Source organism: Pipistrellus hanaki, assembly GCF_964339955.1.
Source record: "Pipistrellus hanaki genome assembly, chromosome: 1".
NCBI lineage: Eukaryota > Metazoa > Chordata > Mammalia > Chiroptera > Vespertilionidae > Pipistrellus > Pipistrellus hanaki.
This window is the reverse complement of record NC_140503.1, coordinates 96,454,447-96,519,584: the sequence shown is the minus strand read 5'-3', so window position 1 is coordinate 96,519,584 and position 65,138 is coordinate 96,454,447. Positions and strand designations below refer to the sequence as shown.

General features: G+C 46.6%; 1 protein-coding gene across 3 annotated transcripts; it reads right to left on the bottom strand.

Moving 5' to 3' along the window:
- Positions 1-9,948: 9,948 nt before the first annotated feature.
- Positions 9,949-51,866, bottom strand: PSTPIP1 (proline-serine-threonine phosphatase interacting protein 1). 3 transcript variants are annotated; one of them, XM_084876874.1, is made up of 15 exons: positions 51,388-51,866; positions 29,421-29,521; positions 28,405-28,479; positions 23,819-23,853; positions 23,487-23,593; positions 20,799-20,861; positions 20,086-20,184; positions 18,998-19,043; positions 17,781-17,860; positions 17,105-17,203; positions 15,686-15,782; positions 14,464-14,554; positions 11,650-11,705; positions 11,335-11,465; positions 9,949-10,252 (listed from the first exon to the last, which is right to left on the bottom strand). In XM_084876874.1, the coding sequence occupies exons 1-15, from the start codon at positions 51,421-51,423 to the stop codon at positions 10,121-10,123; spliced, it is 1,248 nt and encodes a 415-aa protein (XP_084733000.1). In that variant the 5' UTR covers positions 51,424-51,866; the 3' UTR covers positions 9,949-10,120. The 3 variants fall into 3 exon arrangements, with proteins under 3 accessions (XP_084733000.1, XP_084733001.1, XP_084733002.1); XM_084876875.1 differs by lacking the exon at positions 51,388-51,866 and adding an exon at positions 50,404-50,434; XM_084876876.1 differs by lacking the exon at positions 11,335-11,465 and having other exon boundaries at positions 9,955-11,304; positions 51,388-51,694.
- Positions 51,867-65,138: the final 13,272 nt, after the last annotated feature.

Genomic DNA, 65,138 nt, shown 5'->3' with positions numbered 1-65,138 from the left:
GGAAGGAGGCTTGGGTTTCCCCGGCCATGGAGGAAGCCAAGCTTTCTGCACACCCTAGCGGGCCCAGGCCTGCACTCAAGGAAACAAAGTTTCAATTATAGAAGATAAATAAATTCCAACAGAAATGATAGCAGCCACTGAGCTGGAAGAGCAGGAGGCTAGGTTGCCCCTGGCAATGGAGGAAGCCAAACTTTCCACACACCCTGGCCAGCCCAGGCCTCTGCTTAAGGCTATAAACTTTCAATTATAGAAGATACATAAATTCCAACAGAAATGGCTGCCACCATGGAGAGAGCAGGAGGCTTGGCCCCACTCTAGGCTACAAAGTTTCAATTGTAGAAGATAAACCCCAAATACCAGGGCCTTTGCTTGGCTTGCAGGGGGACGTGGCTGGCCTGTAAACCACCACAGGCCCCTCACCCAGGCTGCCCCACACCCCAAGGGAACCCCCACCCTGATCCGGGACACCCTTCAGGGCAAACAAGCTGGCCCCCACCCATGCACCAGGCCTCTATCCTATCTAATAAAAGAGTAATATGCAGATTGACCATCACTCCAACAGCCGTTTTTGATCCCCTATGTGATCAAAAATGGCTGCCCCATGTGGACACAAGATGGCCACCACAAGATGGCCAGCAGGGGAGGGCAGTTAGGGGTGACCAGGCTGGCAGAGAAGGAAGTTGGGGCAAACAGACTGGCAGGGGATCAGTTAGACATCAATCAGGCTGGCATGGGAGTGGTTAGGAGGTGATCAGGCTGGCAGGCAGAAGTGGTTAGGGGCAATCAGGAATGCAGGCAGGCGAGTAGTTGGGAGCCAGCAGTCCTGGATTGTGAGAGGGATCCCAGATTATAGAGGGTGCAGGCTGGGCTGAGGGACCACCCCCACCCTGTGCATAAATTTCGTGCCCCTGGCCTCTTGTATTAATATAAGTGTATTGTTAATTGCATAAAGATTGGTTAACTACTAAAAGGGGAGAGAGATAGAGATCGAGATCGAGATCGAGATCGAGATCGAGATAGAGATAGAGATAGAGATAGAGAAATAGAGAGAGAGAGCTCTAAAGCAGCTTAGTAGAAAACAGCAACCACCCTGAGGGTCAAGGGAAGAGAGGGTAGGTAAGGAACTTGGATGGAAACTCAAAGGAATGGCTGCCTGCCCTGTGCAGCAGAATAATTCACTGGAAGTGCCTGCCACCGAGCTGCAGGAGTAGAGAACCCTGCTGTGGAGAAAACTGCAGTAACCCATGCCAGACCAAGACACAAATGGTCTCCTCTAGCCTTGCCACCCCACCAGAGGTCCCTGTTGGCTAGCTTGCAAAAGAGAAATGGAGTTCTTAGGGTCCTGGCTTTGTTCAGTGTAGCAAGAAAGGGAAAGGAAGGGTGAATTTGGAGGTAGGAGGCAACAAATTAATACTTTGCATACCTGGCCATAGTGTTTCCTGTTTCCTCCATGGATAGTTACTATTTTCTCCCAGCTCATAAGTAATCTTTGTAGACATACTTTAAGATCATATAAATATCCTGTTCCTAACAAAACATCTGATATTTAGCAGATATTATTGTCCTCATAAAATCTTTACCAAGATAATTGCTGTTTTAGATTCTAGCTTTAGTATGATTGCAAAAACACATTTTCCTCTTTTATCAGTCTGCCCCGCCTCTCTTCTCACACAGTGATCTATTTTTTTAAAAAAATAAATCTTTATTGTTCATATTATTACAAATTTTCCTCTTCTTTCCCCCCCTTCCATTGTTCTCCACCAGGGTCCCACCCCACCCTCCGCCCCTTCCCCACCCACCATTGTTCTCATCCATAGGTGCACAGTTTATGTTCAGTCTCTTCCCACCTTCCCCTCTCCCCTTACCCCAAAATCGTCAGTTCACTCCCCTTCCATACCTCTGATTCTATTATATTCAACAGTTAATATTGTTCATCAGATTTTTTTTTAAATTTCCTTGGCTTTTAGATTCACTTGTTGATAGTTACGTATTTGTTGTTCATAATTTTTATCTTTATTTACTTTCTCTTCCAAAAGAATCTCCTTCAGCAATTCATATAATTCTGGTTTGGCGGTGATGAACTCCTTTAGCTTTTTTGTTGTTGTTGTTAGTGAAGCTCTTTATCTGGCCTTCGATTCTGAGTGATAGCTTTGCTATGATTATTTTTGGCTGTAGGTTCTTACTATTCATCACCTTGAATATTTCTTGCCATTCCCGTCTGGCCTGCATGGTTTCTGTTGAGAAATCAGCTGACAATTGTATGGGTGCTCCTTTATAGGTAACTACCTGCTTTGCTCTTGCTGCTTTTAATATTCTCTCTTTGTCTTTTGCTCTTGGAATTTTAATTATGATTTGTCTTGGTGTGGTCTTCTTTGGATTCTTTTTGTTTGGAGTTCTGTGCGCTTCCTGGACTTGTAAGTCTAATTCTTTCACCAGGTGGGGGAAGTTTTCTGTCACTATTTCTTTCAGTATGTTTTCGATATCTTGCTCTCTCTCATCTTCTGGGACCCCCATAATTCTGATGTTGGTTCGCTTGAAGTTGTCCCAGAGGTTTTTTACATTATCTTCAATTTTCTGGATTCTCTTGCCTTTTTGCTTCTGTGGAGGAGTGTCTTCTGGCTCTTTATGTTCCAAATCTTTGACTTAATTCTTGCGATCTTTCATTCTGTTTTTAGGACTCTGTATAATATTTTTTATTTCAGACAATGTATTCTTTGTTTCTTGTTGATCCCTTATTACTTCTTGTTGATCCCTTATTATTTCTAGTTGATCCCTTTTCATATCCTCATAGGTCTCGTTTATTTTATCGGCCTTTTCTAGGAGATTCTTGAACAACCTTATAAGTGTGGTTTTGAACTCTACATCCAGTCGCTTTTTGTCGTCCATTTCTTTCGTTTGTGTTCTATTTCGTTGTCTCAGCATTTTCGCAGCTTCCCTGATGGGGCAGAGTTTCAGGGTGGAGCCTACAGGCTTGGCTTCCATCAGCCACACCCTATGCGGCTCCTGAGTCTCAGAATTCCTTAGGGTCCTTCAGTACTTGCTGCAAGCACCTCTGAGAGAAAGGTGCCCTCGATTTTCTCCTGCTACCAAACAGTCTATGCTCTCCCCCAATGAGCCCGGTATTGGGGTTCAGTTCAGTTGGAAGTGGAGTTCGAGGTGGCGTTCAGAGCAGTCTGGAGCCCTGTCTCCTTCCCGCCAGGGCAATCCCGCGGCACAGCCAACCGTCCCTTCTATGCGCACAATGTGTGCACATCCGGGACCTCCTTTCGCCGCTCCCCTGGGGTTCCGCCTTGCAGCCCAGCTCCCTCTGAGCCTGGGTCTCTGGGGTCTGGCCTAGAACTGGGGTTCAGCACAGTCGGAGCTTTTATCTCCTTCCTGGTAGGGAATGCCAGCCAGGCACTCAGCCTTCCCCTCCTCTCTGGCTCCGTTCTCTCCGCGCGCGCCGCGTGTCTCCGTACTTTAGGCTTTTACAGCTCCTCCGCTCTTCCTTCTGTTTTTTTTCCTTGCTTCTCGTTGAAGAATTTCCAGTCAGTCGACTTTCCTGTAGTTCTGGGTAATGTCCATTTTATATTTTAGTTGTATTTTATTGAAATTGTTGTGTGCGGCTGCGGCTAGGTGTTTACCTGTGCAGCCATCTTGGATTCTCCCACAGTGATCTATTTTTATTTATCTACTAAAGGCCCAGTGCATGAAATTCATGTGTGGGGATGAGGGTGGGAAGAGGGTCCCCTAAGCCCAGCTTGCACCCTCACCAATCTAGGATTCCTTGGGGGATGTCTAACTGCTGATTTAGGCCTGATCTTGGGGATTGGGCCTAAATTGGCAGTCGGACATCCCTCTTACAATTTGGGATCACTGACTCCTAACTGCTCACCTGCCTGCCTGCCGATCATCCCTAACCACTCTGCTTACCAGCCTGATCACCCCTAACCATCTCTGCATGCCTGCCTGATTGCCCCCAACACCCCCCCCCATGAGCCTAGTTGCCCCTCACTGCCCCCTCTGCCAGCCTAATCACCCTGAACTGTACACCCTGCTGCCTCGTCACCCCCATCTGCACATCCATGCTGACCTGGTTTCCCCCAACTGCCCCCCTCTGCTGGCCTGGTTGCCCATAATTGTCACTCCCTGTCAGCCTGGTCACCCCTAACTGTCCCCCCTGTCAGTCTGGACATCCCTTACAGTCCCTCCTGCCAGCTGGTCATCCCATCCCAAACTGCCCCCCGCCTCTGCCGGCCTGGTTGCCCCTAACTGCCCCCCAGCCCCGCCAGCCTGGTCACTCCCAACTGCTGCTCCTCCTGACCTAGTCACCTCTCACCACCCCCCCCCATGCCAGCCTAATCACCCAAACTGCCTCCCTGCCAGCCTGTTCACTCCCAACTGCACCCACTGCCAGCCTGGTACCTCTTAGTGCCCCCTTTGCTGGCCTGGTTGACCTCAACTGCCCCCCACTACCAGCCTGGTTGCCCCTAACTGCCCCACCATGCCTGCCTGGTCACTCCCAACTGCTGCCCCTGCTGGCCTAGTCGCCCCTCATGCCCCCTCCTGCCAGCCTGGTCGCTCCCAACTTCCCCCCTCTGCTGGCCTGGTTGCTCCTAATTGCCCCTCCTGCCTGCCTGGTCACCCCTTGGTGCCCCCTGCCAACCTAGTGGGCCCCAAGTGCCCCCACTTGCCAGTCTGGTCACCCCCAACTGCTGCCCCTACTGGCCTAGTTGCCCTTCACTTCCCCTCCTGCTAACCTAATTGCCCCCAACTGTTCCCTGTGCTGGCCCGACTGCTCCAACTATACCCACCCCCTCCACATCCTGGTTGCTCCAACTGCACCCTCCCAGCCTAATCGCCTCCACTGCCCTCTCTGGTGGCCTGTTTGCTCCCAACTCCCCCCTACCTTGCTGGCCTGGTTACCCCTCACTGCCCCCCCCCCCTACCGGCCTGATCACCCCCAACTGCTGCCCCCACTGGCCTAGTCATACCTCACTGCCCCCGCCAGTCTAATCACCCCCCCCCAACTGTCCCCCAGTCTGGCCTGTTCACTCCCAACTGCACCCCAAACCAACCTGATTACCCTTTAGTGCCCCCCTGCTGTCCTGGTCACTTCCAACTGCCCCCCTATGCCAGCCTGGTTGTCCCCAAGCGTCCCACCCCAACTGCACCCCCCACCAGCTCAGCCTGGTCACCCCTTATTGCCCCCTTGCCAGCCTGGTTGCCCCCAATTGCCCCCCTCTGCTGAAGTGGTTGCCCCTAACAGCCACCCTGCCAGCCTGGTCACCCCTTACTGCCCTGCCTGCCATCATGGTTGCCCCCAACTGCCCCTCTTTGCCAGCCTGGTTGGCCCTAACTGCCCCTCTCTGCTGGCTTGGTTGCCCCCAACTGCTGCCCCTACTGGCCTGTTTGCTCCCAACTGCACCAATTGCCAGCCTGGTCACCCTTAGTGCCCCCCTGCCAGCCTGTTCACCCCCAACTGCCCCCCTCTGCTGAACTGGTTGCCCCTAACAGCCACCCTACCAGCCTGGTCACCCCTTACTGCCCTGCCTGCCATCATGGCTGCCCCCAACTGCCCTCTTTGGCAGCCTGGTTGGCCCTAACTGCCCCACCCTGCCTGCTTGGTCACCCCTCACTTCACCCCTGCCAGCCTAATTGCCCCTGCTGGCCTGGTCACCCCTAACTGCCCCCCTGCCAGTCTGGTCACCCCTTACTGGCCCTCACTGATGGCCCAGTTGCCCTCAACTGCCCTGCCTGCTGGCCTGGTTGCCCCATACAGCCTGCTTTTCAGTTGTTTGGTTGTCCCTCACTAACCCCCCTGCTGGCCTGGTTGCCCCACACAGCCTGCTTGTTCAGTTGTTTGGTGGTCCTTCATTAATTCCCCTGCTGGCCTGGTTGTAGGCAGCCATCTTATGAGGGTTAATTTGAATATCACCTCTTTATTATATAGGAAATTCATTATGGACTGATGGATTCCTATTTTTTTTAGTGGTTTATAATTCAATATTTTCTTCTCTTGTTTTGCTTTGCTTTTGGTTCTCAGATAGTTTCAGATTTGGCCAGCAGGAGTCTCTTCAAGTCACCTCTTTTGTTCCAACCATTTTTTTAAACATTTCTGTAATTTTTGTCATAACAAGATATTTCAGGCTCATCTTGTGAGTACTGGGCCCCAGTCCTGGAATTAGTGTCTCTCTGAGGAGCCCTGGTCCCTAATACTAGCTGTGCTTATTACTACTGTGGTGTCTTTGATCTATCAGATATTGTCTTATTATATTTTTAATTTTTCCTAATTTTTTATAAGAATAATCCTACATGAAAAGAGCTAATATGCAAATTAGACTAAACAGCAGAATGACCGTCTGGATGACTTTCTAGATGAAGCCAGGGCTGCAAGGCCTGGCTGAAGCCGTGAGGGGCTTCGACGGTTGGCTGAGGCCGTGAGGAGCTGCGAGGAATGGCCAGGGCTGTGAGGGACGGCGAAGCAGCCGGACCTGTGAGAGCTGAATCCCTTCTATGAATTTCGTGCTTTGGGCCTCTAGTACTACTTTAAAAATGAAAACTATTCAGATATCTATAATGAAAAAAATACCCACAGGTAAGCATGTTTACATGTAGTATATATCCTTCCAGACTACAATTGATCCCTGACAACACTGAACAGCACCAATCCCCTTATATGCAGGTTATCCTATATTATAAAAAGGTAATATGCAAATCGATCGAAAGGCAGAATGACTGGTAGCTATGATGCACACTGACCACTAGGCTGCAGACGCTCAATGCAGGAGCTGTCCCCTTGTGGTCAGTGTGTTCCCACAGGGGAAGCGTCACTCCATCAGAAGCCAGGCTCATGGCTGGCAAGTGCAGTGGCAGTGGCAGGAGCCTCTAAGGATGTCCTACTGTGGCTTAGGCCCACACTCTAAGCTGTCAGTCTGACATTCCCCTGGAGTTCTTGGACTGTGAGAGGGTACGGGCTGGGCTGAGGGACGCCCCCCCCCGCCCCCCCGAGTGCACAAATCTTGTGCACCAAGCCTCTAGTCCTACCCAATAAAAGAGTAATATGCAAATTTACTGCACCTTTGCTACGCCAAAAGCCACACCCACCAACCAATCAGGGCAAGTATGCAAATGAATCCAACCAAAATGGAGGTTAATTTGCATATCAAGACAGCAGTAGAAAGAAGCCAAGCCCTGCAGAAGGGAGCAAAGCTGCAGAGAAGCAAACAAACAGGGTGTGGAGAAGGAAGAGAAGCAGGCAGGATGGGGGAGAAGGAAGGGAAGCAGGTGGGGTTGGGGGGAGCAGAGCAGGAAGACCTTTGGCAGGAATCTTCAATGCAGATATGCAAAGAAGTATGAGCATGGATTCAGATCCTAATGTTCTGACTTCAGAGACCATGCTTTCCCCTGCTACATTCTGTCTTTGAGCAGCCCTCTATCAGGAAGAGGGCTTCAATTATTTATGCACCCAGTTATAGAGACCAGCTTCCCCTTTATCTGGCACTATCTTCTCTATTGGGAACATTGTCCATGTGATTGCTTCCCAGCAGCTGAGCTTGTGACTTGGTGCACAGAGAGAATGGAGAAAGCTGTAGAAACAGTGAATCTGACTTAGATTCGTGTGTGTGTGTGTGTGTGTGTGTGTGTGTGTGTTTTCCCTGGTATAAATTCTTTGATTGCCTGAATGAATTGCAGACTGTATTATGAAACACCAACTGCCCATTACTTCTGGAGCTCATAAACACTGCTGGCCCCTGTCTGATATGATAAATATCTAGGCCAAAGTCTTGTACCTGGGCTACTTTATTCACTGAATTCTTTCTCTCTCTCCAGGGAGGTATAAAACCAAACATTAAGATTACATTTTTTTCCTCTCCAAATATCCCTTTGTAAAAACCTCAGATGGGTCAGGGACAGGTGTGGACATTTGGTCAGTTTTTTCAGGATGTGGTTTATGAATGAAATGACATTTCAGGAAGGATTTAAGTTCAGTATGATTTTGTTTCATCCTTTTCCACCCTGTCTGGCACACACCCTCCAGTGGAAGCAGTGGTAAGTGACACTAGCAGAAAACTAGCCTGGTCCTGCTTCTAGGATCCTACCATGGGACAGCCTATGCCTTTTCACCTCTATCTTGCCCTAGTCTGAATGTTTTATAGACTTCTGACTTGCCCACACACTTGAGACTGGGGTGAGAGGATATAATCCAAAGGCACATTTTCTCCTGAAAGAAGAAAGCCCACCCTCTCCTGTACCAGGTATCATGTATGTTTAATCACACCCACGTTTTTTCTCAAGTCATGAAGATGAGGGCACAAAGATAGACATCTGCTGTAAACATAAGAGCATCTTCCTTTACCAGCTCCCTCATCGCCTTCTTTTTAGGACAGAGCTTGACCCTGTGTCATCTGAAACTTGCCTGGGCCTGTGAGATGGTCCTCCATGAGGCTGCTAGGTGGATGGCCGTCCAGGCAAAGCCAGGGCCAGTGGGAAGCCACAGGTCCACTGCAGACTTCCATGGTTGTCTTGAGCACCCTGTCATCAGAGATGTTGAAACCAACTGGGGTGCCAAGTTCCCAGTCTTCAGGAGTGACAGGGAGGGCAGCACGCAGTAGGTCAGATTAGTCCTTTATGAATTTCTTCTAATTCTAAATCCTGAGGAGTTTCATTGATGAAACTCCCTTCTCTGTTACATACATGAACCTTCCCCCTGCCCTCTGTGGGGTTACCAGAAGCAGGCAGGAATGGAAAGGAACCCTTCTTTCCTCTCTGGGAATAGCTTCCCCGTTTCCTTGGATCCAGAAGCCTTTTGACTGCTCTACACATCCTGTATCATCACCACCTTTCTGGGATGTTTGGTCCCTCCATCGGGTCAAAAGCTCCTTGAGTAAAGCAAGAGATGGAGGCTTTATTCATCTTGCTTTTGTAGGGGGCAGGCCACAAAGGTTTATGAATAAACAAGCAAAGTAACTTCCAGTTCCAGAGAAGAAGATCTATGGGGGCAATAACACCCTCAACAGTGTCTTTCAAGGTGTGTCCATTAGAGAGAACCACATGTGTCCCATCCCACTCCTTAAAGTCTCTCTGGCTCTGAGTTGGGGTGGGCTGCCTGACTGTTGTGCTGGTAGAGTGTTGTGGCTCCCACAGGTTAGTGGTTCCCACAGCTCTATCCACACACCCATTCCTGAAGCCTTTCGCATGGATGCAACCCTCCATGACTGGAGCATGACTTTGGCAGGTCTTGGCCAGCAGTAGAAGTTACGTTTTGGGGGCCTGGGTCCAAAGGAAGAAAGGCCTGAGAGCATCAAGAACAAAAGAGGAGCATGGCCACCTCTGTACCCTGGGTCAGCCTGCATCCCTGCCTGGGCAGGATTGCCATGTTTGAGAGGAAACAACACAGGCAGCACTGGCTTCTCTGGGCCCCAGCTGGGTTGGGGAGACAGTAAGGATCCCTTGAACTTTAAGCCTCTCAGCCTGCCTTCCCAATTTCCCACCAAGGACCTTCCACCTCTAGTGGTCCCATCTACTGTTTCCTGCCTCAAACCAAGCATGGCTTGTCCCTAGAATGGTTCAGGCATTTCTGCCTCCTCCTTTTGCTCAGATGTCTGCCTGACCTTGATGATTTTCTTTTCCTTGTGTTCTGTCTGCTACTGCCCTGCTCTAGTCCCTCTGCTCCCAGGAGGCCTCGTTCCCCCATCCCAGCTCTCCTGAGCCCCTTTTTGCTCCTCCTCCCTCATCCCTGATCCTCATGATCTTCTCCCATTTTCCTGAGTGTGAATGTATCCCTTTGGCAGTCTGGGAGTTTCCAGGGGCTGTAACCAGGGCTCCTTTTCATCCCCAGCCAATCCTGGCTGAGCCTTACTAGAAGTGAGCAACTCTGGTCTCCCAAACTTCTCCCCTCGCTCCTTTGTTTTCTCTTAATTGAGCACTTGGACACGGGGCAGGGTTAAACATACATGGAGCTCTACAGACAGAGAAAGAATATACTCCTTTATTCCCTGTATGAGAGACTGCTATGGGAACAGCCAGCACTCATGGGGTTTGGGGACTGGCTTGGTCTTGGGGACTCAGCCTTGCAGTGATGAAGATACTGCTAGCTCCACAGATAGGGCAGGTTCAGGTGGGGGCTGTTGCCCCTTCCTCAGAGCTTCTCCAGATAGGAACCAGGTACAAAGCCACGCTGTCCATTCTGTTCCACTGTCCACCAGCCATCCTCCCCTTCTAGGATGACCTCCACGATGTCCCCAACAGAGATGTCCAGCTCATCAGAATTCTTGGCAACAGAATGAAAATGCATCAAGCTGGAGGGGCCTGGTGAGAGGGTCTGGTCGGGTAAACCCCCACCCCAAGCCATAAATTTGAGCTTTTTCCTATGTAGGCTGAGTTACCTGAAACATGCCCATCTTCCTGGGCTATAGAACAAGGCCTATCTCTGGGCTGGGGCAGCGCTTGGAGACATGGGGTGTGGGGCATAGGACTCAGCCTCCTGTCCACCCCAGCCTCCTGGTTTGTCATTGTAGGCCTCCCACAAACCTGGCTTCTTCCCTGCTGTCCCTTCTCGCACTCTGCTTCAGGCACACAGTGACCTTAGCAAGTCAGGGGCCAGGTCATGACCTTGCCTAAGGGGTACCATATATAGCCTCCCCTCTGCTGGTGAGCTCTCTTGAGCTTCCTCAGTTCTGCTTGCCTCTTTCACAACCACACAATCCTTCTCCGGGCCGATCTCCCCTGCCAGGGACAAGGTTTTGGGAATCAGTGTAATCTACCATGCAGCCCACCTAGCCCTGAGTGGGTGCCTGGGCTCAGTCCAGATTGATATGGGGTCTGTCTCTATATCCTTCACCCCAAAACAGGGAACAGTTCAGACTCTGTGGGGAACTCAGCACAGCTGCCCTGTGACTCCTTGACCCATCCTCTCCACACAGACCTCACAAAACCAAACTGAGCTCAGTTGTGGGATTTATTCTGGCCATGTTTTTGGCACCTAATGCCATGGAGAACAGAGCTCTAACCTGAGGGTGCAGAGCTTGAAGCTTGGACCATTTTCTGTAGGTAGCCCACGTTCTGCTATCTGATTGTACATGTGTACATGGATGCACACAAGGACATATACAATGTCAGTATCTGGGCACCACATGTGTGCGTGTGAACAGATTCAAGGAGACATAGACCCTGGTACCATATTCATCAACATTCACTCAACAGATACTAACAGAGCCCCTCTTAAGTGCTGTGTGCTATAATACTTTAAGGGCAAACACCCAGAGCATACTTACAGTTCATGTGCCTACATATGAACTCACCCTTGGGTATCCCTGTGCCCTGCTGAGAAGGAGAGAAGGGAAATGGCCTCACCTGGGCTGTGTAGTCATAGATCACCCTGTATCCTTGGGCTGGCAGGGGGGGTCCTGGTGCCTCCTGCACTGCGACAGCAGCATAGACATCCTCATTTTGATTGGGGATGGGAGTCAGGGTGTCTGTGGAGGCTGAGAGCAGAGTGAGGCCTTGAGCCCACCCCTTTCATAGGAAACTGATCCCTGGAGGCCTCCTGCATGTAGCGTCCCCAGAGTGGCTTAGCTTTTTTCTCCCCATAGTAGTTGGAGGGCCCATCTGGGCATGCAAAAGTTCCCTCCTTCACCCTCAGCCCCCACATCACACCCAGCCAGTTACCTGCAGAGGCTGCCGACTGTGTATTCTTGGGACTTCCATGCAGCAGCCCAGAGAATCTGAGGACAGGGAAGAAGCAGGTAGGTCCTTCAGGGAGGGAATGAGGCAGGGAGCCCTCAGAGCTCTAGTGGTGGGGCCACTCCCAGTCTCCCGACTCTGATGTGATTTATGGGGTGCTTCTCTCAGGCATGAGCGTTCCCAAAAGGGTGGTCCCAGTGGCCTTATTCCAGCAGCATCCTTTCAGAACCTCACACTGTAACCTCCTCTCGGCACCTGGCCCCAGCAGGTCCTTGCTCCAGCTTCCTCTGATGGGCAATAAGCCATCCTTCAGAGGCTGGCACACTCACCCACTGTGATCATCATCTGCATGGGTCTAGCTAGCCTGCCTCCCTGGCTTCCACTCCCCAAACTTCTCCCCCTGTCAAGTCCCTGCTCTGCACCTTTGCATCCCCTCTCCTGTTCACTGGCAATGCCTTGCACCCCAGTCTCTGCCTATTAAAGCTAAGTCTTTCAAAATTTGACTCCACCAGGCAGCCTTTCCTGAGGCAGGTACGCAGCATCAGCCTCTACTTATTTATCCTTTAGCACTGTTGGCTTCAAGGGGTAACCCCAGTATCTGCCTCTTGCTTGTTCCATTTCTTTTTTGAACCTTCATAGCTCCAGCTCAGTCCAGGGCTGAGCCAGGCACAGGGAAGGAGTGAATTAGCCCAACACTGCCTATTGCAGGATGGGGAATGTCCAGCCTGTGGACCATATAAGGCTCTCAAAATCATTTGTCATGTTTCATTTCTGTCCTTGCTTGACACTGTCCCAGGCAAGCTTTTTCATCCATTTTTTTAAAAATGACCACCTATGACGGGATGCAGGTCCTTATTGGGGTTGCAAGGAGATCTAAATAACCCAAGATATTGGGTAACATTGTGAGGTTGTGAATGTCCTTTTTTTTTTTTTTTTTCTGGGGTCACTGCCTTGTTGAAGTTCTCAGAGAAGAGTGCTGTGCTCCCTGCTCTGAGCTGCGGTAGTTCTCATGAACCTCTGTTTCCTGGAGGTTTCCTGCATGGGGCTCCTGAGGTCTTGGAAATGAGCAGTCCTCAGAGGGCTGACAGTGACATCAACAACCTCCCCTGCCCAGTCCCACCCCATTTTTATTGTCTACTTCCCAAAGGCAGGGACTTCTCTGCACAAGGTTGGCTGGAGAAAGGCAGCCATGGAAGCCTCAAGCTGGAGGTTGGGCACAGGTACCATGTGAAACCCACAGATGCTCCTAGATTAAGGTGACCAGATTTTAACATTGGTAAAGCGGGACACCATTGACAGGGGGTTGGGGGTTCTTAATTAAAAATTTGATCTACATGGAGCAACAAAAATTTTCATAGAACGCAAAAATAGTATTGTAATATATTTTTTCAAACTTCAACATAAGTACAATTTACAAATAAATAAAAAAAATTATGTATAGTATTATTTTATTCTTTGGCATATTTCTCATCTGAGTGAATTTTTTTTGTAGATTGCTGTCATTTTTTAAATGGTCATGAAAATTTTTACAAGAATTTGTTAAATTATATTTCACACATAAAGTGGCTTTCAAAGTCTCAACACTAATTGTAAAGTAAGTCCTAAGTGTCACTTTCAAGGTTGGCGCTAGACTCTTTGCTACCACTATAAAATATAAATAATACGAGTACTGTCTGCTACATTCAAGAAAATTTATGTATTTATGAAATAAATAAATAAATAACTTACCTAAATTATCTGAATAGCTGATTTGTAATGACATCACTTGTTTAACTAGCTTACTAGCACGCAGTATGATGTGTATTGTCTGAGAGACAGTTACAAAATGTTTTCACCATTGTGAACTTTGATAAGCAGTTCTCGATAATCAGTTCTCAACAATTATTTGTTATTATTAAATTTTAACATTATAAAATTAACAAAAATAATATAAAACTCATATCCTGGCTAAATAGCCACATGGCCGCCGAAAACCATATATTCCCTTCCAGTTCTCCCACCGTTCCCTAGCTTGTCATGCGCTCTTTCCAAAAATCGGGACTTTTTTAAAACTCCGCGGGACAAGGGACAAATTGTTAAAAATCAGGACTGTCCGGCCAAAAGCAGGACGTCTGGTCACCTTATCTTAGATGCACAGAACATTACCCAAGGCCTAAAGCAAGAGGGTCCTTTGGTTCTGAGTCTGATCCCAACACTCATAGCCCTAGACCTAAAGAAGGGGAGTGACTTGTGCAAATGATACACTGAGATATGGCACTAGGTCAGGGAAGGGCTCCTGAAGAGCTTGGAGAATTTTCCCAGAGTACTGGTTGTAGGGCCTGCTCCTATGCCCTGAACCTGCACTAGTGGGAGAGTGTTGCCATTGCAGCCTAATAGTCCAGGGCACCAGGGTTCAAGATAAAATGAAGTCAGCCCAGAGGTTGAAGCTTAAGGTGTTTGCTGGGACTCCTTGGAGCTCTCAGCATTCACTAATGAATAAGTTGGATGTGATTATTTGTTTAATGCCTGGGGTAAGGGTGTCATGAAACCAGGTTGAACCTGTCTTGTCTCTAGAGAGTACTCAGCACCTGAACACTGCACATAGTAGATGGTTAATAAATACATGTGAAACAGCACATAGTAGATGGCACATAGTAGATGGTTAATAAATACATGTGAAACAGCACATAGTAGATGGCACATAGTAGATGGTTAATAAATACATGTGAAACAGCCAGGTGCAGGAGGAGAGTCTGGACTTGCTTCTCCCCCCTCCCTACCTTTCCCCGCCCCACATCTGCATCAAAGTGGGTATCTCACCTTTTTATCATGCCACAGGAAGGTTGTATGCCAGGACTTCCAGATGATATGGTGACTTCCCGATCATAGTAGTTCTGGTAGAGTACTGGAGCTATAGGTAGCAAGCTGTGAGGTCCAGGGCAGGGCAGGAAGGACCTCACCACCTGATACTCCAACCTGTCCCCATCCAGAAAATCAGACTGGGGCCCCACTTCCCCATCCTGGCTCGGGCCTGCCCTTGTATTTGAGGAACAGGCATTTCTCACTTCCATGAGATACCCCACTGTGGGCACCACCAAGAATGAATTTTCTGGTCTCATAATTTAGTGGAACCAAAATGGCTGGAGTAGAGGCTCTGAAGAGGCTCTCCATATACACTCCCTTTCTGAGTATTATAGTGTTTCTAGAGGTCTAGTGTGTGAAATTTGTACAGCGGGGGTGTTTCCTCAGCCAAGCCTGCACCCTCTCTAATCCAGGACCCTTCGGGAGATGTCTGATCGCCAGTTTAGGCCGAATTCCAGAAATCGGGCCCAAACTGGCAATTGGACTTTTCTCTCACACTCCTGGACTGCTGGCTCCTAATTGCTCACCTGCCTGCCCGCCTGGTCACCCCTAACTGGCCCCCCACCCCTCTCGCCAGCCTGATTGCCCCTAACTGCCCCCCCCCCCTGCCAGCCTGGTCACCCCAACTGACCCCTCTGCTGGCCTGGTTGCCCCCAACTGACCCCCCCGTCCCCACTGGCCTGGTCACCTCTTACTGCCCTTCCACCAGTCTGGTCACCCCCAACTGCCTCCACCCCATCAGCCTTGTCACCCCTCATGGTCCCCCCACTGGCCTGGCTGCTCCACGCAGCCTGCTTGGTTAGTCGTTTCGTCATTCCCTCACTAACCCCTCCTGCTGGCCTGATCCCCCCATGCAGCCTGCTATTCAGGAGTTTGGTCATCCCCTACTAACCCCCCTGCTGGCCTAGTGTTAGGCAGCCATCTTGTGAGGGCATGAGGGTTACTTTGAATATTGCCTCTTTATTACATAGGATTAAGCTCTGCTCATCCTCTACCTTAGGGGACTGTACTATCCTTGGCTCTTCTCTGAGATCTGGCCACATCTCCTCCACCCAGAAGGGGTCTGTGAACCACCCCAGTCCTGTCTTGGCAGTTGAGGCTCAGAAAACTTGGGCAAGGATTCCTAGGGACAGGCAGGCATGGACCCAGAGGCCATGCTGCCTGTGGGGCTGAGCCTTACCTGGGGGCTCAGTGCCTGTACTCTTGGCCTGGATGAAGCTGTTGATGTCAGCTTCCACACTGCAGCCTTCCAGCGTCACCCGAACCTCCTCATAGAGCTGGAGGTGGGAAAGAACAGAGGCTGAGGGGCCAGGCCTCACCTCAATGTTCATCCTCGTCAAAGCCTTCTTTCTCTATGAGTCTGAACTCTGGCCAGGGGCTTCCACCACATCAGCCTCCTCACAGGCCTTCTATGCACAGCACAATGTCTGTATTCAGAAGGGTTTTGGGGTGTATCTGTCTCAGGCCTTCCTGAGGGGTCAGAGTCCTGGCTGATGGCATCTCCTGGTTCTTGAGCACCTCTTATGCACAAGATCCTATGCCAGGGACTTAACTCACTCCTTCTATGGTAGATATTATTCCCTCCATTTTATTTTATTTTATTTTATTTATTTTTAAATATATTTATTATTGATTTTTTTTACAGAGAGGAAGGGAGAGAGATACAGAGCTAGAAACATCAATGAGAAAGAAACATCGACCACCAGGGATGTGCCTGCAACCATGGTACATGCCCTTGACCGGAATCGAACCTGGGACCTTTCAGTCCACAGACTGATTCTCTACCACTGAGCCAAACCGGTTTCGGCTATTCCCTCCATTTTAGAGATGAGGAAACTCAGTAGGAAAGTGACTTGCCCAATGTCACAGAGCAAGAATTCAGTGCATCTGGGCTTCATTCCAGTATGGCAGGATCCAGAACCCATCTTCCTTCCTCTTCGATAGGCCACCCAGGTGGGTTCAAGTCATTTGGGTCGAGGGACCCAAAACCCCACAGCGCATGGAGGAGATAGCAGGTAAAGAACAGCAGTGAGCACCAGGGAGTCAGAGCTGCCTCAAGAGAGTTCATGGCTCTGGAGCTACATTAACAGTGGTCAGAGACCCTGGTAGAGTGGTATTGGCCCCTTTCTGCTGGGTAGGTCCCACCCCAATCACCCAGCATCTTCAGCTAGCTAAGTATGGGAACCAAGACACCCAACAAATGTCTGGGGGGACAGAAAAGGGACTGGACCTCAGTTCCTACAAAGGGGAGGGCTGGATCAGAGCAGCCCAGCATCCTCCAGCCTTTCTGCAGACCTCTTTCCACCTCTCTTCCTAGCAAGGGCAGAAAGAGCACGTACTTAGAGTAGAGTCAAGATCTTGGACTAGGGGTGAGGAAAGAAGGCAGATGCCATGGAAATCACAAAAGCACAGTCTTCCAGCAGCAAGGCCATAACCCTATGCAATACTGACTTCCCTGTCCTTGGGGTCCTGAGCGCAGAGGTTGAAGCCTAAGGTGTTTGCTGACAGACTCAGAGGAACCTGGGCATACTGTTGCCCTCTCTTTATGCCCCTCCCCTCCCAAGTCACTCTGTACCCTCCCTGTCCTTGGCCCCCTGACCTCATCATCCTTGACACACTGCATGGAGAGCTGGTTGCAGTGCACCCATAGGGCATTTCGGAGGATGGTCAGCCTGTCAAACTCTTGAAGCTGGAAGGCCTGGTTATGGGAGGGAGGGAGATGAGAAGTGAGAAGGGAGCTGCAGAGGCAGGCCAGGCTGGGCCCCACTCAACAGCTCAGCTGGGGTTGACAAGCCAGACTCCCTCTGCTGAAAGCCAAGTTTAACCAAAAGACCCTTGCTGGTGGTCTCCACCCTCACATCTGTGCTAGCACCACAGGCTTTTGGTAGGGAGGTTCCTTGTGGGGTTCCTGCTTCCACCCTCTCTCCAAGCCCTACCACACACTGGAAAGGCCCCGGGAAGACATTGTGAGAGGGGCAGTCCTGAGGGGTCCAGGGAAGCTATGGGTTTTGTCTGAGCCTCAATTTTGGTTTCAACAAAAAGGAGTGAAGGATGCCTGCCTGAAACAAAGGGGGCCAGGGCATACAGCCAGGCAGTGGGCTCCCTGGGTTAGGGACCCAGCAGGGGACTAGAGAGTGAGTGCATGAGTGAATGAATGAAGGAATGAGGCCTCTCCCCCTCCCCCACTGCCTTATTTCCCCCATGAAGTGGCTGGAGCAAGGATGCATGTCTTTCCTATTTTGTAGCTGGGGAAATTAATGCCCAGGGTCACTCACCTCACAGGTGGTTTGGTGCTCCTGCTCCCACTCGCCCCGCACTTTCTCCAGATGCTCAATGTTCTGCCTGTACACCCGCTCTAGAAACACAAGTAGCCTTCAGGGAGGCCAACAGCCTAGACACTGCTTCCACTGCTCACCCCTTTGCTCCTGCAATGCTCCTGCTCAGAGTGCCTTCTTCCTAAGCTAGACCTGCCCTGGCTGCTGGTACCTAATCTGGACACTTGTCAGGGCCACCCACTATGGTGCTTCTCCTTTTGGGGTGACTCTTAGCTCTCTCCTGTGCTCTGTGTTGCCCAAGTCTGGAGTAGAGCACATATATCCAAAGTCAGAGTCCAGGTGTTTTGTCATCCCTCAGTCCCACCCTCTAACTTTCCAGATAAGAAACCAAGGGCAGAACAAAAGGAGAGTAGAGAGGAGTATGGTGGCTGTTGGCTGGGGACCCAGCAGGCTTGGCCATGACCTCTGTCCCCAGAACTCTGGGGTTCACACATCCCCTGGTCATGGGAGCAACTGGGTCCTGGGAGAGGCAGAGCCGAAGGGGGACCTTTTCCAGGAGAAGGAAGCAGAATGAGTTTTCTGACCTAAGAGGTATGCTGGTAGAAACAAGTGGAGTTGGGGTTTTGGCATCAGGTGAAGGACAGAGGAGATAGACCCAGAAAAGGCAGTGTGTGTGTGTGTGTGTGTGTGTGTGTGTGTGTGTGTGTGTGTGTAAGAGAGAGAGAGAGAGAGAGAGAGAGAGAGAGAGAGAGAGAGAGACAGACAGACAGACAGACAGACAGACAGACAGGAGAGGGTTGAGTGGATCTGTCTGCCATGATGGTGACTGTGAAAGTCCTGTGCTCTAGAGCCTGAAGACTTGGTTTGGAATGTAGCCAACACCACTATTAACTCTGTGACCTTGGGCAAGTTACTTAACCTCTCTGTGCCTCAACTGCTTAAAAAAAGGGATAATAATAATAATATCAGTCACCTCATAGGATTGTTGTGCAAATTAGTTAAAAAACATGAAAAGCACCAAGAATAGTCTTGGCAAATGAGAGAACATGAATGTTTTTATTTTACTTTCATAAGTATGGAAGTGAGAGTGATGGCACCTGTGAGTGACACTGTAGGCACCTGTGAGTGTGTATATCCCCAGGGTAGGAAAGTATGCAGTGTTGGGAGGGTCTGTACAATCCACCACCTAGGTCTAAGGAGACAGGTGGGCCACGTACCTGCCTCCATGGCTGAGTCCTTGCACTGCTTGGCTTTGTTCTGGCTCTGAGGAGGCAAAGAAAAAGCAGTGCTGAACCTCTGTCCTGGAGTCACCCAGCCCCAGCTTAGGACACCCAGCCTCCTGAAGTGCCTCTGTCACCCCCCTCCCTGAGCACCCAAGGGACAATCAAGAGCCAACTTATGAACTTTTACTCCAGCATCACCCCACAAAGGACCACAATAAAAAAGGTTTTAATAAAAAAGAAGTAAAAACAGAAACTTGTAGCCCATGAAAACTAGATGTCAGGACCTAGAAAGAGAAATACAGATCAGGAGCCAGGACCTGAGGCTCCATGTGGCCAGTGCTGAATCTACTGGTAGGGAATTGGACTCTGGCCACCAACTTTCTGCCCCTAAATTCACCCTCAAGCCCCTGTCCTCTCTGGCCTCAGTTTTCCTGTATATGCAATGGGCAAGTGATGTTCTTGGGCTCTGGTAGCTCTGCTACTTCCACTCTGGCCCAGAGACCATAGTACCCTGTTTCCCCGAAAATAAGACAGTGTCTTATATTAATTTTTGCTCCCAAGATGCGCTAGATTTTATTTTCAGGGGATGTCTTATTTTTCCATGCACTGGGTCTTATTTTCGGAGGATGTCTTATTTTCGGGGAAACACGGTAGTCATGAGCTTGGGCTCTGGAGGACCTAGGTTTGGATCCTTTCTCTGTTGCTTCCTGGCCCTGAGACCTTGGACAAGCCACTCACCATTACTGGGCCTTAGTTTCCTTTCTGTGATATGGGCCCACTGCACCCTTCTCCAAGGGTTATGTGAGAGTTAGTCTCTGCTCTCATTGCCCTGTGATTTCTGGGCCTAGGCTGCAGAGGGCTTGCTTTGAGGAATTGGTCCTTGGGTGTAGCCTGGAGATGGCAAAGGCGGATCAAGCTGGCCCTGTCAGTTCATGCCCCAAGATTCTAGGATGGAAATGTGAGGTTCAGAGGGGTGGGCAGCTAGCATGTTCCATATGCAGACCTTGCCTGGGGGGGAGGGTATCTACCTTCTTTGCCTTACCTACCCTTTCCCAGCATATGGCCTCAGTGGCCTCACACACCTTTTCCACCTGTTTCTGTTGACCATTGATGCTAATACGCTCGAAGGCCTGCTCGGCGTCATCTGCGTCCCGGCACTTCTGCTCATATGTCTTCTTGGACTGGAGGTGTGCAAGGTGTAACTTGTGGGGGCCCAGAGTGAGGCTCCCTGAGCCCAGTCTCCCTTCTTCCTGTTGGGGGCTATGGAGGAGAGGGGGCCTCCTCCCCAGGGACAGGGATCTGAAGGTCCAGAATAAGAGGGAGAGGGGATCTTGTTCCCAGACCCCTACCCACCGGGGACAGCCCTGCCCAAGGCCCCAGCCTTTTCAAAGGGGAGGTCACATTAAACCACCAATAAGTCCCTGAAAATACCACGCATCCTCATGATACTAGTAGCCTCTGCACATGCTATCCCCTCATGGAGCCTTTTTCCCCCTCACCCAGTATTCTAAGAGACACAGCTCAGGGGTTCCTTCTCCCTCCACTCTTGGAATCTGCAGCTGACAGCATGTGGGCCACTGTCTGGGACTGACCACCTGCCCATCTATCAAGAGTCTCCCCTGAGCAGTGCCAGGGCTGATGCATATGGGGCTTTGGTACCCAGTGCAGTCCTGAGCACGTGGATGTTTCTGGATAAAGATCTGAGGCAAGCCCTCTCCCAAGTGCCCATCCCAGCTCTCCTGGGGTCTACACTTTGGGCTCTGCATTCCTCACAGCCCAAGAGCCTTGCACTCACCTCCATGACCTTCTTGTAGAGTAACAGCTTGCTCTTCTGGACACGGTCCATGATAGCCTCATACTGCAGGGGACATGAAGCTCTTAATGGGGGGCTGTGGCCTCTGGACGGTCCCCTACGCCAAGAGAATGGGGCTTCCCTGGGATCATTTAGTAGGGCCTGTGCCAGTGGAGAGACCTTAGGCAAACCACCTGGTCACATACAAACACACTGAGACACATGAGTAGGGAAGTATCTTTCCTCCTCCCCCAGCTCTGAAAGGCATAGTGACAAGATGTCCTCCCTCTCCCACAGTCTGTTCTTTCACAGTTGCTTCTCAGAATAGAAAGCTAGAGAAGACCAGGACATGTGTATGATACTGTGTTCTCTCATTGGCTGGTTTCCCAGGACTTGGTCTCAAGCTGGAGAATATCCAATTTACATGTATATACACACACAACACACACACACACACACACACACACACACACACACACACACACACACTCCTCACTCACAAGCCTCTGCACACTCACAGCTGTCACACACTGTGTACACGCTTTAGTTCCATATGACAGGCATGCAGTACACACTAACAGCCCCCCATGCTCCTACTGCTCCCACTGTTCCTACTTGCATACGCAGTCCTTCACATACACACTCACGGAGTGCCCATAGACACCATGCACAAGTATACACAAGCAAACTCTCATGTTCCCCTATCAGGCCTATTCACACTTAGTCATGACCCCACGCAGGTACACAGGCCATTGTACCCTCAACACTCCTCCCAGGCAGCTTGTTCAAATAGAGAAGACAAAACTCAGCCTAAACAGAGAATTGGTATGTGCTATGAGAAGAATCGGAAATGAAATGACCCTCATGTTGGAGCTGGAGCCATTTTGTGTCTGAGGTCACAGTAGGGCCTGTGCCAGTGGAGAGACCTCAGGCAAGCCACCTGGTCACATATAGACACACTGAGACACATGAGTATGCTCATAGGTGTGCACACATGTGTGCCTACACCCCCTCCCCACACACATACGCACATGCCCAGGCATGTTCACACACATGCCCACGCAGACTTCCCCTAACACTGTATTACAGTTCACAACTTGTGGAGGTTCTGGCCAATCTGGGGAAGATGTTGGTCTGTCCAAAATAGCTTTCGCAAACATATAGACCTTCTGGCCACAGGAGAGCTTAAAATAGCCAGGCTGGGGCCTCACTGTCACAGCAAGTGCTCTGCATGCTCTGCAGGCAAGTCTCCTCTCCAAGAGGTCACCTGTTTCAGCATCTCAAGATAGGACAGGCTTCTGGAGCTAGCTTTGGGGACCCACTGTCTGCCCAGGAACCCAAATTAAGAATCCCTAAAGCCTGAGACCCTGCCTGACCAGATGGGCAGACAGGGAGTGCAGCCACATTGCATTTCTGTGGCCAGAGCCACTAATTGGAGCTGGTGCCCTATCTGCGAAGACTAACAGGGGCCTGGTCTGGATCCCCAAAGGATTAGGCAGCGGGAATAAGTGTCCCATCTTGTAAGAAGAAAACTGAGGCACAGAGAGGGGAAGTAGCTGGATGAGGACACCCAAGCCCAGCCTAGCCCCAACAATAAGCTGACACCTTTTTCTCTTTTACAACTCAGTTGTATGGACTTTTCCATTTCCTTTATATATCTATATCTATATCTATATCTATATCTATATCTATATCTATATCTATATCTATATCTAGATCTAGATCTAGATCTAGATCTAGATCTAGATCTAGATCTAGATCTATCTATCTATCTATCTATCTATCTATCTATCTATCTATCTATCTATATTTCACAAGAATACTTTCTCTCCAAGTAAGAAATGTTTCTGTGTGCTGATGTCTCCCTCCCAGTCCAGAATACCACCCTTATCACTAAGACCCTAGAATCTGAGCATGTGTCCTCACTTGTCTTCCCAGCAGGCCATATGCTCAGCCAATCAATCTCAAGTTTGGGAGGAGACTCTGGGACACAGAGATCACCAAGCTCACCTCTCACCCCACCACTGGAGCTTTCCTGACACAGAGCCTTCCACCTCTGCTTGCATACCTCCAATGATGAGAACCTCACCTCCTTTCCATGCAGTTCCTCCATCTAGGATCAGCCATGCCCTACACCTGGGTGAGAAGTATTGTGGATGCTAAAGTAAGCATGGCACCCCCTACTCATAGTAGGCTCTGTTTGCCCTCTCAGCCTTGGGCAGTCATGCAGAGTGGCCAGTGACTTCCTCCAGGCCTGCTTTTCTCCCAGAAGAACAGCTTGGATCTTTGGGCTCAGAACCAGTCTTTGGGTGACACCCCAATTTAGTTTGCTCTCTTTGGATAACTCCAAGCTATCACTGTCCCTCTACAGTCTGCTGTGGTAGGATGGTCAATAAGACAAATACCTTCTCCTCTTTCTGATGGCTCAGGGAAGGACCCTCAGGGAGCTCCTAGGCCTGTGAACTGAGCCCTTCCCTTTTATCTTCAAATCTACCTCACCCGCAAACCTGGGGTACTGCCCCATACTCTATGGGCTCTCTGGCCCCAGAGACTTTATTTTGGTTGGAAGTCCTTAGGTCACTCACTCACATACATTGACCTAGTGTCCATCTCCCACCACCTCCAGAGTGAAGATCACCACCTCCCACTTGGGGTCTTGGTGATGGAGGAACACCCCAGCACCTGCTTCACCTTTTTCCTCTGCTCCTTCTGCCTCTCTCGGAAGTCCTCAAGGCTGCGGAGCTCCTCACGCAGGGCAAGGGCCAACTGTATGTGGGAGTTTCCAATGTCTTCCATTTCTGAGGGCAGAGTATAGACATTGGTCCCATATCAGACCAGATGGGTGTCAGCCACATGCACATTCACCCCACCTAATCTAGCTTTTGTCGTCTCAAATCCTTCGTTAGTCCCACAGACCTGTGTGCAGCCTAAACTCCTCTCCAGGCCAGAATCCATCCACCTCTGTTTATGGTCCCAGAAGTCCTGTTCCCTAAAGCCTGGGGAAGAAGATAGTTGGGACTTACGCTGCTTCAGGGAGTCAAAGGAGGCCCTCATGGAGCTGCAAAACAGAGAGGCCAAGGTCAGCAGGAGGATAATGCAGTGGAACCGGAAGTCTCACCTGGCCCCAGGGACTTTATTTTGGTGGGAAGGCCCTAGGTCACTCATTCACATACACTGACCTAGACCCAAGGGAGCTGGGATTTCTAGAAGGCAAAGCTCTTTCTTTGGAAATTATAAAGCAATCAGATCTCCCCAATGGGGAATGATCCTGGCTTTTGCATGTCCTCAGGGCCCCTTTCCTTCCTCCTTGGAGCCCTTCTCCTGGCTGAAGTAGGAGAAGGTAAGGTTTAGACCTGGATTTAGGCAGCTGGTCTGGAGGATATTTTGGAGGAAGCTAGATGGGAGGGGGCAAGCAGGGAAGGCGTGAAGGAGGAGAGAAATGGGGGGAGGCAGCAAAGAGAACAGGATGTTCAGATGAGAACAATGGGAGGCTATTTTTGGCCCCTGGCTGGGGTGGCTCAGTGGAGACTGGTGACACCTGTGAGGGGGACCTAGGAAGGAAGATAAGTAGTTTATTTTATGGTGTGCTGAACCTGAGGTGCCTGAGAGAACCCAGAAGAAGGAGGCATGAGGCAGCAGGGTGGGCAGCAGGGAGAGCAGGAAGGGAAGAGGCTGGTCCTGGGCATGGAAGGTAGGAGAAGACACCAGAGGGTAGGGGTTGCCAGATGGGGCAAATAAAAATACAGGACTGCAATTAAATTTGAACTTAGATTAAACAACAAATACAGTTTTAATATGTATTCCCCATTAATATTTGAACATACTTATATTTAAAAAGCTCTTGTTATTTATCTGAAATCCAAATTTAAATGGGAGTACTGTATTTTATCTGGCAGCCCTGCTGAGGGGGCTCTTACCCAGAACCATGAACCAAGTTGAGGCCTAAGTAAAGATGTTGGAGCCTAGTCAGGACCCAGTTCTGTCTGCTGATAGATAATGGGGCACCATGAGACAGAGTGCTCTTTGGGTCAGAAACAGTGTGGGTGGGCAGAGTGCACATCAGCTTTCAGAGGGGCGAGCTCCCTGTTCTGTGCAGGAGAGCAGTGATTTGAAATCCCAGCATAGGAATGCAGCAGGTCCTGAATAGGGGCTCTTGTGCTGGATTCCCACATGCAGACGCTAGAGCCAGGCAACCTGGGTTCAGTTCAGGCTCTCTGTAACCTTGGACAAGTTAATTATATCTGTGTCTATTTTTGTAAAATGGGGATAATAATAACACAAACAGGATAGTTGTGAGGATTAAATGAATTTATATGTACAAAGCATCTCTGTTGGGATCCAGATATTGTTGTGCAGCCCTTTTCTGAGTCCACAACAGCATACCCCACCAGTCCTGGGGGTCCCCCAGGCCCCTGAACCTAACCTGAGCTATATCTCCAGTGTTCCATGTTAAAGTTTGCCCACTCTCTGGGAAACTGAGGCCAGAGCATGGCCAGGTTTATTGGAGTCACAGTAAGAGGCAACAGGGACGTGTTCTGTCCTGGATGCATCTCGCAGATACCCTTGGCCAAGCCTTTCGCAGGTCCCCTGGTGGTGCCCTCTTGTCTGCATCTCCTAGCAATCCATGCAAAGCAGGCTTCCAGGGGACTCCTTCGTCCCATTGGACAGTCAGGGAAACTGAGGCCGAGCAGATGCAGCACACTGGCAGGACCCGGGGCCTACTCAATGCCAGACCCTAGCCCTAAACTAAGTGAATTTCAAAGTGTGGTTTGCACATCAGCAACATCAACATTATCTGAGGGTTTGTTGGAAATGCAGATTCCCAGGCTCCACCCCAGTCCTGAGGTAGAAACTCATGGTGGAGCCCAGCATACTGTGTTAAGCCTCAGGTATTGCTGATGTCCATTCAAATGTGAGAGCTGCTGGCCTAAATTATTCAATCCTCACAACTCTCCTCAGGGGAATGGCCTTAAACTCTGATCTTATAGAGGATTTGGGGACCATTTAAAGTTTTTCTCTTCCCCATGAGACCCATCAAAGATGGTTTCTCTTAGCTTCTCTATCATCCCCAGGTTCTTCTCTTTGCCATTCAGAAAAATCGTTTCCAAGATCTTGAACTCTCCTCTATTGCATCTTCATTGAATGTCAAGGGCAGGAACCCCATTCAGACCTCTACCCTCTGCTATTAGTCACTGCTATCTTTGTGTATATCTCATCCAGATGCCCCTTTTGACTTGGATCTCAGGATGCTCAGCTTGAGATTTTATGCTAAACACAGCATGCACTTCCAATATAAATATTTTCCTTTGCAATCATCCCACCATGTGGCATGAGCCACCTCAGGCCCCTGCTTTGGCTTCCCTACCCACTGCCTACCAGCACACAGGAGGCTGCTGCCTCCCAGAGGGTAAGAGTGGCTCCTCTCACCTCCCTTTGCTGGAAGCTGGGCCTGAAGTGAGTTGATGTCAAAGAGCCCCTTCTGGTAACAGGGCCTGCCTATCTCTCTACAACATCTTTAGTGATATCTTCATTCTCTGAGCTCAGAGGAAGAGAAATTATGGAAACAACAGCAACAACAAAACCCTCTCCTGATGGGAAAACCACAGTGTTTTAGGCTATGACAAGTGGCGGTGATGTGGGAATGTAATGGTATAAGTTTATCTTCCTTCAGGAGCTGTCCTTACTTGAGGTAACCACACAGGGTCTTAAAGGAAATTGGCCCCAACCCTGTCCACCTTGATTCCTCTTCATTTCCTGAACCTCTACCCTGTGCGGCTTCTGGGAGCACATGCCCAGCACACAGGATGAGCAAGTGGGGGAGGAGGTACAGCTTTTGGGGGGAGTTGATATTTCAGCCAGAGCTCAAAGTGCAGGTAGGACTGGACAGGGAAGAGATAGGGGGCAACAGTCAGAGCAAAGGCCTGGGAGTTGGAAGGGAGAGTCAAAGTGAGCTTTCTGCAGGGCTAGAAGCAATATTGATACACTCCTCTGCCTTCCTAATGTTGTCTTTAAAATGCATTGAAAGGGCTTATGGGGATCTCTTGACTGTGGGGACCAGGTCTTATTTGTGCATTCTCCATTGCCCAGTGGATGCTTGCTGATTTAATATGTGAAGGAGATGAATGAGAAAAATCATTTGAAGACAGGAATAACTTCTCTTAATGTACGTGGTTGATCCTCCAGACCCCAGTGAGGTTTCTGGCCAGTCTGAGGGCAGGGCTGATGCAGAAATGCTTCTTCTTTAGGCAGCAGAGGTGAGGGAGGCCAATCAGCTCTGACCTTTTGGCTCTCGCTGAGCTATTTCTGGCATCACTTAACTTCCTGGCTTTGTTATCTCTGCCTCCACCAAGCCTGTGCATCTCCAGCCCTCTGCCTGCCCTCAAGGGGCTGAGAAGGAGCATCTGTGGGACCTGGGGATCTTGGCCATAGGGAGCTTAGGGGCTCCCTCTATAGGAGGAGGTGCCAGCCCCCAAGCTAAACAGTCAGGCCACCTTCCCCAGAGGGGCCAACCCCAAATACACCTCCACAAATGTCCACAACACAGAAGTTACCCAGGCTGTCATTCACTCTTTCCACAAAGAGCCCTCCAGGTTGCTATGGGAGTGGAGTGATCTGATCAAAGCCACGACATGTTGTGGTGACCCCCAACCATAAAATTATTTTTGTTGCTACTTCATAACTATAACTTTGCTACTGTTATGAATTGTAATGTAAATATCTGTTTCCCGATGGTCTTAGGCGACCCTGCTAGCGGTGACTCACAGATTGAGAACCCCTGCTGTAGGGCCTAAGACCATCGGAAAAACACAGATATTTACATTACGATTCATAACAGTAGCAAAGTTATAGTTATGAAGTAGCAACAAAAATAATTTTATGGTTGGGGGTCACCACAACATGAAGAACTGTATTAAAGAGTTGAGGCATTAAAAAAGTTGAGAACCCCTTCATTAGAGGGTTTTAAAGGGAGGGAAGATGAAATCATCCTCAGTGTACTAGACTCTGGCTTCAGGATGTTGGGGTCCTTTATTTTATTTATTTTTAAAGTTTTGAATCCCCTGCCTTAGTGTGGGGCATGGCATGTATTAGGTGCTCTATACATGCCCCTGGACTCCTTTAATCTTTTGAGGAAGGTTGCATTATTATCCTGACTCAATGACGAGGAAACAGGCACAGAGAATGTCAGTGACCAGACCGTGATTACACAGCTGGAGGGTGAGGAGCTGGTAGTAGAATGCATGTGTGTCCTCACCTTGCAGCCTAGGCTGAGCCAACACTGTAGGGGGCTCAGTAACACATGGAAGTCCTGTCACCTGCCCCTCAGGGCTCTCAGGACTTTGGAGGAGGTTGTATAGTTATGCTGCAAGTACTTGAGGACAGATGGCCCCTGCCCTCCTGCCCAGGACCTTTCCACCACCCAGACCACTGGATTTTCTCCCATACACAGATTCTGACCTCTCAATACCCAAGAGCAGTGTCCTCCAGGCACCCCTGCCCTGGAAGCCACCCAGACCCTCCCTGGCCATCCCCAGTCCACTCTAAACCTTATCTAAATGCCTAGAAAGTGCCTTGCAATGGAGAAGGAAGTCCAGGGCCTGGGACCTCTTACTTGATCTCTGTCTGGCCGCCTGCTTTCCGGGCGATCTGTACCAGCTCCTTCCCGTACCGCTCCTCTGCTTGGGCCCTGAAAGAACAAAACATGGCCGCTGCATCTCCTCCAGTTCTGCTGGCCATGGCTCCCTCAAATGTCTTCAGATCCCTCAAAAGTCTGTGACAGGACCAGAGAAGCCACCCTCTTAGCATCTGTGAGCAGGTTGGTTTTCCAGACTCCTCCTTCAGAATTTAAGCCCCCAGCACTTTCTCCAAATCTGGGGAATGTCCAGCTTGAAGCCCTTATCAATTTGGTCTAGCCCTGCCAAGGCAACAGCAAGCAGGACTCAGAATTCAATAAGTCTAGGAGTTTTTTCATAGCAATATAATTTTTAAATTGATAATTTTGTAAGGACCACAAATAATGTTATAAACATCAAAATGCCCCTTGGCAGAATAAAGGTTCCCCACACTCATTCTAAATAAATGTCGGCCAAATACAGGTACATCTGAAGAGTCCATATTATTTGCTCACACGGGGAAGGCCCACATTGAGGGAAACACAGGAAAGCCACAGTAATGACTTTTTTTTTTTTTAAAGGAAAATAACTTTAATGTATGAAATGTGCTATAATACAATATAGGAAAAAGCAACACGTTTTAAGAAAAATGTGTTGAATATTTTGCTGAATATTTTTTATGTACTCATATTTTCAATATCAGGAAAAAAATGGTTGTTATTTATTTATTTTTAACTTTTTTTTAAATTGTTGACACCATTACAGATGTCCCCCACTTTCCCCATCCTTTGCCCACCTTCACCCACCTTGGTCTTCACCACACTGTTGTCTGTGTCCATGGGCTATACTTATATGTTCTCTGGATAATCTCTTCAACTTCTTTATCCCCACCACCCTCTTCCTGACTGCAGCTTGGCTGAGATGGGCAGCCTCAATCATTTTCCTGAACTAGGTGGAGGGTAGCCTCCCTCCTACACCTACCCTCACTGACCCTGTTGACCCTGTTGGTGCTCACCTCTGCCTCAGCAGCTCTTCCACATCCTTGCACATCTTCCTCCCATCCAGCAGCCGCTGCAGCAGCATCTCGTAGCCTGTGTGGGCTGTGAAGTCCCTGCACTGTCACACAGAACATAGGGATGTGAGAAGACCGTACTAGGCAGTGCTGGGTGGGGAGCACAGCCTGGCAAGTACTGCTCTGACCACCTTCTGCCTCGATCTCTCATTCAAAAGCTCTTAAGATTCAGGACCTGGCTTCACCTAGGCACACAGGAGGCCCTTTCTCTCCCCACTGCTCCACATGTAAAGATACCAGGTACATAAATGAGACCTACCTGGAATCAGAGCTTAAAGTCCAGGAGACAACATCTCCCTAATATAGGACAGCCATGGGAAGAGCTACAAAGGCCCCATGATGACAGCCTTTGCAGGGTCCCCTGCACTGCTCACTCCTTTCATTGTTTCAATAGCCCTATTATTTCAGCTGTGTAAGTATGAAAACTGAGTCACAGATGGGCGAAGTGTGCCCAGGGTGATACAGCTTGAAAGTCATCTGGGTCAAGTTCATGCTCTTAACCTCTACACTATATGGTCTCTGCACTATATGGGCTGTCTGTGTGGGCTCAGGTAATTCTCTCATGCCCACCAAGTAAGGTAGGCTCTGAAGGTGTCTTAAGTTAGGACTGAGCACACTGACACACATTTAGAACACAGGTAGGACAAGGAGACTTAGGGCAAATCTAGCACGGCTAGCATATTTGACACAAAACTAGGACACCTAGTTCATCCCAGGTCCACCTCTTAATCAGGGCAGTTGGGGAAGCACATCTTAGAGAATTCAAAACACAGCTTCTATTTTACCTCCCACTCAGCACTTGCTGGCTGTTTCTGAGTCATCTAATTCTTTGTTCTCATCCCTGGAGTGGACTCTGAACTTCCGGTGTAGGAAGTTGGGGAAAGAGGTTGTACTCAAGGACTAGGAAGGGACAGAAGTTCTCCTAAGACATCTCTAGGTCTAGGGAGTGGGTCTGGGTTCAGGCTGCCCCTCAAAGTTCACTGGACACCTGACTGCCAAGGGAAGGAGCTCCATTCAGGAGGAGGTGGTAAAATGTCATACTGAAAAGAGAGGCTTTTATGTCTCTGGTCCCAACATCCATTCATATTATATATATGTTTTATTGTTGAGAGTATTATAGATGTCCTACCCTTTATTCCCCTCCCCATTGCCCTCCTCCACCAAGATCCCCCCACCCCCATTGTCTGAGTCCTTCGATAATGTATATTTGTATATAAGTTCTTTGGTTAAACTCTTCACACTACCCTGCCTCTTCCCTCAGTTTCCATGCCTCTGATTCTATTTTATTCACCAGTTTATTTTATCCATTAGACTTTTTGTTTATTTTGATTTTGTTTATTTAGATTCAATTGTTGATAAATATGTATTTATTGCCATCTTATTGTTCATATTTTTAGCTTCTTCCTCCTCCTCCACATCCTCTTTTTCCTCCTCCTCCTTCTTTTTTTTTTTTTAAAATATATTTTATTGATTTTTTACAGAGAGGAAGGGAGAAAGATAGAGAGCTAGAAACATCAATGTGAGAGAAACATTGACCAGCTGCCTCCTGCACACCCCCTACTAGGGATGTGCCCACAACCCAGATACATGCCCTTGACCGGAATCGAACCTGGGACCTTTCAGTCTGCAGACCGACACTCTACCACTGAGCCAAACCGGTTTTGGCCCTCCTCCTTCTTCTTGAAGACCCTTCAACATTTCATGTAATAGTGGTTTAGTGGTGATGAACTCATTTAGCTTTTGGTTGTCTGTGAAGTTCTTTATTTGACTTTCAATTCTAAATGATAGGTTTGCTGGGTAGAGTAATCTAGGTCCTTACTTTTCATCACTTTGAATATTTCTTCCCAATCCCTTCTGGCCTGCATAGTTTCTGTTGAGAAATCAGTTGACAGTCATACTGATTCCCTTGTAGGTAACTGCTTTTCTCTTGCTGCTTTTAAGATTCTCTTTTTGTCTTTGGCATTTTAATTATAATGTGTCTTAATGTGGGCTTGTTTGGGTTCACCTTGTTTGGAACTATCTATGCTTCCTGGACTTGTATATCTTTCTTTCACCAGGTAGGGGAAGTTTTTTTATTTTTTTATTTTTTTTTATTTTTTTATCATTATTTCTTTAAATATCATTATTTTTTCAATTTCTCTCTCCCTCTCTTCTCCTCCTGGTACTCCCATGATGTGAATGTTGGTATGCTGGAAGTTGTCCAAGAGGCTCCTTACACTATTTTTATGTTCTTGGATTCTTTTTCTTTTTGCTCTTCTGATTGGATATTTTTTGCTTCTTTGTATTAAAAATCACTGATTTGATTCTCAGCATCCTCTACTCTACTTTTGATATCCTATAAATTATTCTTCATTTTTAGTGTTGCCTTCATTTCTGACTGGTCCTTTTTCATGTCTTTGATGTTCTCACTATTTCCTTGAAATTCTCACTAAGTTCCTTGACATTCTCATTAAGTCCCTTGAAGCTCTCATTTATTTCCTTGACCAACCTTATTATCATTGTTTTGAGCTCTGTATTTATTTATTTATTATTTTAAAAAATATATTTTATTGATTTTTTACAGAGAGGAAGGAAGAGGGATAGAGAGCTAGAAACATCAATCAGCTGCCTCCTTCACACCCTCTATTGGGGATGTGCCCGCAATCAATGTACATGGCCTTGATCAGAATCGAACCTGGGACTTTTCAGTCCACAGACTGATGCTCTATCCACTGAGCCAAACCAGTTTCAGTTGAGCTTTGTATTTAGTAATTTGCTTGCCTCCACTTCATTTAGGTCTTTTTTCCCAGAGATTTCTTTTGTCCTTTCATTTGTGACATATTTCTTTGTCTCTGCATTTTGGCTGCTTCCCTGTGTTTGTTTCTATGTATTAGGTAGAACTGCTATGTCTCCTGGAACTGATGCTATGGACTTGTGTGGTAGATGTCCTATAGGGCCTAGTGACATAGCCTTCCAAGTCCCACCTAAGCTGGGCACTCTAGGTGTGCCCTTTTGTGAGCTGTGTGCATTGTTCTGTTGTAGTTGAGCCTTGATTGCTGTTGGCATCATGGGGAAGAATTGACCCCCAGGCCAATTGGCTGTGAGGACAGTGGGAGAGCTGCAATTCAAGAGATATCCCTAGGGAGCAGAACTGGCTTCAGTGGGGCTTTGGCACTTACTAACTCCATCCTTTGAGTGTGTCACTCATAGATGTGGTAGAGTTGTAATATGGTATAGTCTGAAGCTGTCCACTAGGTGCTCTGGCTCTGGGGCCTTTCAGGAGGTACAAAGTCAATCACTGCCTATGCCCTGCCTGGAGCCAACCTGTAGATGGCTGCTATTTGTGTTGGGCTTGGAGGTGCCCAGGGAGGCCAAGCTGTGCACCTTAGCAAGTTGTTGCTAGTACTGGGCTTGGGGCCACTTATTGAGAATTATGAGGCACACTGAATCCAGATGATGCTTGTTTGAGAGATTTTAGGAAAGTCTAAAGCCTGAGCCAGAATAGGCCATTTGTATGGAAAAGCCACTATAAATAGTTTGGGTGGGGCTGCAAATTGGGTGGGGTGGGATTTCAGAGAATCATCAAGATGGGTTGAACAGTATGGAACAGATTGATGGAGACTCAGATATGGTCTGCCAGTCAGCTCTATTAGGGGGAGGTGCCAACACTTTTGTCTGGGACAGTGGTCAGCAAACTGTGGTAGTGAGCCACATGCAGCTCACAAGCCATGGTTTGCCGTTTTGTTGACTAATGAGTTTGCCAACCACTGGCCTAGACTCTCAATTCCAATAATTACAGGCTGTTGTTGTTCCTTCTAATTAAGCCCCTATCAAGTGGTCGGCAAACTCATTAGTCAACAGAGCAGCAAACTGCTGGTCTGGGATAAAGCTGCCCCCAAATTCTTTCCCTCATGCCACACAAGTTAGTTCCTCCCTGTATATCCCTGGATCCTTTCAAGCTGTTATCCTAGTGCTGGAGATTAGGGTTTGAATAGATCTGTGCACTAGCCCCTTAAGAGGAATTGCCTGGGAGTCCAGCAGCCTTTATGTCACTCAGCCACAACCCCCACTAGTTTTTACAGCCTGAGGTTATGGGGACTTCTCTTCCCAACACTGGAACCCTGGGCTTGGATCTGGCATGGGGCTGGGACCCCTTGCTCGTCATGGGGGCCTTTGTGGCTAAGATACCCTTCCCAATTTAAACACGCCTCACGTGGGTGTTGGACCAGCTGGTTCCATGCTTCTACCCCATCCTACCAGACTCGGTGTGGTTTCATTTTTAGTTCTTCAGCTGTAGGGCTTCTATTCAGTCAAATTTGAGGTGGTTATGAATGAAAGTTGTTCTGTATTTTATTTATAATTTTGAAGTGGTTTGGGGAGGCAGTGAATACCTTGGTTTCTTGTCCACACATCTATTCTTGAGGAAAGGTCCCAAACCTTGAAGGCACTCAGCCAGATAATTGCAAATAAGGTCCAGATTTAGCACCTAGTGTCTTTTTTTCTTTCTTCAAAGACCCCAAGATAGCCTCGGAAACTGGGAAAAACAGATCCATTTCTCTGATCTCACAGGCCATATTCCCAACTCTCAGAGAATCATGGAAGCTTCCACACATACTTAGAGGTGGAAGTTTCCTGTCTTAAAGTCAAAGCTGCTGGTGCTCCGGAGGACAGTCAGACGTAGTAGGAGGACAGTCAAATGGTAGAGGTGGCACTAGTTATGTAACTGGCCCTGTGTCAGACCCAGCCCACACTCAACAAACTCAGAATAGTGGCATCTTTAGGCCTGTAGTAATTAGGACCCCAAGCTTATTCTTTCTTCCACATTCCTAGAAATTCCTTAGGCCTAGGCTCCACTACCCACAGGGTGACAAACAGGGTGTCTGGACCTTGGTTGATCACTAAGGGCACCAGCAGAAAGAAGTTGTAACCCCAAGCCCTCTGCAGTTCTATTCTGGGGCCAGGGATAGCTTTAGTGTCCAGGCTGATGTTTCTGGGCTAAGCTGGGTCAGACTTCCATTTCTGTGGCTTTCATGGACAGCCATTGCCCATTAATCAGCCAGAAGACTGTGGCTTCTTGCGCGCTCCCTCCCCCCCCGAGTCTCTGCTCTCCCTCTGGACCCACAGGGCAGAAGGAAAATGAATCTGGAGGCCTCCTGCCCTCTCCTCATGAGGAGGTCACTCTAAGCTGGACACCAGTATTCAGGTCTGAACTCCACAGATAACTATAAGGGAGACATCTTGTCCAGTGCACTCTCTTGGCGAAACTGAGGTCCAAAGAAATGAAGGGCCTACCTGAGATCACACAGACAGAAGTAAGACAAGGGACCTATTATTACTACATGATGTGTCCGGGAGAGATGGCAGGGAATTAGTTGAACAGTGAACTCTGACAGGACTTCAGCCCTGCAATAAGACACTCTCCTCTTTCTTGCCAATCCATGCTCAACTTGACTCTCCATAGGAATCGCTGTCCGTATTCTCAGAGTAGAAAGGGAAGCAAAACCAAACCTACATTGTTCTGGTGGAAGCAGAAGGCAGTGGGGGGTCTTGCAGGCTGAGTCCCCAGGAACTCATGTCCCCAAAGTGCCACAGACTCCAGAATCTTGCTCATCTGCTCAGAGCCAGAGGCACTAGCATGTGGTACTAGCATGTGGTGCTACCATCACAAATGACTAGCCTGTTCTAAGGAAGTGCCTGACTCCCCAGGAGCTGCCTGCAACCTCCCCGAGACTGCACCTTCAGCCACCTCCTCAAGGGGGTGAGTTCTGATTCATTGTTCAGAGCTGGGAAGTATGCTGTTGAGGAAAGAAATGTACCAATTATTCAATCAGATAATCAGTTGGTTCTCCAGGTCCACAGTAGAAGACCCAGCACCAGATCACTCCCTCCAGAGTCTACCCTGACTTTCTCTTCCTGTACCCACCTAACTTCACCCTCTAAATACCAAGAGCTCCCTCCTTGTCCCCCTCACTTATGGGCTCAGGCTGACATTTCCACAATGCCAATGCTACCAGAAGGAAGGTCTCTCACTTATTTTTTTTCCACTTACTGCCTCTGTCACCTGAAATCTGCTCATGGCTTTGCCTTTTGTGAAATTGCTATTTGTGGAGTCCACCTCCACATACTGCAACAAGAACATCACAGCCATTATCTAATTGAAGACATACACCCAAGGATGTAAGGATGGTGACAAGGAGGCCCAAAGAGGGGAGGTGACTTCCCAAGGCCACTCAACTGGTAAAGGTCGGAATCTGGGATACAAACTCAGGTTGGCCTATTCCCAAAGCCGCATACCTACACCAGTCATTCAATCCCATGAACTTTTTTATTTTTATTTTTTATATATTTTATTGACTTTTTACATAGAGGAAGGGAGAGGGATAGAGAGTTGGAAACATCAATGAGAGAGAAACATAGATCAACTTCCTCCTGCACACCCCCCACCCACACACACACTGGGATGTGCCTGCAACCAAGGTACATGACCTTGACTGGAATCGAACCTGAGACCTTTCAGTCCGCAGGCTAACACACTCTATCCACTGAGCCAAACCAGTTGTAGCTTCCCATGAAGGTTTTTTTTTTTAAATCGAAACATCAGGAAAAATGATTTAAAATTATTTTTGAAAATGATCATTCAAATTCCAGTTAAAAACAAAGCTACACTTCAGGTTATTATTCAGTTGAGGAATGCTTCCTTGGAGAAGGGCTGTGCTGGCTCTGCAGACAAAGCACTAACAAGGAGCAAGCAGCCAGAAACTCCACAATGTGGCAACTAGGGTAACCCACCCTGCAATAGGGTGCCAGGTAGCCAACAGATGCAGTTCCCTTCTTTGAGAGGCTTGCTCAAGCCAGATGCGGATCACAGACTTGCTAACTATGCTCTGTGGGTGACCACTCTGTGCCTCACATTCTCCATGAAGGGACCAGATCAGGCTGCAGGCTACCTCTCGAGGCTTCAGGAGGAGGTACTCAGGAAAGCTCTGGGTAGGAAGAAGCATATTCCTGCCACTGCCTTAAGACAGTATAGGGAAGGTCTGTATTACCCTGTTCTGCTCAGGGACAGTCCACCTGCTTCCCACTCTAGGTGGATCTGGGTGTAAACCATTGTCTTGGCCTATGGAATGACCATGACTCTGCCATGCCTCTATTGGGTAAAGAAACATTTTCTGTACCCAGCATCACTTCCTTCTTTTCCTGTCCATATCACTCTTGGTAGCTACAGAGACCCTGGTGCTGAACAAGTCATTTCCCTTCTTGAAAGCTGGTTTTCAAATTGAGGAAGTGGGGGCAGAGGCCCATCTCTCTCCTGACCCTGACAGTCACCCCTCTAGAGCACAAATCTATCAAGACAGACTGGTTGCCAAGTGAGGGAGGGTGCCCAGGCCTTGTCTCAGAGACTGGACAGAGTTCAGCAGACTAGATATGGATTCACATCCTATTTGGTGACCCTGGCTGTTCTCAACTTCCACTCTCCTCCCATCCCCAGTCCCACAAAAATGGTTCTAATAGTTCCTACCACCTATGGTTAATCTGAGAAGACAATGAAATCAGGTGAGAATAGTGATCAGAACTTGCTCAGAGGCAGATTCTTGGCTAAGGATCATTACCCCCATGTAATAGCTGAGGACAAGGGAACACAGAGAGGTTACCTAACCTGCAGGGCACAGCTGAGATTTGAACCCAGCTCTTCCAGACCAAGATCTTGGCTCTTAACCTCCCATTCTTTCACCTCTCTTCAAAGCCCCAACCTCAGTTACTGTTCTGCAAATGGTAAGTCCTCATGCCCTGCCTCATCTCTGCCTGTTCTACCACCCCACCAGACTGAGCCTTCCCCCAGTGTGGCCAGCACCATCTACCTACAATAGCCCACACACTCTCCCCTACCAGAAGATTCATTTAAAGGACTGTATACTCTTTCAAGTGGTCCTTTACATGGACTTTCAAGACTAAAAGCACATCAGAGAACAGCTAAACCTCTAACCTTGGAGGAAGAAGCCTAGAATTTGGTTCCCATCTGTCAGGACTAAGCTGGGTAGCCTTGGTAAAGCCCTTTGCCTTCTCTGGGCCTTTCTAATTATGAAATAGCTATAAGGGGAAGAAGTTACCTTCAATTGACCTTCTAGTAGGGAGTTTGATATGTGTATGCTGCTTTTTGGAAGCCATGGTAACCAGTGGCAGTATCATATCATACCTAGAGAAATCTGAAGTCAGGAGATGCGCTGGAGCTGCCTGTGGGCTGAGGAAAGAGTGAATCTGGGGTGAGAGTAGCTGGCCTGTCCAGGGATTGCACTGATATTTTACTTTGGAACTAAGTGAGGGCCAACAGAAGGTAACTCGGAAGAGCATCATTGTAATTCTACCCTTGAGAATTGCCTGGCAGGGAGAGAGGAGGCACCAAAAAAAGTGTGTGGAGCAAACTGTTGGATATGATTATGAGGGGTCAGAGCAGACAGCAGCAGAAAATGGGTGAATACTGCAGAGGGTACTACTCCAGGGGGGAGAGTTGGCAAAGAACCTGACAAGCTATCCAGAAGAGGAAGAACTGATCTGTGGACACCTGCCACCTACTACACTTTCACCAGCTACAACAGTACCAGTGAAATATATCTTTCACCCTTTTAGAGCCCTTAACCACGCCATTCCCGTCCATGGAGAAGCCAGGAGCAGCTGGCAGTGGGTGCTGGAATTAATTCCAGCAAGTGGGGATGTGTAGAAGTAGCAAGTGAAGAAATGGACTCTGTTCTCATTTCCCATCATATGCTTAAAACACACAGATGGTAGCCTGGGAAGCTTTAAGCTGAATGAGAGTGAAATTTTGATCTTAATTTGTTGAACTGGAGTAAGTATATCTAGAAAATCTCTAACACATGCCTCAGCGATTCTCTTGAGATAATGTGACTTCATGACTGTTGGCTTCTGAGGTGCCGATGGAGGAAACCAGACCATTTCCTTACAGATTCAAAAACTCATTACCCAACATCTTTAAATAAACCAGACAGACTCATTCCTTCTACTTCTTATACTAGTTGTAGAAATATGGAAACTGAGGGTCTGAGAGAGCAAGTCAATGAGTAGCAACCAGGCTCTTTCCCCTGCCTCTCACCTATTACCCCACACTTGGTCTCGCCTTCACTGTTTTTATTCAGTAAACTGAGGAAACTGAAGGACCAAACACTGCTCTGGATGGAAGGATGGATGGATGGATGGATGGATGGATGACTTAAGACTTCAGTAGAGTAGGCAAGGTGGTTCCTTACTCAGAGTATCCCAGGAGGAGGGTTGAATGAGGAGAGGATCCCAAGCCAAAAAAGGAACTTTTAAGGAATAATATTTGTAAATCTTTGTGAGGCCATTAGAAACAGAGGTGGTGTTTGTTCTTTAAAAAACAATTTTTTTTTAAACAAAAAGCTTATCAACCCAAGAGCATGTCAGACACTAGAAAGATTTTGTACAAGAATTGTAGGGTGAAAGCAGGAAACAATTTTCCTTTCTTCTACCTTCCAAAGTCATTATTATCTCTCTCTTCCACATTGTTCAGCATGTGTTAGAGCTTTTCTAGGGAGACATCTGTGGATGATGTTCTCAGAGCCTTAGGCAAGACTCAGGCAGTAAGTCAGGGAGGCCAATTCCAGTTCAATATAAGGAAGGGTTTTCCAAGAGCTTAAGTGACCCCAGATATGGAATGCAGGGCAAGCTGCCTCAATAGCAGCACAATTTACAATAGCTAGGATTTGGAAACAGCCTATGTGCCCATCAGCAGATGATTGGATCCAAAAACTATGGTACAGTTACACAATGGAATATTATGCTGCCATAAAAAAGAAAATATTCTCATCGTTTGCAGCAACCTGGATGGAATTGGAGAACATCATGCTGAGTGAAACAAGCCAGTCAATGAGAGACACCACATGACTTCACTTATATATGGATGATAAAGAACATTATAAACGGAAGAACCAAAAGATAGATATAGAGACAGTAAAGCAACAAGGAGACTGTCAAATTACAGCAGGGAGGTTGGGGAGATCTGGGGGAGATAAGAGATCAACCGAAGGACTTGTATACATGCATATAAGTACAACCAATGGACACAAACTCTGGGGAGGGAGGGTATGTACAGGAAGGGGGTATTGGTATATGTACAAAAATAATAATTAAATAAAAATATATTAAAAAAAGAAAAATATAAAGAAAAAAAAATAGGTGGAAAACACCTCTTCACTAGTGGTCTATGAGCAGGTTGGAGGTTCCACAGAGACCTGTCCTTATACTAGGTGTTTTGGGTCTAGATATGCTCTGATCCAAGGATTGGAAGGAACCATGAATATGCAGATAATTGTGAGATGATTTGCAGCTTTTCTAAGATAGTTCAGGATAGGTGTCACAGGAAGAAAGTTGAGAAGGCATAGACAGCCATTTATTTTTTAAGAACCAAATGTGATGTGGTTAGATGAGCTAATTATTCTGGTTTTAGCAGGGCTGACAGGAGCTTGAAATTAGAAATGTATTTTTATTGACCACCCTCCCTCCCACATCTGATGGATGGCCATGCAGGGCTTTCCAGGGCTCCTCACCAGAGTAGCAGCCAGCTGGATAGTTTCCTAACACATCTGGCCCTCCGTGGCTTGGTCCCAACATGCTGGGAAGCCTGAAGGTCTGTGTCTGACAGTCACCTTGCAACCTTATGGAGGCTCTGTCAGGCTCTGAACTTTCAGGGCCTCTCAGGAATCCCACATACCTAGGTGAGTATGTGGGATTCCTAGGTGAGGTTGGGGTGGGCACACAAGCACCAGAAGAGGACCTACTGTGTGTATCTGGTGCCTCTTATCTCGGTAATAGTGACTGAATGGTGCTATTGTTTGAGGACACTGAGGATGAGAGAAGTTTTATAATTTTTCCAAGACCGAACAGCAATTTTATGGGTGTGCCAGACTTTAGACCAAAGTCTGTCTGGCTTGAAAGCTTTGTTCTTTTAAATAGGCCTCCTCCATTATCAGGAAGGAAAAGTCTCCCCTATCACAGTCCCCTCTCCCAAGTCTGTGATGACTGTCCACTTCCCCCCTACCATCTCAAATCTTAAAGGCCCAGCTCAATATCCTACTTCTTCCTTCTGCTTAATGAAACCAAAATGTATTGAAAACTTAGAACAAGGAGGAGTTGGGTTTGGAGGTGAGCACAAGTCCAGGCAGAGAAAATGAGCCCCTCAGGTTTAAGAGCCTGGAAGTGTGATGATGCTCAGAGCTGTAAGCCTGAGTGAAAGGCATCAATGAGAGATCTGAGGAGGCTGGACAGATGTCTGAAGATGTGTCTTGAGGACAGCTGAATAAGAGTCCCGAGTCAGGCAGAGAAAAGTGTGGGACTTTCCTAGGAGCGAAGGCCAGGTTCCAAGTTCAGGGAAGGGAACTGGGTAGGATGTGTACAGAGAGGCCAGTGTTCTTGATATCTTATCACCTCTAATTCTCAGAGAACCCTGTAATGTCCATTGTGCTGTTATTGTTCCATGTTACAGATGAGCAACTGAGGTTTAGCAAAGTGAGTGAATAGTGTTCAGCTATAAAAAGGAATGAAATTCTGACACATGCTAAAACATGAATGAACCTGAAAGACATGCTAAATGAAGTAAACCAGATACAAAAGGACAATTATTATATGAGATTCCTACTTAGGCAAATTCATGGAGACAGAAAGTAGAAAGAAGTAGGAGAAAAGGGAATGGAGATGGAGAATTATTGTTTAACTAGAGGCCCAATGCACAAAATTGATGCATGGATAGGGTCCCTAGGCCTGGCTAGCGATCAGGGCTGATCGAAGCCTTCCAGTTGCCAGCCAGGGCCTTCTTTCATTCTTTGCCACCCCATGGTAGTCAATGCACATCATAGAGAGCAATTGAACTCCCAGTCTCTTGGTCAAACTCCCATGGGGACACTTTGCTTACTAGTCTTTTATATGTATAGATGGGTACAGAGTTTCTGTTTGGGATGATGAAATGGTCCAGAAATAGTGGCGATGCTTGTATAACAGTGTGAATGTACTTTATGCTACTGAATTGCACACTTACAATGGTTTAAATGATAAATTTTATGTTATGTATATCTATAATAATAAAAGCATAAAAAGCTAATTAGACCAGACAGCCAAATGACCTTCTGGACATCATTCCAGATGTCTTTCTGAACGAAGCCACAGCAGCAGGTACTGAGTCTGAGATGGTTAGGAGTGATCAGGCAGGCAAGCAAGTGGTTAGGGCAATCAGGCAGTAGGCAGAGTGGTTAGGGACATCAGGCAGGCAGAGGTGGTTAGGGGTGATCAGACAGGCAGGTGAGTGGTTAGGGGCAATCAGGCAGGCAGGCGAGTGGTTAGGGGCAATCAGGCAGGCAGGCGAGTGGTTAGGGGTGATGAGGTAGGCAGGTAGAGTGGTTAGGGGCATTAGGCAGTCAGGTAAGTGAGCAGTTAGGGGTATCAGGCAGGCAGGCAGAGTGGTTGGGGCATCAGGCAGGCAGGTGAAGTGGTAAGGGGTAATCAAGCAAGCAGGAGAGCAGTTAGGAGACAGTGGTCCTGGATTGTGAGAAGTTAGGAGTAATCAGGCAGCACGCAGAGTGGTTAGGGGTGATCAGGCATGCAGGTGAGCAGTTAGGGGCATCAGGCAGGCAGGGTGGTTAGGGGCATCAGAATTTCAAGAGGGTGCAGGATGGGCTGAGGGATCTCTCCTCTCCCCCAGTGCACTAATGTCATGCACCGGGCCTCTAGTTTACTAAAATAAAAAAATAATTTTATAAGATTTTAAGGTAAAAAAAACATGTAAATGGTAAAAGCCAGATATCTGCTCCTTAGCAATGGCAGTGCATCCAGGATCACCACTGTTATCTACACCAATAATTCTCAATTCTGTCTCACTTTGGAAACACTGGAGAACTTTGAAAAATATTGATGCCAACACCCCACCACCAAATTCAGAGGTAATTGACTTGGAGTATGGCCTGGACATTGGGATTTTTTTTTTTTTTTTTAAGTACTATAGTCCTACAAGATCTGGCTCCTGTTACATTTCTGATCTGATCTCCAACTACTCTTCACCTCGTCTCTCTGCCCCAATCACACAGGTCTTTTTGTTGTTCCTTAAAGCACTCTCTTGCCTCAGTTCATCACCTCCTCTTCTCATCTCCACTATGGCTTCCGTTTCTCCATTTCCATTGCTGGGAAGCCCTGAGTATCATCTGGCACTCCACCCCCACCCGGACTGCTACTTGAGCTCCAACTGGCACTTCCTGTTACCCAATAGTAGGTGGCCTATCAGCATCAGCAGAAGTGGCTGTCACTCGCCTGCCTGTATGGTCACCAATTGCTCAGGGTTCTAGGTCTCAGCAAACCACCACACCCTCCCATTAACCCCAAAGGTCTCTCTGACCCATGCTTGAGAAGATAGCAGCCAGGCCTGGCCTAGTAGTCCTGAAGTCCATCTTGGTGTCATCCTCAGGTTCATATCCCCTTGGTTTTCTCTCTGTAAAATGGGAATAAGAATACCAAACTCACAGGGCTATTGTTGGAATTAAATAGCCCTGTGAGTTTGGTATTCTTATCGGTAAGGGTCTCTGATGGTGATATTTAATATGCAATGGTGAACAGAGTTGAAAAGGCATTTTGGGAATAGGAGAATCCATATATGAGGCTCTCCCTATAGTACATATCCAATTATAAGTTTGGGTCCCTTGGGACTTGTTTTATGAAGGACAGCAGAAGGTAGTCCCTTTAGCACTGGCCTGAGCCTCCCCATCTTCAAAGCCTTCATCTAAGGTGAACATCACTCTGACATCCTACAGATATGGAAACTGAAGTTCAGACAGGGGAAATGATTCTTCAAGGCCCCCAGCAAGTGAGGGTGAGGGCCAGGTGAGGCTTCAAAGAAGCCTGTTTCCTTCTGAGCCTCAAGAAGGGGAGCTACTGAGCCTGTAAGGAAGGGAACTTCTGGAGCTATCCCAGTGGGGAGCCCTCGTGTGAGCAGCCTTCAAGGCACAGGGCACCATCGTCTCTTGCTGAAGCCAAAAGCGGTTTTAGTTTCTACACCAAGTTCCTTTGATTGTGCAGTTCATAGTGTTAGTTAGGCTCTAGGTGAGGGAAAGGGCACCCTGCCCACAACTTGTAGCCTTCAGGCCCCTTTGCATGAGAGGAAACATCTACCACTGGAGAGGTTGCGAAAAGGCAGAAAACAGTATCTCTGTCACCATCTAATACTTATCAGGACTTTTCACAATCCAGCTGGGATCTTCCCTTACAACTCTGAACAATCCTCTAATCCTCTCCAAACACACTGTGCCCACTCCCCCTCCACACCTTTGCCCATGTCATCCTTCCACCTGGAGTGTCACTTGTCCTCTTGCCATTTCCCAAATCCTCACCCAAGCAAACCCAAGCAAGACCCTTCCTTTTCTTTTCAGGGGCTACCTCAGTTGTGGATAGATATTAGGAGCAGGAAGAAAAAGCCTCCAAGATCCTGGGAATTGCAGTGTAAAGAGGATCATTGAGAAGCAGATCTTGTTTTCCACCAAAGGAAAAAAAAAAAAAAAAAAAAAAGCATGGGCTACACTCTTGACCCAGGACACTACAGCCAGTAAAACCTATAGGTGATCATCTGCAGGCATTGCAAAAGCATAGCAAGCCCGACCACACACCTCTGCAATCTACCATTACCATCAGACAGTTGTCCACGTCCTGTGGGATGAGAACAGATGAGCCAAGTTCTCAGTCCTCTAGGGGTGGGTGGGGGTAGAATGAGAGATGGGGAGGGGTTCATATATTACAGAGTGTGCACAGAGTATGTGAAAGGAATACCATTGAACCACAATTTTTGCCTAAAATTACCATCTTGGCCTTGCAGACAGGAATTTCTTAGTTTTGTTTTCAGAAATTTTTCTTTTAATGACACATGTAATTTGTGATCACTTTGCATTAAATTAGAGAAATGGAGAGAAAAAAAATCACCCTGCTCCCAAGACCATAGAAACCAATGTCTTCCTTTTATCCTACAGGAGTTATAATTGGACCAAGAACGAACTAGCCAATTGCCTTGAATTCAGTTGCAGAGCATGATGGAATCCGAAAGACCTTCATGAGATCCCTTGCTTTGCCCTAGACATGTGATTGTAGAACATCCTTTGACCTGCCCATGACTCTGTGTAGGAGATGGGAGGGCATTGACAACCCTCCCGTGTAGGGTGGGTTTGGATACATGTGGATGACTGTCACAGTACCTGGCTCTTTTTAGGTACTCAGCAGACAGGCACTGTTACCACTTCTCTGGGTTGATTTAAGTAGCTTGGACTTGGATAAAAAAATATTCATGGATTTTGAAATAAATGTCTCCTTTTTCATTTTTATTTTAATTTAAAATTTTCAATAAGTAATACATTTACATAGTCTAAAAATTAAACCGTATAAAAAAGTGAAAGCACTCACTGCCACCAGCCCTGTCCCCCACCAATTTCTTTTCTTTCACTTCCCCAAAAGGTCATCACTTTAATTGGTTCTCTGTGCGTCATTCCAGAGATTCTCGTTGTTAAAACAAGCCTAAGCTAATATAAATGCTTATTTCCCCAGTTTTCACATCGGGTTGAATACCAGGCACACACAGTTTGGCTCTGTGCTTTTTACACAAAACACCATGTCTTGAAGAACTCTCCTAAGTAGTACAGAGAGAACTTCTGTCCTCATTCTTTCTGTCAGCCTTGAGCGGGAGACACTGACAAGGCAGTTGGAAAGGTGGAACAGCCAGGCCTCCCTCTCTGGCCTCTAAGTCCCTATTGCTCCAGGAGGACCTATTCCTCATCCACTGGCATCCTTAGCCTTCAAGGCCATATGGCCTGTCCTACTGCAAGTCCTCACCCAGTGTCTGAGCAGACAGGTTCCCAGCAGAGCCCCTCTCAGTTTGGTCCTCCAGCTCTTATCCAGCCAGAGGCATAGAGGGTTTCCAAAGGGTCTGCGAGTGCCAAATGCTAGAGAACCCTCACTTTCTTACTCACGAATATCTCCTCTTCTAGGAATCTACCCAAGGAAGTAATCCTCAAATGCAAACTCTGATACAAAAAAAAGATCTACCCATTGCATCATTATCTAGAATAGTAAATAATTGGCAATAACCTAAATGTGCAAAAATAGAGGATTGAATAAATAAATCATAGCATGTCCACCAAATCCACAAGCTGGAGGACTATGCAGTCATCAACAATGTTGTTTTGAAGACAAGGAAACCACATCCACAACCACTTGTTCAAAATGGAATTATGTTGAAAGGTTGGGGGCAGGTCTTATAACAATGTAAATGTAATTACGGCTCTGGACTGTGCATTTAAAATGGTCAAGAGGGTAAATTTTATGTTAGATATATTTTTCCATGATTAAAAATAAAATGTAAAATGCAAGAAAATTAGCTTGCATCTATGTTAAGAATCTTATAGAAACACCGAAAAATATTACCAGCAATCTCTGTGTGATGAGATAACTAAGGCTGTTTTATTCCTGTTTTTGTTTTCTATTTTTCCATTTTCCTTTTAGGATCTTATATTTTTTTTATTTTAAGTTATGTACGTAGCTTTAAGTGTTCAGAACAGAACAGGTACCCAGTGAACATCAACATCTCCTGATTTTCCATGAAGTCCTGGGGCCACTGTTGGCAGGTCCTGAGGTAGTGGACAGGCAGCTTTAGGACAGGTTAAAAGTGGGGCCCTTCTCTGTAGTCTCCTAAATGAGGAACCTCAGAATCTCAAAACTGGGAAGGGGAAGAAGCTACAGCAGCTGAGTGGACAAGTGGGGGAGGAGTGGGCCCAGCCTAAGTCCCATGTGCTTCCCTAGTAATTCATGCCCCGACCCAGGAAGTAGTACTTTCCTCTATCCTCTGTCTCTTGGGACCCTCAGACTCTCCACGCTGATCCTCAGAGCAGGGCCTCTCAGTGAAATAAAGCTGAGACTGAGAGGTTTGGCACAGAGCTTTCCAGATGAAGCTGACACCAGTTTAAAAGGGAGATGTAACTACAAAGAAGGAAAATTTCAGGCCTATTCTCAGTCCCCCGGGGTGGCTTTGCCTAAAGGTGAGAGGCCACTGTAGTAACTCTGGCCTAGCCTCCTCAGGCTCTTACTTTTCCTTTTAATAACCCCAAAAGGAGTAGGATGTAGATATCAATAAAACCTGGCCCTGGACTAGAACTTTCCTCTTAAAGCAATACCCAGTGACTTTTTGGCAAAGGCCATTAGATATTTAGGTCTGGGAGAGAGTGAGACACTAGGAGGATAAGCACGCCTTAGAGCCCTCCTCCACTTGGTACACAAGGCCGAGCCCAGTTATCAGGAAACCTGAGTTTCTAGCACTGGGGGGTGACTTCCTTGGGGGCGAGATGGTCTCATTCATCTGATTGGATGTAGGGGTGAGGCTGAGCAGTAGAGTTTAAACAATCTAGTCAAGAATGCTGTTTAACAAATATTTGTAAATATAACTAAAGTTAAATGGAGGAGAAAATAGGTTCAGGAAGGCAGGTGGGACCCATGTAGATATTCACTGTTCATTTACCGTGTTTCCCCGAAAATAAGACATCCTCCGAAAATAAGACCTAGCATATGAAAAGATAAGACATCCCCTGAAAATAAGACCCAGCGCAACTTTGGGAGAAAAAAATAATATAAGACACTGTCTTATTTTCAGGGAAAAGGGTACTTATTCTACAAACATTGACTCAGTATATGTCCCACTGGCCAGCCCTGTGCTGAGGACGCAGACAGATGTTTCTCGCAATGCAGTTTGGTTGTTTGCTGGGAGCACAGCCACTGGAGAGGAGAGCTGTGTGTACGAGAGGGGTGAGGGGAAGCATCCTGACTTCTCTAGGCTTCTATGCGCCTCTGACTTGGTGATGAGGCAGGTTATTGGAGATCTAAGGCCTTCTCAGCTTGGGTATCTGTATTCTCAGCCTCAGCTATATTTCACTGAGAGGCCCTGCTCTGAGGCTCAGCCACAAACTTCATGCAAAGCCATGATCCTCTTTTTCCTGGTGTGTGTTTAATATAAATCAAATTATCCCTTCCCTCCTTACGTGGCTAGTCCTAATCTCACCCCATTCTCACAGCAGCCTGCATCTGAATGCTCTGCCACAGATAAAAGCAGGCTATAAATACTTTGTGGCAACACTGACAACTTAGCAAATACAGGCCCACTTAGGGACAGAATTTTTCTACTCCTATGCTGAATGTTTCCACCACTTATGAGCCATTCTGTTTGCTTTTTATAATTTTTTTTTTTGTCTCCTCTTGCTATCAGACTACTAGATATCTGTGAAACTATCTCTAAAAGTTCAGGTCCACCAATATTTATGAATCACCAATATACATCAGGTTCCATGCAGAACCCTACTAGTTGCTACGTCTATCTGTTAAAAAAATCACAAAACTGATTTTGTAAAAATTGTGGGTAAAACCAGAGTTCATAGGCCCTATGTAAAAGCTATGAACCATCCTATCTAATAAAGAAAGAATATGCTAATTGACCATCATACCCTCACAAAGATGTGGGGACAATAAGGAGGGAATATGCTAATTGACTGTCACATCCTCAAAGTTGGCAGCACCCATAGCCACAAGATGGTGGCGCCCAGTCTCCTCAGCTCCGCTGGGGCAGCAGGCATGCAGTACTTCCAGGCCCACCCCCAGGCAGGTCTGATCGCTCCACCTGTCTGCCTCTGGAGTCCCTCAGTCCCCTCAGACCCCCAGCCACCCAGGGCCTGCTCGAGGTGCAGGCAAGCCTCAGATGTCAGCTGCCCATCATCCAGGGCCAGCCTGAGGGACTACCAAATGATTGAACAAGAAGGTTGCATGGGCCAACCAGGCTGGCAGGGGGATTAGTGAGGGACAACCAAATGACTGAACAGCAGGCTGCATGGGTTGACCAGGCCAGTAGGGGGGCTGTGAGGGGTGACCAGGCTGGCAAGGGAGAGAAGTTGGGAGTGACCAGGCCAGCAGAGGGAGCTATTGGGAGTGATCAGTTCAGCAGGGAGGTTGTTGGGGGTGACCAGGCCAGCAGGGGTGGCAGTTGGGGGCAACCAGGCTGGCAGGGGGGATTAATGAGGGATGACCAAAGGACTGAACAGCAAGCTGCATGGGATGACCAGGCTGGCAGGGGGGTCTTGAGGGGTGACCAGTCTGGCAGGGGGGCAGTAAGAGGCAACCAGACTGGTGGTGGGGCAGTTGGGGGCGATCAGGCCAGTGAGGGGGGGTGCAGTTGGGGGCAACCGAGCTGGCGGGGCGGGGAACAGTTGGGGGTGATTAGGCTGGTGTGGGAGGGCAGTTAGGGCTGATCAGGCTGGCACACAGAGGCAGTGAGGGATGATCAGGCTGGCGGGGGGGTGGGGGGGCAGTTAGGAGCAACCAGGCAGGTGAGCAATTAGGAGCCAGCAGTGCAGAATTATGAGAGGAATGTCCAACTGTCGGTCTAGACCAGCAGTTAGACATCCCCCGAGGGGTCCTGGATTGGAGAGTATGCAGGTTGGGCTAAGGAGATCCCCTCCCCCCACTCCCATGCACAAATTTTGTGCACCAGGCCTCTAGTCTAGTATAAGTAAAGTATATTGGCCTTAGTGTAAGCTCTTAGCTCATTAAAAATGACTTTTGTTTCTCTCCTTACTATTAACTAGTGCCAGAAACAGGGCTGGTGACACCTGTGTTCTAGAAAGTTGAGATTGCCAGAAAATTAAACTGCTGTGGTATTGGACATCATTTTTGATGTCCAATTAAAGACTACCACTATTAACGACTAGTCATTTTTAGTGTGCTGCAGGGTTTAATGGTATTGCCTTGGGCTGGGTAGGGGGGAAATAGTAGAGGGGGAAGGCTGTGCAGTTAGATCATATGACTTTTGTGTTTTACAGCTTTATGTGTAAATTGAGCTTCAAGGTACTTCTATAAACCTTGCCTGATCTCCCTACTTCTGAGGTAGGAAGGACAGATATATATTTAGTGATCTGCCATGTTGATAGAGAATAATGAAGCACCCTGGAGCCAGCCTGTTGGGTTTAATCCAAGCTTTGTGATCTTGGGCAAGTTACTTAAGCTCTCTTTATTTATCCCCAAGTAATATGGAAAACAAAAAACTACCTCATTGGTTTAAAAGAGTGAATTGACACATGTTTCTGTGAGTGTTAGATGTCCTCATGGGCTGGGTCAGGGAGTGGTGCTAGAATTCAGAGCCCTGAGAACAATGAGGATGACAGTGAACTTTTGAGGCATTTGCCAGGGTCAGTATGTCAGGCTCCCACTGATCACTTCTCTCCCCCTCCCAGATCTGACTTCTCCAGGGAAGCTGTGTCCCCACGTCAGGCCTCGGGAGCCAGCAGTAGAGGACAGGAGGCACCTGAAGGCCATGAAGCTCACAGTGGCTCAAAGGTGGGGCAAGTGCAGAGTGTGGCAGGATATGGCTCAGGAAGCTGCTTTCTTGCTGCTGCTTCTATTGCTGCTGCTACTGCCACGCCCTGCTTCCTCATAACTATCTTCTACTGCCCAGATCTCTTTGCCCCCAGCTCTGCCCTAGGGAAGGTGGGCCCCACCACCCTGGTGTGGGATAGATGTCCTGGAGGGAAAAAAAAATCAGGGTCTCCTGGGCTACAGAGCAACCTGGATTTTCAGGCCTTACCCCTTTCCCCAACCTTATACTCTAAGTTAGAGCAATGATGTGGTGACTCACCACTCCCTGCCTCCCCCACTGTAGCCACCTATCCACCTCCTTTTGTAATCCCTAGCTGCCAACCTGGTGGTGGGATTGGCTGAGCCAGGTCAGTCTCCATTGACTCCTCTGGGCTGGTCCCACTCCCTCTTTGTAGAGATGGGGAAACAGAGGTCCAGAGAGGCACAGAGTACCCTACCCAGGCAGCCCTCTCTCCACTGTGTGGCCAGAGTAGGCACAAAATAGGTCACTCACATGCTAGTCCCAGGTCCCAGAAAAGGATACAGGGAGGGGAGGCTGTTGACTGAGACAAAGGACCATGGAGTCCTATATGGGGTTGAGAGCGGGGCTCTTGGGACAATCACATTCCTCAGCTCTAATCAAAGAGGTCTCAGCTTTCCCCCCTTGAGCACTGGGGACAGCTAGAAGTCCAGGAGCAGAGGAGAAGGCTGAAAAACAGTTGGAAAAATCAGAGGGGATTTGAGGCCCAAACTGGGCTTATAGGGTGGGCCAAGCCACCAGTTGGGTGCCATTCTCTCATGGAAGAAAGAATTTGATTTACCTCTGCACTGAATTTAAGAAAACAAGCAAGGAATTGACCAGCCCTCCTGCCTCTTCCAAGGGTCCCTAAGGACTGCAAGGAAGGAGGTTTGGGTGAGGGAAGAGAATTACTATTTGAATGTTACCAAGGTACTAGGGACTTTGTTACATTTAATCAACATGTTTAATCCTCCCAGTAGACTGGTATATTTATTAATATTTACCTCCATTACATAAGTAGAGAAAACGAGGCTCAGAGAAGTAACATCACTTATCTTGCCCTTAAATAGCAGAGCCAATATCCAATTCGTTTGTTTGGTCCCCAAACCGTGACCCATTCCCTTCTTTTCATCATTTGGCCTCCTCAAATTCCCACCCACATATTGGACTCTCCTCTCAAAAAATTCTGCTATAGGGAGAGAGTCACCTGGAGGAGAAACCAGTCCTGAGATATAGGGGATATCTCTCACCCTCTGTCTTGAAGCTTGCAGAACAATCATACCCTAGGCTGAGGACCCCCTTTATCTTCCAACTTAGAAGGGACAGTGGCCCAGGTTACCTCCGCAAATACAAAATACAACCACTATTTTTATGAGTAAATCTCTCTCTTCCCTTGACCACATTCCAATCAACTACTCTGGGGAAATTTCAGCCAGTCTTCCCATTCTACTTGTTTAACTCCCTGAAGTCTTCACTCACCCAAAAGGCATCTCTGAATTGAAGCTGGGGCATCATCCTCAGGCTGCCACGACAAAGCTTTCTCTCCTCCCACAGACAGGGTTGACCGAGGTCCAGGAACCAGGCACACTGTCCCAGTACTGACAGTGTTGGCCCAGTCGTCCCCGACTTGGCTGATGCTGTCTGCAGCACCTCAGAAGACACCCACAAGCTAGAGATGAACTGCCAGAGGGAGCAAAAGAGCTCAATCTGTTTTGTTTGGGGCTAGAATCAGCAGCAAAATGAGGAAGGAGCGCTGCCCAGTGATGGGAGGGCGGGTTCTGGTTTCCGGCCCAACCCCTTGCCAGCCCCATGGTGATAGAGGACACAGTCCAGGCTTCAGGACTTAGCAGGAATGCCAGCCCCAGATGGGAGGCAGTGGCCAGAGAGAAAGGCAGGTAGGTACAGAGGTTGGGCAAGCAGGCAGCCTGTGCAGAAAAGTTTGTGCAGTCACCCCCTACGGGCAGGCATCAGGCCCCTCACCCACAGGAAGTAGAGCTGCTGTGTTCCTGTGTGTAGCTCCGCCTGCAGCCTGCAGCCTGCCTCCCTCCTGTGCTCCTCCACTTGCCTCCTTCTGATGTCCTAGTTGAGCTATTCTCAGAGGCCATAAACTTAGGGAGATTGAAGTCACAGAAGGTGAGGGAAAAAGAGGGGTCAGGAATCAGGAGTGCTGTTGCCCACCACCCCAGCCTCACTCCAGACCAGGTACATAAATGCTAGACTCTCCATGCCTCACCAGCAAACCATTTGGGGGTGGGGCTTCCCTAGGATGAGCACTCACTATCATTCATCAAATCCTGGCTACATGGTGTCCTAATCCACATCTTACCCTCAAAGCTTCTGGGGCAAATGCAACAGGGGTGGGCTGTAGGAACACTGAGGTGGGGTGAATGGAGAACAGCTTGAGGCTTTATGGACATCGACCTTCTGCCCACCAAGTCTCCAGATTAGACACTTTCTGGGGGCAGGAAGCCCTCTAAAGATGTCTTCAGGCCAGAAGAATATAGTTAAACCCAGAGAGACAGCATTATAATGGTATAGATGTTGGAGTTAAAAAATCCAGATTGAGGCCCACTTTCTGTTTTGTCTGGGCCTTAGCCTTCAATAGTTGAGGAAACTTAATTGTCCCTCTAACACAATAAGTCCCCATTTCCCCATCTGCCACCCGCAATCTTTGAAAGGGAGAAAGTGTTGAGACAATTACTGGAGTTTCTGGTTTGGCTGGGCATTTGCTGGGGCACTGTTAAGTACCACCTTGAAAAGAGCCCTAGGCTGGAACCCCAGACACAGCCTGAGTAGCTATGGCTTGCCCACTAAGCTGGTGTGGGGCCTAAGCCCAGAGCCAGTTGGCAAGAAGGGATGAGTCAGCTTCTTCACAAATCAGCACCCTCAAGGGCTAGGTCAGAGATGGGGGACACCCAAGCTATTCTGAAATAGCCACCAAGAGAGAATACATCAGGGAGAATTGCAGAGCAGTAAGATTGACCCTGATAGGTCCCCCTCCAGAATCCTTCAGTTTGAGCTAACAAACACCTTCAGCATTGAAGGTGCCCCAGGTACTTGTAACTTGAAGACAGCTGTGAACACACGAGGGTTAGACACCTACTAAGAAGGGCTCCATATGAATAACGGTACTCAAATTTTAGAAAACAGAGCCCAGCAGCCATTTCTGCACAGGGGCCTCTCACACAAACTGACTTCACAAAGAAGCTTGCACTAGTCTGCCTACACTGTGTTTCTACCATCTGAACCAGCTCTTGTAAAGGATTTCCTGGAATCAATTTCAACCAATATGACTGAGGCTTTCTCCATCCAATCAGAGCTGTGTAACTCTGACCAAACAGCGTGGCTCTATTCTGACCAATCAGGACAGTGCTTTTGGAGCAATTAAACTGTGAGGATTTGGAGTCCTCATTTACATGAAAATGAACCAATTAGGAACTAGGGGTGGGGATTCCTGCCAAAAATGCCAGCTTCCCCTCTGGCTCAGGGAATGCACTTTCCCTTTCCACTAAAGACTGTTTCCCTAGCTGAGCTGAAACTCTGAATATGTCTCATCAGAGTAGAGCAGAGCTGCCTACGGTAACTGAAAAGAGGCTTGGCTCTGGGGCAGTCACACAGCTGTGCTGTTTTCATAGCCACGCTGACTCAAATTGAGCTGTTCCAATGCAGTGCTGTTTTCACAGCTGTGCTGTATCATTGTTGAGCTGTTTGTACTGAATAAAGTTTCTTTTTTCACCACATCCCAAATTGGGGAATTCTATTGGTGTTTGAATTGGTGAGATCATTGGTTAACAGCTGCCATAATAGAAAAAAGAAAACAACAGCTTGAAAAGATGTGAGTGGGGGAGAAAGGGTGTTGTGGTTGGGAGGTAGTTACACCCTGCCTTCCCTATTAGAGTCAGGTTAGTCATTGTGTCCCCCTGGGCCTCAGTTTCCCCATCTATAAAGTGAAGCAGTAGGCAACTGCAGCAGTGTGTGTCTGATTCACTTATGAAACCTAAAAACTATGCAGCCTGCTTGACTCCCATCCAGTTTGTAGGTCTAAGTTGGGGCCTGACCTTATGTTTTTCTATAGTTTCTGATAGGCTCATGTAGATGGTCTCTGAAGACCCTTTCACCAGTGCAAGCCACCTCCCTTTGACCAGTGAGCTGGTGGTGAGGTAATTTTTGGTCCTCAATGAAGGAACCCTTCCCCCACATCTACTGGGCTTATGTTTCAGTTACTCTGCTGACTGCCTATTCACCATGTTAACACCTCTTTGGTGTCTACCCTAGCTTCTGTGCCTGGAAACTCCGAATCACACTCTTGTGGTTGAAAGTTAGTAAATCTGAAAGCTACCTGTCAACTCAGAAGAGTTGTGTCCTTTATTTTTCTTCAACCCTTTTTCCAGGGCAAACTGAAAAAACAATCTATATCACATCCTGAGCACTGAGTGCCACTCCCTGGATATCAACCAAGGCCTGAGTCTAGGATGTCTCCTGGTGTCAGATTTACCATGTGGTAGCCCCACCCCTACCCCACATGGCCCCTGGTCTCTGCACTTCCTTCTCAGCTGGGGACTTCCCTTCTTTCCACTCCCTGCTCTTCATGTTTCTGCCCCAGACCCTGGCCTGGCCCTTCACCTTCAGCTCCACGCTCTAGGAATGAAATCCCACTTAGAATAGGACTCTGACAATTAATTGCTCTCTCTGAGTTTCAGTTTTCTCATCTGCTAAATTAGGTGAGACTCAAGGCATGTGAAGTGCTTAGCATATGGCCCGTTGCAGTAAAACTCAGCAGCCTATTATTATGCTGGAACTTCTTTCCTGCCTGGTCTCACCAGTGAGTTTCTTCTTATTAATAAGCCGCAGTTCCCCTCCTGTGGGAGGTCTTTCCAGCTTATGATCCTCAGCAGAGCCTTTCTCCTTGCATACACTGCTCTGCTGCTACTCAGCACATTTCTCCTCTTGGGTGACCACGCTCAGCAGATTAGCAGAAAGTTTTCCTTGTTTATGTCTATGTCCCAAGACAGGAAGGCTCAGTAAATGTAATGATGGCTACAATACAGTGGGGCTTGTTCTCTTTTGGGGCAAGGAAAGGTGGGGATGAGAGTAGGAACCCCAGCCCAGTAAACATGTGCTTCTGGCCACTCAAGAACAGTGACCCACAATGGCCAGGTACAGGAACATTCCACTTCAATTATGTGGTGAGTGAGTAGCTGAGAGCTATGGCCAGCATCATGGCAGTGTACTCTGCTACTTCAGGAAGGAGATACAGGTGTCGAATGGTCTGCCTAGCGAATGGCAGATATTAAGACAGCATGTTCGTAATGAAAGGGACAGGACAAATGCCCCTTGAACCAGTAGCAATGCTGTTTCTAAATGAAATTCATGATAAGAGCCTTCTGGTTTCCCGATGTCACCAAGAGCTTTGAGACACTCCTTCTCTGTAGCCTTGTGCCCTCTCTAGAAGGCTTCAGATTCTTCTTATACAAAATAAGGTTAAAGGATAGGCTAGGGCCATATCATTCAGAGTTTATACTGCCAGTGAGGCAGAGTAAGGACAGGACCATTGTCCTGAAAATAATGGGAAATCACAGCAAGGTGATAATGGGAAGGTACATTATCAAATCTGGGTTTGAAAATGTCATCTGCTGTGTGGAAAACAGACAGCAGTGAACAGGCTTGGCTTCAGGGATGAACAAGTGCCCTACACAGGGCCCTATTGCTCAGAAGGGCTTTGCATGTAGGCAATTGCCATCTTGAAATTCTTAATATTATCTTTAAATTTGTTTTAAGAGTGAAGACTAATGGGACAATGAAACATGCATCAAGAACTTGGAGCCTCGGCTCAAGTATGATCCTGCCTCCTACCCATCTCCCCTGGATGGGTTCTCAGCGTTACCCTCCAAGTATCTGCTAACAACCACTGCTACTCTCTGCCCTCAGCAAGGATGCAATACCCAAGGGGATTGCAATACACCATTGGATAGAGAGATGTTTGGCTTGACTTTCCTGCCCATAGCTGGGGAATGTAGTTCGGTGGCTGGTAAGAAGGGAAACTCAGCAGCTAGTAGATTTGATGCAGAAACAAGTGAGGAGCCCTTGTCCCACAAGTATTCCCATGCCTGAGGGAGTGTAACATTAAACACCAAATAAAGCACCATACCAGGTTGAGAGAACAATGGAAAGGAAAACCTTTATATTTTAGTACTTTAAATAGGACTTAAAAAAAATAAAATAACAGCCCCCACATTTTCTTTCTTTCTTTCTATTCTTTTTTCTTTTATAATTGTTTAAAGTATTACAAATACCATGTTTCCCCGAAAATAAAACATCCTCCGAAAGTAAGACCTACTTACAGGTTTCCTTCTGAGTGAAATATAAGGCATCCCCCTGAAAATAAGGCCCCCCCCTAGGCTCTGTCTCTCTTTAATTTACCGTAAACTGCTCGCTAGGGCCTCCCCAACTGGTGTCTAACAACCAGTGACGTTACGCGGAGTTCTGACGTCACTGCTGTGTGGAGGTGGACCTGAGGTCGGAGTGAGTGGTGAGCTTGGGGCGGGAGAGAGGAGGAGACTTTCACAGATGCGTGTAGAAGAACAGGAGGATTAGAGCGGATGGGACGTGGCGAAGGTGGTGAGTGCTGGTCTGTCTCTGGTGACACTACCTGATGCTCACGGCTGCCCTCATGATGACTGAAGGTTCTCACTCAGTGGCAGACCCTGCTCCTGCCCAGATCCAGGCCTCAGCAAGCCCAGTGACAGTCCTCAAGCAGGCCCCAGGGGGTAAATGTCTGATAAAGGGGTAGGGGGAATGTCTGGTGAAGGTGTTCAGTGGCACAGGGGTGAGGGGAGGGGGGTCACTTAAAATGACACAGGAGGATCAGAGGGGGCAATCAAAATGACACAGGAGGATCAAAAGGGGTTACTAAAATGGAACCCCCACTCTGATTCTCCTGTGTCATTTGATTCCCCCCTCTGATCCGCCCTGTGTTATTTTAAGTGATTCCCCTCTCCCCAACTTGATACCCCAATTCCTTTTTTTTTTTTTTTACCCCTAGAAATAAGCACAAAAAGAAAAAGCTACTCCATGGAGTACAAGAAAGGAATCATGGAAGACTCTTGGAGCCAAAATCTTACTGCTTTCTGCAAAGAGAAGATGTTGAGTATCCGATTGGTCCGAAAATGGCGAGCAAGAGTATGGTAACCTCATTGAACAAGTGGACAAGGGAAATGCTAAAAAGCACAAGTGTGGATCAGGTCGGCAACCATTATTTTCTGAGCTGGAAGACCTGATCTGTGAATGGGTTGTTGACAGGAGAGCAAAGGCTTTGGTTGTGAATAGGGCTCAGATTCAAGAATTTGCCCTTGCAATGGCACCACAGTTTGACATAGCCCCAGAAGACTTCAAAGCATCACTGGCTGGATAATTTCCTTCAGCGAAGTGAACTGTCTTTAAGAAGATCTACAACATTGTTTAGGTTGGAAGATACTCAAGTTATTAAGTGAGCACTTGCATTCAAGTCCTTTATTGATGATGCTGACTTCTCTAAATACAATCTTTCCAACATGATTGCTATGGATGAAACTGCAGTGTTTACTGGCCAGTCATCTCAAACAACAATTGAACAGCGGGGTGCCTCCTTAGTATACATTCCCTCCATTGCTTATGAAAGTTCACGTGTTTCCTGTATTTTGGTAATTCATCTGGATGGCACTAAAATCCCACCTTTAATCATTTCTAAAGGCAAGAAGGAAAAGATTGAACGTGTTTTGGGCATTTTTATTCTTGAAACTGAAAAAGCCTGGGTCACACAAGCAGTTATAAGGAAGTGGATCGATTTAATGTGGCCGATTATTATGCGAGGAAGCCAAAGAGGTCTGCTAGTCTGGGATGCAGCCAGCACTCACTGCACTAAAGACATGAAGACATTTCTTCATGAAAGAAAAATAGATCAGATAATGATTCCCGCAGGAATGACGGCCTATCTCCAGACTCTTGATATTGCAATAAACAAGCCATTCAAAGACAATTTGCGCATGGAAATTAATGACTACATTGAAAATAGAATGGAGAGAAATCAGTGTGGAAACTTTGTGAAACCTAAACTGGAAGAAGCTGTGACTTGGGTGAAGAATTCATGGGAGAAAATCACTGACAGTTGCATTGCAAATGCACTGCGAGCAGGCTACCTTGACAAGAAGTACTCATTTAAAGACAGTGTTATTGCTAAACATGAGAGATTTGGTCCACTGATTCTGAAAGAAATTGAGTCACAAGAAATTCACCAGGAAATTCAGGAATTGGATTGTTATGATGATGTTCCAGAAGATGATGACATGATTGTCATTGAATAAATGAGTAAATTCTTGATACTGTAGGATTCACAGTTTGTCTGGTTTGTGTTGACAACTACCGTACTACTATACCATATACAGGTAATAAATTTCCTTTATTTTCATTTAACAATAAATGTGTACCATATTATTCTTCATAGAAAAATAAGACATCCCCTGAAAATAAGACCTAGTGCATCTTTGGGAGCAAAAATTAATATGACACTGTCTTATTTTTGGGGAAACAGGGTAGTAGTACACATGACTACTTTCCCCCCCAATTGACCTTCCCCCAGCCTCTCTTACCCTCTGCACATGCCCTCACCCCCCTCCCAGTGTCTTGTGTCTATTGGTTATGCTTCCAAGCCATTTGTTTGATCTCTTACTGCCTCCCCCCAACACTCCCTAGCCTTCCTGCTGCCTTTTGACAGTCTGTTCGATGCTTCTCTTCCTCTGTATCTATTTTTGCTCATCAGTTTATAATGTTAATTATTATCCATAAATGAGTGAGATCATGTATTTATCTTTCACTGACTGGCTTATTTCACTTAACATAATGCTCTCTAGTTTCATTTATGCTGTTGCAATTGGTAAGAATTCCTTCTTTTTTATAGCAGCGTAGTATTCCATTGTGCAAATGTACCACAGTTTTCTAATCTACTCATCTGCTGACGGGCACTTAGGCTGTTTCCAAATCTTAGCTATTGTAAATTGTGCTGCTATGAACATAGGGGTACATATATCCTTTCTTATCGATGTTTCTGGTTTCTTTGGATATATTCTTAGAAGTGGTATTACTGGGTCAAATGTCAGTTCCATTTTTAATTTTTTCCATACTGTTCTCCACAGTGGCTGTACCACTCTGCATTCCCACTAGCAGTAAAGAAGGGTTCCTTTTTCTCCACATGGTCTTCAGCATTTGTCTTTTGTTGATTTGTTGATAATAGCCATTCTGACAGGTGTGAGATGGTACCTCATTGTTGTTTTGATTTGCGTCTCTTGGATGATTAGTGACTTTTAAAAAAATATATATTTTATTGATTTTACACAGAGAGGAATTGAGAGGGACAGAGAGTTAGAAACGTCGATGAGAGAGAAACATCAACCAGCTGCCTCTTGCACACCCCCCACTGGGGATGTGCCTGCAACCAATGTACATGCCCTTGACCGGAATCGAACCTGGGACCTTTCAGTCCGCAGGCCGACTCTCTATCCACTGAGCCAAACCGGTCCTGGCTGATTAGTGACTTTGAGCATGTTTTCATATGTCTCTTGGCTTTTTGAATTTCCTCTTTTGAGAAGTGTCTATTTACATCATTTGCCTATTTTTTGATGGGGTTGTTTATCTTCCTTTTGTTAAGGGGTACGAGTTCCCTGTAAATGTTGGAGATTAAGCCCTTATTAGAGATAACATTGACAAATATGTTCTCCCATGCAGTGCGCTTTCTTGTTGTTTTGTTGATGGTTTCTTTTGCTGTGCAGAAGATTTTTATTTCGATGTAGTCCTATTTCTTTATTTTCTCCTTAGTTTCTATGACCCTAGGAGCTGTATAGTTAAATATTAATATATCGCTATGACAAATGTCTGCTATTTTGCTGTCTATGGCTTCTTTCAAGATTTTTATGGTTTGCCATCTTATGTTTAAGTCCTTTATCCATTTTGAGTTTATTTTTGTGTATGGTGTAAGTTGGTGGTCTAGTTTCAGTTTTTTGCAAGTATATGTCCAGTTTTCCCAATACCATTTATAGGAGAGACTGTTTTGACTCCACTGTATGGTCTTGCCTTCTTTGTAAAATATAAATTGAGCATAATGGCTTGTGTCGATTTCTGGGTTCTCTGTTCTGTTCCATTGGTCTATATGTCTGTTCTTGTGCCAGTACCAGGCAGTTTTGAGAACAATGGTTTTGTAGTATGACTTCTCTGCTTTTGTATCTGTTCAGATCATTATAGTTGTAATCCGTCCAACATTGTTCTTCTTTCTCAAGATTGTTGCAGCTATTCAGGGTCTTTTTTTTATTCCAGATGGTTTTTTGGAGATTTTTTTCTAGGTCTTTGAAGTATGCTGTTGGTATTTTAATGGGTATTACATCGAATTTATAGGTTGCTTTGGGTAGTATGGACATTTTAATGATGTTGATTCTACCAATTGATGAACATGGTATATTCTTCCATTTGTTTATGTCTTCCTTTCTCTCTCTCTCTCTCTCTCTCTCTCTCTCTCTCTCTCTCTCTCTCTCTCTTTTTCAGCGTTCTGAAATTTTCTGAGTACAGGTCCTTTATCTCTGGTTAACTTTATTTCTAGATATCTTATTTTGTTGTTGTTGCAATAGTAAATGGGATTGCTTTGTTTTTATTTTTTAAATTTAATAAATCTTCATTGTTCAGATTATTATAATTGTTCCTCTTTTTCCCCCATAGCTCCCCTCCACCCAGTTCCCACCCCACCCTCTGCCCTTACCCCATCCACACACACTGTCCTAATTCATTGGTGTACGATTTTTATCCAGTCTCTTTCCATACCTCCCCACCTCTTTCCCCCTGAGAATTATCAGTCCACTCCCTTTATATGCCCCTGATTCTATTATATTCACCAGTTTATTCTGTTCCTCAGATTTTTAATTCACTTGATTTTTAGGTTCACTTGTTGATAGATATGTATTTGTTGTTCATAAATTTTATCTTTACTTTTTTTTCCTTCCTCTTTTTAAAGAATACCTTTCAGCATTTCATACAATACCAGTTTGGTGGTTATGAACACATTTAGCTTTTTTTTTTTTTTTAATCTGTGAAGCTCTTTATCTGCCATTCAATTCTGAATGATAGCTTTGCTGGGTAATATTGGTTGTGGATTCTTGCTATTCATCACTTTGAATATTTCTTGCCATTCCCATCTGGCCTGCCTAGTTTTTGTTAAGAATTCAGCTGACAGTTGTATGGGTACTCCCTTGTAGGTAACTGTTTTTCTCTTGCTGCTTTTAATATTCTCTCTTTGTCTTTTGCTGTTGGCATTTTAATTGTGATGTGTCTTGGTGTGGTCCTCTTTGGATCCCTTTTGTTTGGGTTTTTTTGCACTTCCTGGACTTGTAAGTCTTTTTCTTTCACCAGGTGGGGGAAGTTTTTGGTCATTATTTCTTCAAATAGATTTTCAATATCTTGCTCTCTCTCTTCTCTGGTACCCCCATAATTCAGATGTTGGTATGCTTGAAGTTTTCCCAGAGACTCCTTATACTATCTTCATATTTTGGGGTTCTTTTTTCTCTTTGCTTTTCCAGTTGGGTATTTTGTTTATTTGTTTGTTTGTTTTTGATTCTTTGTATTTCAAATATTTGACTTGATTCTTGTGTTCCTGTAGTCTGCTGTTGGGTCTCTGTATAATATTTTTTTATTCCAATCAGTGTATGTTTAATTTCTAGTTGGTCCTTCTTCATATCCTCGAGGGTCTGGCTAAAATTCTCAGTCATTTCTAGAAGATACTTGAGTAACCTTATAACCATATCCAGTATTTTGCTTTCATCCATTTCTTTCATTTGTGACTTGTTTCTTTGTCTCTGCATTTTGGCTGTTTCCCTGTGTTTTGTTTCTATATACGGTGTAGCTGCTAAGTCTCCTTGAGTTGATAGAATGGCTTTGTGTGGTTGGTTTCTTATAGGGCCCAGTGGCTCAGTCTCCCCAGTCACCTGAGGTGGACACTCTTGGTGCACCCCTTTGTGGGCTGTTTGCACAGTCTTGTTGTAGTTAAGCCTAGATTGATATTGATATCACTTGGAGTAATTGACCTTAAGTCCAATTGTCTGTGGTGACCAGCTGTGTCTAAACTGGGAGATCTGTTATGCAGGAGACACCATTGTGGGGCAGGACTTGCTTCAGTGGGGCTTTGGTGCTCACTGAGTTTGCCCCTTGAGTGCATCTCTTATTTTTGTGAAGAATTGTAATTTGGTATGGTCTCACTCTGACCACTGAGCACATTGGCTCTTGGATCTCCAAGGAGGTGTAAGGTCAGCCACTGTCTGGGGCCACCCTGCAGGTTCTACAGAGACATCAGCACATTCCTCCTTTTTTTTTTTTTTTTTTTTTTTGTCAAGTTTAGAAGTGCCCAGGTGAGGCCCAGCTGTGAAGCAAGACTGGTTGCTGCTTTTGGATCTTGGGCCTTCTTTTGGAAACTCTAGGGCTCTCTGACCCAGCTAAAAGCCGATGCACACAGCTTGGATGGGGTTGTAAACTGGGTGGGGCAAGGTCTCTGGGAATCACCAGGTTGGAGCAAACAGCAATTGTTGGCAGTCAGCCCTGAACTGGAGAAGTCCCCAGTTCTTTGCATCCTGCATCTCTGTGCAAGAATAGTGATTGCTGTGAGCAGCTCTCAGGGAAAGCTGTCCTCGTGTTCCTGTCCCAATGTCAGACAGTCCAGTTTCTTTCCGTATGTGCCTGGGTCCCCCAGAGTCTTGCCCAGAACTGTAGTTCAGAACAATTAAGAGGTTGTTCTCCCTCCTGGTTAAAAGAACAGCACATCCAGGTGACAGAACTTTCTGTGCCTCTGCACCTCTTACTAGTCTCAATGTCCTTTCTTCGTCTCTCTACTTGTGGAACTTCCACTCAGCTAGCTTTCCCGCAGTTTTGGACGGTAGTTGTCCCGCCATTTATTTGTCATTTTGATGTGGTTGTGAGAGGCAGCAACTATAGGTGATTACCTATGCCGCCATTTTTGTTCTCATCAGTATTGCTTTTTAAATTTATCTTCTGTGAGTTCATTATTTGTATATAGAAAAGCCATAGACTTCTGGGTGTTTATTTTGTATCCTGCTACATTGCTGAATTCATTTATTAAGCCTCATAGTTTTTTAGGGAGTCTTTGGGGTTTTCTATGTACAATATCATGTCATCTGCAAATAAGGACAATTTTACTTCTTCTTTTCCAATTTGGATGCCTTTTATTTCTTCTTCTTGTCTGATAATAATGGTTAGTATTTCCAGTACTGTGTCAAACAGGAGTGGTGAGAGTGGGCATCCCTGTCTTGTTCCTTTTCTTAGTGGAAAAGGTTTTAATTATTGTTCATTGAGTATGATGTTGGCTGTGGGTTTTTCATATATGGTTTTTATTATGTTGAGGTATGATCCTTCTATTCCCACCTTACTGAGAGTTTATATCAAGAAAGGATGTTGGTTTGTCAAATGCTTTTTTTGCATCAATGCATATGATTATATGATTTTTATCTCTCAGTTTTTTTATATGTATCATATTTATTGATTTGCAGATAGTGTATCATCCTGGCATCCCTGGAATAAATCTCACTTGGTCATAGTGTACTATTTTTCTAATGTATTGCTGAATTTGATTTGCTAGAATTTTGTTGAGAATTTTGGCGTCTATGTTCATGAGGGATATTGGCCTGTAATTCTCTTTCTTTGTATTGTATTTATCTGGTTTTGGGATTAGGCTAATGCTGGATTCATAGAAAGAGCGTGGAAGTGCTCCTTCCTCTTGAATTTTTTGGAATTGTTTAAGGAAGAAAGTTTTTATTTCTTCTTTGAATGTTTTAGAAAACTTCCCTGTGAAGCCATCTGGTCTAGGACTTTTGTTTGTTGGAAGTTTTTTGATTACTGCTTCAATTTCCTTCATAGTTATCAGCCTATTCAGATTTTTAATTCCTCCTGGCTGAGTTTTGGAAGATTATATATATATAAATTAAAAAAAATATGTCCATTTCTTCTAGGTTGATCAGTTTGTTGGAGCAGAGTTTCCCATAGTATTTCCCCACACCCTGATTCTTCATATTTCTGTGGGTTCTGTTGTTATTTCACCTCTTTCATTTCTGATTTTATTTGGGTCCTTTCTCTTTACTTTTTTACTTCTTGATGAGCCTGGCTAGAGGTTCATCAATCTTGTTTAGACTTTCAAAGAACCAGCTCTTGGTTTAATTGATATTTTGTGGGTTTTTTTTTGTCTCTATGTCATTTATTATGGCTCTGATATTTATTATTTCCTTCCTTCTGCTCACTCTGGGCTTTTCTTATTGCTCTCTTTCTATTTCTTCAAGTTGCAGGGTTAGATGGTTTATTATCAGGTTATTTTTTTTTTTAATTTTTTTTTTTTGATAGGCCTGTAATGGTATGAACTTTCCTCTCAGTACTGCTTTCATTATGTTCCAAATATTCTGGATTGTTGTGTTTTCATTATCATTTGTTTCAGAAAGTGTTTTATTTCTTTTTTGATCTCTTTGGTAGCGCACTCATTGTTTAATAGTATGCTATTCAGCCTCCAAGTGTTTTAATTTTGTGATTGTTTTTACTGTAGTTTGATTTCTAATTTCATGCCATTGTGATCTGAAAAGATACTTGATATCATTTCAATTCACTTGAATTTGTAGAGACTTTCCCTGTGGCCCAATATGTGGTCTATCTTTGAAAATGTCCCTTGTGCGCTTGAGAAGAATTTTGTTCTGTAGTTTTGGGGTGGAATGTTCTAAAGATGTCAATTAAGTCCATCTAATCTAGCGATTTATTTAGTTTTGTAGTTTCTTTCCTAATTTTGTCTAGAGGATTTATCCAGTGATATTAATGGGGTGTTAATGTCTCCTACTATGATTGTATTGCTGTCAATCTCACCTATGATATCTTCCAGAAGTTTTATTTTTTTTTTGACTTTACAGTTTTTTATTTACCATTTCTATTTCTTCTTTTCTTTTTTTTCAATTTTTTTTAATTGATTAAGGTATTGCATATGTTTGTCTCTTGTTATAGTCTTCACTTTGAGGTCTTTATTTTTGGTCAGATATAAGTATTGCTACCCCAGCTTTTATTTTCATTTTCATTTGACAGTTAGATATTTTTCCATTCCTTCACTTTAAGACTGTGTGAGTCCCTTGTTCTGAGATGGGTCTTCTGTAGACAGCATATATATGTGTCATGTTTTCTTA

Coding starts and splice junctions, on each gene's coding strand:
- PSTPIP1 (XM_084876874.1), bottom strand. CDS start 51,423: ATGATGCCCCAGCTTCAATTCAGAGATGCCTTTTGG. Junction 17,861..18,997: donor GGACTCAGCCATGGAGGCAG/GTACGTGGCCCA, acceptor TTGTGTTTCTAG/AGCGGGTGTACAGGCAGAAC. Junction 10,253..11,334: donor TCTATGACTACACAGCCCAG/GTGAGGCCATTT, acceptor TCTGTTGCCAAG/AATTCTGATGAGCTGGACAT.